Source organism: Trichomycterus rosablanca, chromosome 1 (genome assembly GCF_030014385.1).
Source record: "Trichomycterus rosablanca isolate fTriRos1 chromosome 1, fTriRos1.hap1, whole genome shotgun sequence".
NCBI classification, from domain to species: Eukaryota; Metazoa; Chordata; class Actinopteri; order Siluriformes; family Trichomycteridae; genus Trichomycterus; species Trichomycterus rosablanca.
This window is the reverse complement of record NC_085988.1, coordinates 50,176,136-50,248,224: the sequence shown is the minus strand read 5'-3', so window position 1 is coordinate 50,248,224 and position 72,089 is coordinate 50,176,136. Positions and strand designations below refer to the sequence as shown.

At 39.5% G+C, this 72,089-nt stretch overlaps 1 protein-coding gene across 1 annotated transcript; it reads right to left on the bottom strand.

The window, feature by feature from the left end:
* Window positions 1–27,277: 27,277 nt before the first annotated feature.
* On the bottom strand, window positions 27,278–48,582 carry mtpn (myotrophin). The gene is made up of 5 exons (XM_063004006.1): window positions 48,493–48,582; window positions 48,194–48,310; window positions 35,444–35,557; window positions 32,470–32,553; window positions 27,278–28,369 (listed from the first exon to the last, which is right to left on the bottom strand). Exons 2-5 carry the CDS (start codon window positions 48,263–48,265, stop codon window positions 28,283–28,285), a joined length of 357 nt encoding a protein of 118 aa, XP_062860076.1. The 5' UTR covers window positions 48,266–48,310; window positions 48,493–48,582; the 3' UTR covers window positions 27,278–28,282.
* Window positions 48,583–72,089: the final 23,507 nt, after the last annotated feature.

Here is a 72,089-nt window from a genome sequence, read left to right as displayed (position 1 = left end):
ACGGGACTTTGCAGAAGTTCTTGCTGGTAAATTGGCTTCACTTAATCATCTTCTGTACTTACTGGTAACTTCAGATGTTCCTTGATCTTTCTGGTGGTGATCATTGGCTGAGCCTTTGCCATTCTGGCTATTCTCTGATCCATTCGAACAGTAGTTCCACGCTTCCTTCTGCATCTTTCAGGTTTTGGTTGTCACTTTAAGGCATTTTAGCTGAGCAGCCAATAATTTGCTGCACTTCTCTGTATGTTTTTTCCCTCTACAATCAACTTTTTAATCAAAGTACACTGTTCATCAGAACAATGTCTGGAACAACCCATTTTACCCAATATTTCAAAAGGAAATGAGCTATGACCAACATGTGCAACATTTGCCGCCCTCCTACATTAAATAAGGGCCAAAATTGACACCCGTTCTTCTGCAGAATGAATGACTTCACCAATTGAACTCTGCTATTATTTTGAACAACCCCCTTTCAATCAATGCTTCAATTACTCAGAATGAGTGGGATGCATGTCCTAATTGTTGTGTTTGTTTTGTTTTCATTACTCTACTACACTTTCAAGTGAATTTTTTGCTATGTAGAAATAGCATTTCTACTAAAAACAGTGATTTATCAGGTTAATGGTGTTGGACTGCTATTTTTTTGAACACTACTGTATGAGGACATAGCTTTTAGCAGGGCATGAACAGGTCAACCTGCGAATGGTAGAGCTTAGAGATGTAAATTACACTGTCTGCTACCATGAAGCGTCTTTATGAGAGCCAGTATTTTTTATTATTAATTATTAATGCAGTTGATGTTTAGTATGTGTGCGCGAAGGAGGTTGCCCAATTTGAAATAATAGGAGATTCCCTGGGGGTCATAACACTCTCAGCAGCCCATTCCACTAAGCATCTCTGCCTCTTTGCTCTTGAATATTCCATCAGCCATAATAAATTGCTATTTATTTGCTATTAAATTATTGCTATTATTGCATTCCTTATAACATTTATTTTGCTGGTTAGGCATATTGGTTCTGGAACATCAAGTCTGTGAACTGGCATGGGTTTCAACCAGGTAATCCAATTTGCTATTACAACCCTGACAAGGTCAAACAGTAAGTTTAACCTGATTAATCTGTTTCAATGCAAAAAGTACTTTGGCTGAGTGTGCCTTATTAACCCTGTGATGCATAGTGGTCACTACAGTGGACAGCTATTCAATAGCTGTTTTTTTTTTTTACAAGCACAGGTTTCCATGCTTTAAATGCATATCAGCCCTTACAGTGGACACTACTGCATCACTATAGGATTTTACCCAGTGGTCAGTACTTGTTCCTGGAACTAGAATTCCTTTTAACCAAGATGTCTCATTGCAGGAATATCTTGCCAGTCTTTCTAATCTAGAAGATCCTTGCAGGTTAAAATATTACAACAAAATGTAACATCTAAGGAATAATATAACTGTTTTATTTTTCAAATATTGATTTCACATAATGAGTAACTTCTGAATAACCATGTGTCCACTAAACTGCACATCATGCATCTGCAGCTATAATTTAGCTATACTATTCCTATTCAGTCATACTATTCCCTAAGCTTTATTGTTTTGAAAATACATTATTTGTAGTGACTTCTTGTTGTCAGTCAGTTTGTTTATGTACATGTGAGTACACCCCTGTGCAATATCACTTAAATGGCAAATAATTCAAAATTGTATCACCTCTCAATAATTGCATTGTTTCTAAGTCAACAAGTAGAGTATTTACTCATATAAACAACCAAAAATAAATACTTTAGAAAGACTGTTAAAAATACAGGCCTCAAAGTAGCCAATCAATGCAACAAAAGTTAATACATATAGGAGTTTCTGTGACAGCTAAGAAAGTGGGAAAGACGGGTCACTCAGGTGGCGCAGCGGTAAAAACACATGCTGGAACCAGAGCTGGGATCATATCGAATATCAGCTCTGCCTACCAGCTAGGCTGAGCGGCCACATAAACAACGATTGGCCTGTTGTTGAGATATGGGTGGTATTAAGCCGGATAGGGTCTCTCTCTCATAACTAATGCAATTACGACCTCTGCTGGCTGATTGATGACTCCTGCACAGAGATGAGAAAAGAGTGCTCTCAGGGTGTGTCTCTTCGTGAGCTGCACTGCACTCGTCAAAGTGTAGGTGATAAGATGCATACGGCATGCTGCCCACGTGTCAGAGGGGGCGTGGGTTAGCTTTGTTCTCCTGGTATCATGCTGAGGAGGATTGAGTCTGTCATCAAAGTTAAAGGTGGACACGCTAAGTATTTAAAATAATTAGAATTTAAATCTCAGTAATGAAAGGTGTATTGATGCTTTTTGCATTGAATTCCTACTGTGGGGCCAGTATTTTTAATATAGTAAATCTAAACTGTTAGTTTTTCATTTCACATAAAAGCTAATACCCTTCTGTTCAACTTAAAAGTAATGCAATTACTGTAAGGTGATACCATTTTGAATTATTTGACATTTATGTGATACTCTGCACGGGTGTACTCACTTTTGTTTTATACTGTATGTACAGTATATCTGTATGCAGTGTTGTGTGACTGTTTGCCCTGGGTACTTTGCAAACCTTTATAGCATGTAGATATTCATATTTTCCACATTATTCATTAGTCTGTTGACTACATGTTGCTTTAGGTTCAGATTCCAGTTATGCATGCAGTCCACTAAAGTGACGTATGAATAACTTAATGAAATAATGTTTGTTAAAAAAAAAATACAATTGGCATTGCTTTTTCCATGCCTTGGTAAAAATAAAAACACATAGGAAAAAAAATCCTGACTCAGGCTATCATAATTAATGCGCCAGATTTCGGCTAGGCACTGAGAGTGTTAGCACACTGCAGTTAACAGTGGGTGTTCACATGATGCTTTTTTACATTAAAGTTTGTGGTTCAATTATTTGTTTTTGTACTGCTGAACTTTCTTCACCAGTATTCATTGTTCTGTTCTAAAACCTGTATTGTTTGCAGTCAAAGCTGATAAAGCAATTTAGAATTTTTAAAAGTGTTCACCCATTGTTGCATTATGAAATGTATTGTCTGGGCATACGGTGTTAATACAGCCTGCACGGCATCACAAACTTACAGTGGTAACCTAGTTGATAGATTTGTGGGTTACCAAATGGAATATTGAGGATTTGAATCCTGGCTCCCTTGAGCAAGGCCTTTAAGGTGATGTACAATGGTTCCTTCTGCGCTCTGACCCCAGCTTCCAAAGAAGCTGGAATATGCAGAAAAAAGCATTTCATACACTGTACACATTTATATATGACAAATAAAGACATTCCATTTCACAATTTCACCCATCCGCTAACACCTAGGGGCAATTTAATGCAGGCAGTCCATCTTATTTGTTTTTGGAGGTGGCAGAAAAATAAAGTAAATAAAGAAGATTTACACATAGGGCTGTGCAGCACACACATTTATTGCCCTGTCCTTCTGATATCACTAGGAAAGCAGTAAGAGACAGTACCAGGATCTTTAGATTTTATAAGTTTTGATACACTAATCTTCTGAGAAATACTGTGGTTTTACAGTCTTATGGTATTGTTTCATTTCTTTTTCATGTTGCTTTACCACAGCTTTTACCAACAATCCAGAAACCCAACCTGGATAGGACACAATGGACCTTGGCCATTCCCCCTTAGACCAAGCCAATCATGTCTGTCTGTAGACACACAACTGGTCAGTAGCACAGGTGGAGATTTGAATCCCTGATTCCAGCAGGAGTGGGTTTGTGTAATTTACTGCTGTGCCAGACAAGCGCTCATTTTACCCAGTGTGTTTAAATGACATCAGTGAGAACTGTTAATTTATAGTCGTACAAGATAATATAATCTGTACCTTAACCTGCCACTTACATACAGCAAAGTAGTCAGCCCCATTTTCACCTATTAATCAATATTTAATCAACCATAATAAAATGTGAAAACACATTGTAAAGTACTTATAATAAAAAAAAAAAAAAAATAAAAAAAAAAATATATATATATATATATATATACAGTGTATCACAAAAGTGAGTACACCCCTCACATTTCTGCAGATATTTAAGTATATCTTTTCATGGGACAACACTGACAAAATGACACTTTGACACAATGAAAAGTAGTCTGTGTGCAGCTTATATAACAGTGTAAATTTATTCTTCCCTCAAAATAACTCAATATACAGCCATTAATGTCTAAACCACCGGCAACAAAAGTGAGTACACCCCTAAGAGACTACACCCCTAAATGTCCAAATTGAGCACTGCTTGTAATTTTCCCTCCAAAATGTCATGTGATTTGTTAGTGTTACTAGGTCTCAGGTGTGCATAAGGAGCAGGTGTGTTCAATTTAGTAGTACAGCTCTCACACTCTCTCATACTGGTCACTGAAAGTTCCAACATGGCACCTCATGGCAAAGAACTCTCTGAGGATCTTAAAAGACGAATTGTTGCGCTACATGAAGATGGCCAAGGCTACAAGAAGATTGCCAACACCCTGAAACTGAGCTGCAGCACAGTGGCCAAGATCATCCAGCGTTTTAAAAGAGCAGGGTCCACTCAGAACAGACCTCGCGTTGGTCGTCCAAAGAAGCTGAGTGCACGTGCTCAGCGTCACATCCAACTGCTGTCTTTGAAAGATAGGCGCAGGAGTGCTGTCAGCATTGCTGCAGAGATTGAAAAGGTGGGGGGTCAGCCTGTCAGTGCTCAGACCATACGCCGCACACTACATCAAATTGGTCTGCATGGCTGTCACCCCAGAAGGGAGCCTCTTCTGAAGTCTCTACACAAGAAAGCCCGCAAACAGTTTGCTGAAGACATGTCAACAAAGGACATGGATTACTGGAACCATGTCCTATGGTCTGATGAGACCAAGATTAATTTGTTTGGTTCAGATGGTCTCAAGCATGTGTGGCGGCAATCAGGTGAGGAGTACAAAGATAAGTGTGTCATGCCTACAGTCAAGCATGGTGGTGGGAATGCCATGGTCTGGGGCTGCATGAGTGCAGCAGGTGTTGGGGAGTTACATTTCATTGAGGGACACATGAACTCCAATATGTACTGTGAAATACTGAAGCAGAGCATGATCCCCTCCCTCCGGAAACTGGGTCGCAGGGCAGTGTTCCTGCATGATAATGACCCCAAACACACCTCTAAGACGACCACTGCTTTATTGAAGAGGCTGAGGGTAAAGGTGATGGACTGGCCAAGCATGTCTCCAGACCTAAACCCAATAGAACATCTTTGGGGCATCCTCAAGTGGAAGGTGGAGGAGCGCAAAGTCTCGAATATCCGCCAGCTCCGGGATGTCGTCATGGAGGAGTGGAAAAGCATTCCAGTGGCAACCTGTGAAGCTCTGGTAAACTCCATGCCCAGGAGAGTTAAGGCAGTTCTGGGAAATAATGGTGGCCACACAAAATATTGACACTTCAGGAACTTTCACTTAGGGGTGTACTCACTTTTGTTGCCGGTGGTTTAGACATTAATGGCTGTATATTGAGTTATTTTGAGGGAAGAATAAATTTACACTGTTATATAAGCTGCACACAGACTACTTTTCATTGTGTCAAAGTGTCATTTTGTCAGTGTTGTCCCATGAAAAGATATACTTAAATATCTGCAGAAATGTGAGGGGTGTACTCACTTTTGTGATACACTGTATATATATATATTATGATCACCTCATTGTTTCTACACTCACTGTCAATTTTATCAGCTCCACTTACAGTGGGGCCAAAAAGTATTTAGTCAGCCACTGATTGTGCAAGTTCTCCTACTTAGAAAGATGAGAGAGGTCTGTAGAGGCTCTCACAGACCTGTAACTTCTTCTTTAAGAAGCTCTTCTGTCCTCCACTTGTTACCTGTATTAATGGCACCTGTTTGACCTCGTTATCTGTATAAAAGACACCTGTCCACAGCCTCAAACAGTCAGACTCCAAACTCAACCATGGCCAAGAACAAAGAGCTGTCGAAGGACGCCAGGAAGAAAATTGTAGACCTGCACCAGGCTGGGAAGAGTGAATCTACAATAGGCAAGCAGGTTGGTGTGAATAAATCAACTGTGGGAGCAATTGTAAGAAAATGGAAGACATACAAGACCATTGATAATCTCCTTCGATCTGGGGCCCCACGCAAGATCTCATCCCGTGGGGTGAAAATGATCATGAGAACGGTGAGCAAAAATCCCAGAACTACACGGAGGGACCTGATGAATGACCTGCAGAGAGCTGGGACCAAAGTAACAAAGGCTACCATCAGTAACACACTACCCCGAGAGGGACTCAAATCCTGCAGTGCCAGGCGTGTCCCCCTGCTTAAGCCAGTACCGTCTGAAGTTTGCCAGAGAGCATATGGATGATCCAGAAGAGGATTGGGAGAATATCATGTGGTCAGATGAAACCAAAATGGAACTTTTTGGTAAAAACTCAACTCGTCGTGTTTGGAGGAAGAAGAATGCTGAGTTGCATCTCAAGAACACCATACCTACTGTGAAGCATGGGGGTGGAAACATCATGCTTTGGGGCTGTTTTTCTGCAAAGGGGACAGGACGACTGATCCGTGTTAAGGGAAGAATGAACGGGGCCATGTATCATGAGATTTTAAGCCAAAACCTCCTTCCATCAGTGAGAGCATTGAAGATAGAACGTGGCTGGGTCTACCAGCATGACAATGATCCCAAACACACTGCTGGGGCAACCAAGGAGTGGCTCCGTAAAAAGCATTTCAAGGTCCTGGAGTGGCCTAGCCAGTCTCCAGACCTCAACCCCATAGAAAATTTGTGGAGGGAGTTGAAAGTCCGTGTTGCCCAGCGACAGCCCCAAAACATCACTGCTCTAGAGGAGATCTGCATGGAGGAATGGGCCAAAATACCAGCTACAGTGTGTGCAAACCTGGTGAAGACTTACAGGAAACGTTTGACCTCTGTCATTGCCAACAAAGGTTATGTTACAAAGTATTGAGTTGAACTTTTGTTATTGACCAAATACTTATTTTCCACCATAATTTACAAATAAATTCTTTAAAAATCCTACAATGTGATTTCCTGGATTTTTCTTTCTCATTTTGTCTCTCATAGTTGAAGTGTACCTATGATGAAAATTACAGACCTCTCTTATCTTTCTAAGTAGGAGAACCTGCACAATCAGTGGCTGACTAAATACTTTTTGGCCCCACTGTACCATATAGAAGCACCTTGTAGTTCTACAATTACTGACTGTAGTCCATCTGTTTCTCTACATACTTTTTTAGCCTGCTTTCACCCTGTTCCTCAATGGTCAGGACCACCACAGGACCACCACAGAGCCGGTATTATTTGGGTGGTGGGCCATTCTCAGCACTGCAGTGACACTAACATGGCGGTGGTGTGTTAGTGTGTGTTGTGCTGGTATGAGTGGATAAGACACAGCAATGCTGATGGAGTTTTTAAACACCTCACTGTCACTGCTGGACTGAGAATAGTCCACCAACCAAAAATATCCAGCCAACAGCGCCCTGTGGGCGGCATCCTGTGACCACTGATGAAGGTCTAGAAGATGACCAACTCAAACAGCAGCAATAGATGAGGGACCATCTCTGACTTTACATCTACAAGGTGGACCAACTAGGTAGGAGTGTCTAATAAAGTGGACAGTGAGTGGACACAGTATTTAAAAACTCCAGCAGCACTGCTGTGTCTGATCCACTTATACCAGCACAACACACTAACACGCCACCACCATGTCAGTGTCACTGCAGTGCTGAGAATCATCCACCACCTAAATAATACCTACTCTGTGGTGGTCCTGTGGGGGTCCTGACCATTGAAGAACAGAATGAAAGCAGGCTAAAAAAGTATGTAGAGAAATAAATGGACTACAGTCAGTAATTGTAGAACTACAAAGTGCTTCTATATGGAAAGTGGATCTGATAAAATGGACAGTGAGTGTAGAAACAAGGAGGTGGTTTTAATGTTATGGCTGATCGGTGTATATTGTAAAAGCCCCCTTTGGCAGCAATAACAGCTGTTAGTCTTTTTGTATATGTCTCTACAAGCTTTGCACACCTGGATTTGGACATTTTATATCACTGTTCATTTTAGAGACTCTCAAGCTTAGTCAATTTGGATGCCAAACGTCTGGGAACTGCCATGTTTAGATCTCTCCACAGATATTTGATAGGGCTTAATCTGGGATCTTGCTGGGACAGTCGGGAAAATTGAAATGGCTTCAAAGCTCTCTGTGTTGTCCCAGTCTGAGATTGCATGTGCTGTGGATAAGCTTTTTTGTATTGAAAAAATGGATCAAAGGATTTTTATGTATTTATCCATTTCTCAAATTCTTATCAGTCTCTGTCCCTGCTGCTAAAAAGTCCTCCAACAGCATGAGGTTGCCGACTCTGTTTCGCCACAGGGATGGTATTAGTTACCAGGCATAGTGTTTGCCGTTCTGCCCAAAGAGTTAAATTTCCATCTCATCAGACCAGAGAATCCTTTACCACATGTTACCAGACTATTTTACATGCCATTTAACAAACCAAAGTGAGCTCTTAACAAACCAGTGAGACATTGGTTTTAGTCTCATCACTCTGAAGTTAAGGCCTGATTTATAAAGAGATGGTTGTCCATCCAACAGGTTCTCTACAAATCTCTACAAACTGGATGGAGTTCCTCAGACAGTTCCTTGGACTTAGGCTTAGTTTCTGTCCTGATAATGCAGTTTAAATTGTACATCCTTATAGACTCTGGTATGTTACTTTCCAAACTATGTCCAATCAATTCAAATTGCAACAAATTGACTCCAAATCAGATTAGATTAATCAATGTCAACAGGATGTATCTGAATACAGTTTGGAGTGCCACAAAAAAGGTTGGAATATGTTTGTAAATAGGAGATTTCAGATTTTGATTTTTAATTGTTTTCACTTAATCATTATAGGTAATTTAGGGTACTTTGATCGATACAAATGGCACTTGTGGTATACCCATTCAAAATCAAATCAACAACACAAAGTGTGCATAAGGTCAAGGGGTCTGCATTGTCTGAATTCACTGTATGTATACAGTATGTAAGCTCACTAAGAAATCTCTGATTAGCTAGTGTACACTAGAGTTCAGAAGTGTACAATTCTGCAATAGAAAGAGAATCCCTTTATTTATTTATTAGGATTTTAACGTCATGTTTTACACTCTTTGGTTACATTCATGATAGAAACAGTGCTACCCACTGAGCCATCGTGTCGCCTGAGAATCCCTTTAACTCTGAAAGCAAGGCAAGATGGCTATACCATCCTTTTGTATGAACCCATGCTGCAACTAGAGATCAGGGCACATCACTTTGGTCATCAGATTTGCAGTGACATGCAGGGTCAAGTAAGTATTCCATACATCACAATGATCTATGCAGTAATCATATGATAAAATATGTTGTGTAAAAGGGCAATAACAAATTACGCAAACTAAATTCCATGCCCTTTTTGTCCTGTGTAATGTAAATACAGAAGTGGCGTTTATTAGATGCTTAAAAGCGGCGGGGAAGAGTTTTAAGCTATCATGTTATCAGAGACAAAAATGTAATGAAAGAGATCATGGTATTTACCTTTGTATCTAAACTAGGTTACTTCAGCGTTGTATGGATTTTACAATCCCAAATCAGAAAAAGTTGGGACAGTATGGAAAATGTAAATCAAGAGCTGCCATTCATCTGTAGCTAATATAACCACATGGGCAAGGGATTACATTGCAAACCTTTGTCAAGCACTACAACAGAGTTATATTTACAAATAACACTTAAAACATTATTGTGCAAAAAAGAAGCATTGTAAATCATGTCCAGAAGCGTCGTCGAGTTGTCTAGGCTCAGAGTCATCTGGAATGAAGCATTACACAGTGGAAATGTGTATGGCGGTCAGACAAATCAGTATTCCACGTATTCAGTATTTATTTTTTTTAAAGAAATGGACACTGTGTGCTCCAGACCAAAAATTAAAAGACCACCCAGACTGTTATCAGCAACAAGTCCAAAAGCCAGGGTCTGTCATGGTATGGGGCTGTGTCAGTGCCCCTGGCAAATGTAATTTACACTTCTGTAATTGCAGCATGAATGTATATGGGCTCTACCTGGATGGGCAGGTTTTTTGATGGCGCCTTGGTCAGGATACCATTAGTTATTAGTCCCATATTGATGTCAGTGTGAGCCTCCATGGTTAACATTCCATCATTTCTTTTTTCCCCTTCGAGATGGCTACAAACCAGCAGGAAATAAGGCTTTGGCCCATAGAAAAAAGCTCAAGATTACTCCCAACAGAGATGCTTACTTCAACCTAGCACAAGCAGCACTCTTCAAGGTTATCTTCTTCAATAGACAGAGAGAGGGAGGTGTCCCATTCGCCTTTATCTGTATTTGCATCAAGACACCAGACTGCATTAAAGACATAGCTTTTGGCTAGTTAGAGTTTAAAAGAAAGCTGTGCAATCACGTTACATGTGTTGAAATTATGGAAAGAAGATAATGATACATGCAAATCCTTTTAAAACCAACAGTGGTCTCTGCTATGGAGCTACTCTTGGAAACTCATGAAAAGTGTTGAGTTCCACCCAAAAATCCACTTTGCTTTGCCCATAAATGGTTGTTGTCTGCAAGTCTGACGCAAAGTTCCCTGGTACCATTTCATCCACAAGACTAAGAAAACATATTGCTTCATGTCCAAAGTTTTAAATCTGGAGAAAATGAAGCAGACCAGCTGGTAGATTTCTTAAGGCATGATATACATGTCCACAGAGAATAGTTCAGGCTAGCAAAGAAAATGCTTCAGCTTGCTAAAGTGGAAAAGGAAACCCATTTCAAAGGGAAAAAATCTGGAAGGTAAGTTGTTGATTTTATACAAATCTATAAAAGGTGGGATGTTATTAATGCTGTGTTTAATCTCCATAAAACTAGACATCGTATCATCCAGTAGTAAAAAGTAAGAGGAAGAAGAGGTTTTGGGCAGGAGCCCTGATACTGAGAATGCCATGCCTGTATCATCTTATTCTGTAGCACCTTTAAAACAACAGAGAAAGAAGGGTAACCAAATCAAACTGTTTGCACATGCACATATATTTCTGCTACTGCCTGGTTGTTCTTTAACATCTATTTGCTTTACTTTCATCAATGCCAAGAAGATGGGATGCAGACGAGGTGAAAGCAGTAGAAAACATCTCATAAAATACATCAGCATTTGCAAAGTACCTGTTAAGAAAGACCGTCTTATGCGTTTGCAAGCTGAATCCAATGCCTAACAGAACATGGAAGGCTGTGAAATTATATGTGAATAACAACATTAAAAAAACTAGCTGTCAGAGGTGATGTTAAATGAATAAATACCCAAATGCCTTGTTTGTGTGTGTGTGGGGGGAGGGCAGTTTGCCCAGGCATAAGAACAGAAGGGCAGCTCAGTTGCTACAATCCATTAAAAGTCATTCTTCTATATGACCTTGAGCCGACGCACACCTTGCATGTCACAGTGACCCGCTAAGTGTTCCACCCCAAAAAGGGTCTCCTAGCCACTTTAGGTATCCCAGTGGCTTACGTTTGGTCTCCCAATGGGTTGCCCCAGCGATCCACCTTAGGTATTGCAAGTTTCCCAGCGATCCACCTTAGGTATTGCAGTGGCTAATGTTTGGTTTCTCAGTGGTCTGGTTTAAAGGGCTCTTCCAGTGGTGAACATCCTTGAAAGGTGGTATATACACCAATTAGGCATAACATTGTGACCACCCCTGACAGCCCTGACCTGTCTAGGCATGTAGTCTGACAGCTTTCTATCAGAACCAGCATTAACCTCTTCAGCAGTTTGAGCTACAGTAGCTCGTCTGTTGGATCGGACCACACGGGCCAGCCTTTACTCCCCACGTGCATCAATGAGCCGTTTCCGCCCATGACCCTGTCGTCGGTTTACCACTGTTCCTTACTTGGACCACTTTTGATAGGTACTGACCATTGCAGACCAGGAACACCCCACAAGAGCTGCAGTTTTGGAGATGCTCTTACCCAGTCGTCTAGCCATCACAGTTTGGCCCTTGTCAAACTCGCTCAAATCCTTACACTTGCCCATTTCTTTTGCTTCTAACACATTAACTTTGAGGTTAAAATGTTCACTTGCTGCCTAATATATCCCACCAACTAACAGGTGCCGTGATGAAGAGATAATCAATGTTATTCACTTCACCTGTCAGTGGTCATAATGTTATGCCTGGTCGGTGTATGTCTTATGGTCCCCATTTAGGCAAATTATGGGAGTACAGGTGGGTGTGTCTGAGTGTGAGTTTGTAGATTAGCTATCTTTAGCCTCTTCAGAAAGTAGAGACGCTAATGGTTTTGGTTTTAAAGCTGGTTTTGAAGGACAAGGTGAGCTTCTCAGCTAGGTGAACACCTAGAAATTAAGTGTGCTTGATGATGTCTACGGAAGATCCAGAAGGCACAGAGATAAAGTACACTAGCCCACTCCTGCTGAGATCTGGGGTTAGAATCTCAGCTCGACTATCGACCGGTCGGGTGTCTGCACGGACATTATTAATGCCTAGCCATTAAGAGGTGCCGATCAGTCCCGTTACCAAGGTCGGATGAAAACCGGAGGGTTGAGTCAGGAAGGGCATCCGGTGTAAAAACTAGTATTGACCTAATTAACAATCCAGACATTGTTCATAATAATCCATCGTTAACAGCGCCAATAAATCCAAAAGCACAAATTTATTTTCTACCCATTTGACTATAAGCATTAGTGAAGGAGCAATTTAAGGTAAGAAAACAAAGAGAGAGTTCTTCTGCAGGCAAGTGTGACCACAAACACACATAATAATCATGCTGCTAATTTAGATGTGACATTTCATTACGCTCTATTTTGAGGTAGCCTTGTGTCACTGTAGCAACTGCAGAAAATAAGACTAGGACAATGACTTTGTGTGTGTGTGTGTGTGTTGGTACTAATTAGCACAGCTGGCAATTATATCTGGAATAGGAAAACACTTAGCAGACAATCTGCCGACGCTCAGTGGCCCATCTGAGGTGTGACAGAGAATGTAACATTGCACTTATAAATGAAATACTGGTTTTGCTACATTTATAAGAAAAATCTGCTGTTGAGGCTTCAGTGTGTGCCAACAAACCTTTGACCATAAAGTGTGATTTGTGCATGTGTGATTTGTGGGGTGGGAGGTAATATCTCTCACATGGGTACATCGAAATGTGTAAGTGAATCTGATGTTAAAGCTTTACTTATGGAAGAAAGGTGGCTGTTAACACTTCAAATGAATGCCCATGATTTTAGAAGAGGTATTATCAGACTTTTGGCAATCTAAGTGTAAAATTATTACAACCCCAAATCAGGAAAAGTTGGGACAGCATGGAAAATGCAAAGAATAAAAAAAACACAGAGTTTCTTACATTTACTTTTGATTTATATTTTTATTTCATTGCAGGCAGTATAAAGCTGAGCTATTTCATGTTTTGTCTAGTCAACTTCATTTCTTTTATTAATAAACATTTATTCCTGCATTTTAGGTCTGCAACACATTGGTTTTGCATTGTCTTGTTGAAAAATGCATGGACGTCCCTGGAAAAGATGATGTCTTGAAGGCAGCATATGTTGCTCTAAGATCTCAGTGTACTTTTCTGCATTAATGCTGCCATCACAGAAGTGTAAATGACCTTTACCAAGGGCACTGACACAGCCCCATACCATGACAGACCCTGGCTTTTGGACTTGTTGCTGGTAACAGTCTGGATGGTCCTTTTCATTTTTGCTCCGGAGCACACAGCGTCTATTTTTTCCAAATTTCTGATTCATCTGAACACAATACACGTTTCCACTGTGTGATGGTCCATCCTTGATGCCTCAGAGCCCAGAGAAATCGACACAGTTTTAGGACATGGTTAACATAAGGCTTCTTTTTTTGCACAGTAAAGTTTCAGTAGCATTTGTGCATGTAACTCTGTATTGTAGTGCTTGACAAAGGTTTACCAAAGTAATCCCTTACCCATGTGGTTATATCAGCTATTGTTGAGTGGCGGTTCTTGATGCAGTGCCGTCTGAGGGATCAGAGATTTAGCTTAAACTTGCACCCCTGGCCTTTGCGCACTGAAATTCCTCCCGATTCCTTGAACCGTTTAATGATATTATGCACTGTAGAGGGAGAAATATGCAAATCCTTTCCAATCTTTCTTTGCTCATCAAAGACTCAGCCTTTCCTGGATGCTGCTTTTGTACCAAACCATGATTACAATCACCTGTTGGCATCATCTGTTTGGAATCACATTGTTATTTAGTTTTTTCACCTCATTACTAGCCCTAAACTTCCCCCGTCCCAACTTTTTTTGGAATGTGTTGCAGGCCTGAAATGCAGGAATGGAAGTTTATTAACAAATGAAATGAAAATGAGCAGACAAAACATGAAATATCTTGGGTTCAAACTGTCTGCAACCAATAAAAAGTCAAAGTAAATGTAAGGAACACTTACATTAGGAATATTATAAATATTTATATATTTATAGTTTATGTAATTTGGTAGAGAGGTTGATGGTATATGTCATTAGTATACAGAAAAGTAAAAAAGATGGGTGCTATTACTCTTGTTATTATTCTTAGTGTCCGTACATGAATAACACTCAGTAAATGCAGGGTAAAGTATTTCTTTACGTGACTGCACAGGTTTCCTGCAGAGTACCCAGTTGTCTACCAACTGTCTACTTTGAATGTCTGTTAGATTGAAGTGAGGAATGAGTGAATGAGCGATGGACATGAGTTCATACCTGCCTAACACCCAAATTTAACACGTTTCCCTGGACTCACTGCACCTGAAGGAGTGATACATTATTAACATCCTACTGCTCTAAAATCTAAGTCTAAAAAGACAGCAGGGGGCAGTAGACATAAAGCTACAGGCATAAAGCTTTTCAGGTGAAAAACATCCCGCCAACACTGCACACAAAAGCAAGCAGCCCGAAAATAAAGGTGATATAAAAATGTGACTGGCATTATTTAGCCATAATAGAGCCACAGTGCCATGGAGGGAAGGGGATTATGTGCTGAGAGACATAATGAGAGGCATGGCTGTCTCGCTTGTTTTACGCTTGCTCTGCACTCTCAGGCCAAAACACATTGTGTTAAAAATTAATCATGTTTAGCACTATAGGTAGAGGGTTTCAGCTTTTTCTTTAGCACCATCGAACCATCAAGCACATTTGGTAGCTTTGTATTTGCAGAATATGTGCTATACAACAGTACATCTTCACATGCCAGTTGGCATTTCAAAGGGAATAAATGCATGTGGGCTGAACAATTAGCACAAAGGCTTCTCATTGTTTTAATCTGGGTGTTACACAATGTCTGAATAATTAAGATGTGCAGACACATATAACGGCGCATTAAATTAAACAATATTGGTTGATTGTAGTTATTATTAGCAAATAGCAATATATTTTGTGTCATGTCGCCATGTAAGTGCATTATTCATTATTCATGGTGGATCTGGCAACACATAAAAACACTGGCAACAGGCAGAATACATCCTGTACAAGGCAACAATTTGTTTGCCAGGCAACACATTCACTTTGCCACTTCTATCCCGGGCAATCAATCCACATTCTGCATTTTTTGGATATATACGCAGATACGCAGAGGACACCCATACAGAAATAGCCAAGTACATGCCAAGTCCTTCAGAGACAGTGATCGATGGGGATGATGTAACCCAGAACCTTGAGACAGGTGATGTGCAGTGCCTGTTTTTGACCAGACATAGTACAAGCAGTTTTCATTTCATCAGACCAGATAATCGAATTTCTTGTTTGTTGAGATAAATAGAGTTAAATATACACTGATGAGCCAAAACATTAAAACCACCTACCTAATATGCTGTCAATAAAGCTCTGACCTGCCAAGATGTAGTTCACAAGACATCTGAAAGAGTCCTGTGGTATATGGTACAGTGCCATATCTTGCCAGTATTAAAAGTATCTGCAATTTGAACCACAGTAGCTCTTCTATTGGTCTGTACCAGACACTGTAGCCTTCATGTCCTCGGGCATCATTGAGTCCTGGCCACCAAACCACCTGTTTGTGGTTTGTGTCTTGCCCCTCTATGGACCACTGATGAAGGGGGCTCACCATGACTGCCTGTGAGCACCCCTTGCTGTTTTGGAGATAATGATTTGGCCCTAATTATATAACTCAGGTCTATATGCTAATAATTTCTGCTGCATTTGACAAATGTACTAACAGTAACTACATCAGCCCAGTAGTAAACCACTACTGTACCCTACCAAGAAAACCAACTGGACAGGAATAACAGATTGTTGGAAGGTGGAAGCCTTTTGGAAACTAGTTGCTAAGGTTGACAAGAGGAAAGAAAATTCACTGCTGCAAAAACAAAATCACAACCGCAACCTGAAATGTTTGAGGTATAAATCATGGCAAGCTGGGAGTCATGAAGACGGAAGAGAATTGTCTATTTATCAACAACCTTGGGAATAGCTGACTAAAAGAAACATGATTAAAACATTTTTATAAAGGAGAATATACTGTCTACTACTCAGGTCATAAAAACCAAAGACAAAGTGGCTTTCATCCTCAACGAGGATGTCAACAAAACTTTATTGATACAACGCTGCACCAAAAATGACAAGACATGCTAGTTATAACTTGTAGTTCAATTTAATTTTGTGTATGTATGATTTGTGTATATCCTATTTATTCAAATTATCCTCCACCCAAGGAGGAGTCTGGTTCCTCTCGAGGTTTGTCCTGTAATTTTAAGGGAGTTTTTCCTTGCCACTGACGCCCTCGGCTTGCTCAACAGGCGTTTTTGGTCTGTTGGTCCTGGGTTCTGTAAAGTTGCTTTGAGACAATGTCCATTGTAAAAAGCGCTATACAAATAAATTTGACTTGACTTGAATGATTGATTGATGTAAATCTGATTGCATAAGCAACCATTCAATATTATTGTCCTCCAGGTTTATGGCCCAACAAAAGATGACATTCTTATGATGACGTTCAAACTAACAATGGAATGCTAAAGTCAGAAATCGAAAGGAGGGAAATACAACTGGAAAACACAGCTCTTGAAACAAGAATGAAACTGTAGACTAATAATGTTTTAAAGTATTAATTATCATTAATACATTCTTCAAACAACCAACACAACATCTTTAGACCTGGGAATCACCAGATGTACAGTGACATGGACCAGTTCAGGAACTTGCAAGCTCAGAAGCTAAGAAAACAATCAAACCAGTAGGCTTCCAAAATATGAACTAGACTAGAGAACATATCACCTGTCTTCAAGGAAAACAGTAGTAACCAAGTTCAGACATTAGACAGAGAACCAGATGAGCTATGGATAACTCACAGATGTCATAAAAGAACCAGAGAAAATAATAAAAAAAGGAGAACTCAAATTGGATGACAAAGGCCAAAATCAAGAAAGATGAAGATCTTGTAAGGGAACTGAGCTGTGAATTCCAGAGAGCAGCAAGGAAGGGCAAGTGGTACAACGAATAAAAAAGAATAATCCAAAAAGTATGTGAGGTAAGGAATACACAGAAGATGTCTACAAACAAGCTATCAGTTTCCAAGACACTTTTGTTGAGCTCTACATATAACCTTAGGTGCTTGAAAAAGAGAACCACAGAAATTGATAACTCTGCAACTGAAACAATTTAAGCTTTTGGTTAAAGTGATGAACCAATTAGGCCAACAAAGTTGGAAAACCACCTAATTGCCAGCAGATTGGACAAGATCAGTAAACACCGATCAACCATAACATTAAAACCACCTTTGTTTCTACATTCACTGTCAATTTTATCAGCTCCACTTGGTGTAGTCCATCTGTTTCTCTACATACTTTTTTTAGCCTGCTTTCACCCTGTTCTTCAATGGCCAGGACCCCCCACAGGACCACCACAGGACCACTACAGAGCAGGTATTATGTAGATAGTGGATTATTCTCAGCACTGCAGTGACAATGACATGGTGGTGGTGTGTTAGTGTGTGTTGTGCTACCGTGTCCACTTACTGTCCACTCTATTAGACACTCCTACCTAGTTGGTCCACCTTGTAGATGTAGTCAGAGACGATCGCTCATTTACTGTTTGAGTCGGTCATCTTCTAAACCTTCATCAGTGGTCACAGGACGCTGCCCATGGGGTGCTGTTGGCTGGATATATTTTTGGTTGGTGGACTATCCTCAGTCCAGCAATGACAGTGAGGTGTTTAAAAACTCCATCAGCATTGCTGTCTTATCCAATCATACCAGCACAACACACACTAACACACCACCACCATGTAAGTGTCACTGCAGTGCCCACCACCCAAATAACCCAGAATGACCCACCACCCAAATAATACCTGCTCTGTAGTGGTCCTGTGGGGTCCTGACCATTGAAGAACAAGGTGAAAACAGGCTAAAACGGTATGCAAAGAAACATATGGACTACAGTCAGTAATTGTAGATCTACAAAGTGCTGCTATAAGTGGAGCTGATAAAATGTACAGTGAGGGTAGAAACAAGAAGGTGGTCATAATGTTATGCCTAATCATGTATATCCCAATACCAAAGAAAGGAGACAAGAAGTGTGCAAATGTTCATAAAATCTCCCTCACATCTCATGCCAGTAAAATTATGCAGAAGATTATTTAACGCTGACTAGGGCCTTTAATTGAAAGATAACTGCCAGATGTGCAAGCAAGATTCTGAGAGGCACAGAAACAAGACATTATATCACAGACATATGCTGAATTATAGAAAAGCAAAAGATGTCAAGAAGGAAGACATTGATTTATTGATTCATTTATTACAGCAAAGCTTTCAAAATGTCAATGACCTTTCATATGCAGAAGACACAATACTCACATCAGAAAATCAGGAATACGTGAAGGGCCTTATAAGGAAAGTTAAAGAAGTTAGAAAAGATGGAATTTTAGCTTAATACTAAGACAAAAGTCACAACAACAGAAACTTACCACTGATAGAAATGATGTCTAAGTGGTGGACAGCTTTTGCCACCTTGGATTAGTTAATAGCACATCTAGCAGTCAGTAAATATGACACAGACTGACCCTGTGCAGAAAAGAATGAAGGGACTGGAAAAGATCTTCGTATGTACAAGACTTGACAAATATTGGAATTGACTAGACTTTGGTCTTCTCTGTGGTTCTTTATGCATGTGATAGCTGGACCGGAAGAATATTGGTTTGAGAGAACCTTGGACGGCAAAGACAACAAACAAATGGATCCTCAATCAAATCAAACCTCTCACTCGAAGCCCAGACAACCAAACTAAAGCTCTTTTATTTTGGGCACAGTATAAGAACCAAAAACTGAAAAAGGCATTAATGCTGGGAAGAGTTGAAGATAAGAGCAAAAGGACAGCCAGCAAGATAGATGGATTCAATTAGAGGAACAACGAATAAACCATTAAAAAGCTTAAATCCTTAAACGAAGACAAAATCTTCTGGAAAGACACAATCCATTAGGTCACCAGGAGTCAGAATGGACTTATACATTGTATTATGTAACAAAAAATACAATTTGTAAGTTGATTAAGTAAAAAAGATCAACTTATTAGAATAATGTTTAACACTGTTACATAATCATATTAACTTGCCTGTCAGAGTACATTTAAACAGTGTTCTTTCACTAAAACAGGGCTTCTCAAACTGTGGCACTGGTCTATTTGAGCCCTAATAGATAGCAGTAAGACCAGCACTATGCCTACTATGCCTATAGTTTCTATTTACCTCTGAATGTGTGTTTTAAAGTGGTTGTTATAGTTCCACCATCAGGCTTACATTAAATGCTCATTTGACTATACATAGTTTACTTGCCAACCTGATGACATAAAACAGGACAGGTGATGCAGTAAATAAAATATTTAGTACATTAATATTCACTTACAGCTATCTGTTCAAGAGCTTTTATCTAAGGCAAAAAGTCTTTTTGCTAAAAAAATAAATAAAAGTGTATTATTATTCATTATTTTTTAGGATTTTACCGTCATGTTTTACACACTTTGGTTACATTCATGAGCAGCATCAGCATCAGAATCCAAAACAAAAAAAATATGAACTAGTAAAGCAATAATTGAAGTTGCTAACTTCTTTGTGCCCATATAAATAGGACTACTTTGACTGCACCTTTTAAATGCATTTATTTATTTTTTCTTATTTATTAGTTTATAACGATTTTAATGTCAAATTTTACCAACACACTTTGGTTAAATTCATGAAAGGACATGTAGTTACTTCTTCGGTTCACAAGTTAATGTCGAACACAGTCATGGACAATTTTGTATCTCCAGTTAACCTGACTGCATGACTTTGGACTGTAGGAGGAAACCGGAGCTCCCAGAGGATACCCACACAGACACAGGGAGTACATGCAAACTCCACACAGAAAGGACCCAGACCTCTCCGCCTGCAGATCGAACCCAGGACCTTCTTGCTGTAAGGCGACAGTGCTACCCACCGAGCCACTGTGCTGCCCTTCTAAAAATTTTAGATTTAGGACTGTTTTTAATATTGACTCCATAAGTCATACTATTTCACAAAATAAAAAAAAGAATTAATTAAATTAATAAATTAAAATTAAAAAATTAATAAACTTTAAGCTTACAAAGATAACAAATAAGAAATTTGCTAGAAATTAGTAGAGATATACATCTTGGAGTTTGGGCATAGAGGCCTTCAGTGTTTTCTATGTAACTTACTGTACAAACTGAAACCTCAATGCCTGCTGCCAGCAAATCTTGGTCAAAGGTTTTTGACCATCAGCCTCCTTAGGAATCTGATGGCAGCCGGTGATAGCGTTCTCTTTCTGCCACATCCAGGTAGTGCAGTCAGTGTTCCTTTAACATTCAACTTGTGAACTATGCTTTCAACCGTTTCTCTAGGAACATTCAGTGCTAGTGCTATATTTTGCTTCATTTTCTTTATTTGCCCAGGCAAGTATATTTCGAACAACTCTCTTGACAGCCATATTTCTAACATGCAATCAAATGTCACAGTCATCAAAACCCTCGCCAGTCCAGGTATTTGATGTGTTTTATCTTAAGCAAGGCTGATGCAGCTAACAAAGGTGTGCTTGAGACAACAACTAAGGTTGCAAATGTGTGCTCTTATCCTTTATCCTTATCCTAAATGCTATTCGGGGGGTTGAATAATTCTGAGACTATAGTTGTTATTAAATGTAGCATTTTGTGTTGAATGGAAAAAAAACAGTTATATTAGTTATAACACAAATAGAACATTTATATTAGTTGTGTTGAGATATTTATATACAGTGTATCACAAAAGTGAGTACACCCCTCACATTTCTGCAAATATTTCATTATATCTTTTCATGGGACAACACTATAGACATGAAACTTGGATATAACTTAGAGTAGTCAGTGTACAGCTTGTATAGCAGTGTAGATTTACTGTCTTCTGAAAATAACTCAACACACAGCCATTAGTGTCTAAATAGCTGGCAACATAAGTGAGTACACCCCACAGTGAACATGTCCAAATTGTGCCCAAATGTGTCGTTGTCCCTCCCTGGTGTCATGTGTCAAGGTCCCAGGTGTAAATGGGGAGCAGGGCTGTTAAATTTGGTGTTTTGGGTACAATTCTCTCATACTGGCCACTGGATATTCAACATGGCACCTCATGGCAAAGAACTCTCTGAGGATGTGAGAAATAGAATTGTTGCTCTCCACAAAGATGGCCTGGGCTATAAGAAGATTGCTAACACCCTGAAACTGAGCTACAGCATGGTGGCCAAGGTCATACAGCGGTTTTCCAGGACAGGTTCCACTCAGAACAGGCTTCGCCAGGGTCGACCAAAGAAGTTGAGTCCATGTGTTCGGCGTCATATCCAGAGGTTGGCTTTAAAAAATAGACACATGAGTGCTGCCAGCATTGCTGCAGAGGTTGAAGACGTGGGAGGTCAGCCTGTCAGTGCTCAGACCATACGCCGCACACTGCATCAACTCGGTCTGCATGGTCGTCATCCCAGAAGGAAGCTGACGCACAAGAAAGCCAGCAAACAGTTTGCTGAAGACAAGCAGTCCAAGAACATGGATTACTGGAATGCCCTGTGGTCTGACGAGACCAAGATAAACTTGTTTGGCTCAGATGGTGTCCAGCATGTGTGGCGGCGCCCTGGTGAGAAGTACCAAGACAACTGTATCTTGCCTACAGTCAAGCATGGTGGTGGTAGTATCATGGTCTTGGGCTGCATGAGTGTTGCTGGCACTGAGGAGCTGCAGTTCATTGAGGGAAACATGAATTCCAACATGTACTGTGACATTCTGAAACAGAGCATGATCCCCTCCCTTCGAAAACTGGGCCTCATGGCAGTTTTCCAACAGGATAACAACCCCAAACACAACCTCCAAGATGACAACTGCCTTGCTGAGGAAGCTGAAGGTAAAGGTGATGGACTAAACCCAATTGAGCACCTGTGGCGCATCCTCAAGTGGAAGGTGGAGGAGTTCAAGGTGTCTAACATCCACCAGCTCCGTGATGTCATCATGGAGGAGTGGAAGAGGATTCCAGTAGCAACCTGTGCAGCTCTGGTGAATTCCATGCCCAGGAGGGTTAAGGCAGTGCTGGATAATAATGGTGGTCACACAAAATATTGACACTTTGGGCACAATTTGGACATGTTCACTGTGGGGTGTACTCACTTATGTTGCCAGCCATTTAGACATTAATGGCTGTGTGTTGAGTTATTTTCAGAAGACAGTAAATCTACACTGCTATACAAGTTGTACACTGACTACTCTTAAGTTATATCCAAGTTTTATTTCTATAGTGTTGTACCATGAAAAGATATAATAAAATATTTGCAGAAATGTGAGGGGTGTACTCACTTTTGTGATACACTGTAGCTCTTATAACATTGATTTATTGCAAAGAGTTGAAAGCTTGATTTGCTAATAAACCTAATTTGTAATGGGGGCTCAGAAACTCTGATTGAATCTGTACATGTGGTTTTAGATTTTCATACAAAATTTAATGTACAAAGACAACCCGAGTAAACACATTTAGTTTTTAAAGCGTCATTTTATTTAGTTATCCTACTCCAACTGGTCTTGCATAGAAAAGTAATCTCCCATTTTCTTAATTAAGCAAGTTTAATTAACTCTTGAGTTAATTTAGATTAAGACACACTTAGAGTTGAGTGTTATTGCCAGCCCTGTTGAATTGAATCATTTCTTAAATAAAACCCTTCCAGCAACATATGGTAGGCTAAAAGTTCCTAACAAGCAGTACAGCACACTGTGGTCTAATGAAATTCCAAAAGAATGGTAAAATAACCAGCCTATATTACAATGCCATTTCAGAGGCTCTAAGACTCCAGTGAACCACAGTGAAAGCCATGGTCTTAAAATAAAGAAAAGTTGGACTGCTGGCAAATCTTCCCAAGCTGATCTTAAATTACCTGAAGGCTAAAGGTGGCACAACCAATTAAGTGGGAGGGGGCAATTATTTTTCTTTACATGGCTGATACAGATATACTGTACTGCATAATCTTTTTCCTTCAACAAATAAAAAAATATATTATTTATTAGGATTAAAACATCATGTTTTACACACTGGTTACATTCATGACAGCAATGGTAGTTATTCGTTACACAAGATTCATCAGTTCAGATCTTTAATGTTAAACACAGTCATGGACAATTTTGTATCTCCAGTTTACTTCAGTTGCATGTCTTTGGACTGTGGGAGGAGACTGGAGCTCCCGGAAAAAAACCCACACAGACATGTGGAGAACATGCAAACTCTACACAGAAAAGACCTGGACTGCTCCACCTGGGAATCGAACCCAGGACCTTCTTGCTGTGAGGCGACAGTCATACCCACCGGACCAGTGTGCTTACCCCAATAAAACAATCATTTAATCGTCACATTTTGTTTTATATGGTCTCAAATTCTTCTAGTTCTATATTTCATATAGTATGAGGATCTGAAACCGTTTTGTGTGACAAATCTGCAAAAACAGGAAATCAGGATGAAGCAAATACTTTCAGAGCACTGTTCAGATTCATTATTTAAGTTACACAATTCTTACGAAAACACGTAAGGGTCATTCCTGGGATTGGGTGCCTTTTGGACCTTGGGTGTCTTTTTGTTTTTCATGTTTTATTATAAAAAGGACATGTTATACTTTTCCAAACTAATATTGGTCAAGCTAAATTAAACATGCACCTCATATACACTGTGACGTCCAGCCTGTTACGTATTAGGTCATAACAGGGTGGACCATAACAGGGTGGGCATTCTGACATAAAATTAGCCATTAGCTAGCGAGTGAGCAAAACCATGCTAGCATAAAGTGAATTCAGACAAAGAATTCTCTGCTTTTTAGTGTGATAATTTTTAAAATGATCAAATCGTGTTGCTTTTTCTCATATATCCCATAACAGGGTGGACATGTTATGGTTGTCCATATAAGACTTTTAGGATAAAATGTGGAAAAAACAACATTAAAATGAGGAGTTAGCCACTCATCTTCCACAGTTGTTTTCCATCCAAAAAGATCATGTGAACGCCAGGAAATGATGTCAGTATGTAAAACAGCTCTTCATTTTAAGAGGCAGTAGTAAGAAATAACAGGGTGGACAGCAACTTAAGGGACGTGTGAAAAACCCTTATAATCAGCAATAAAATGAAGTAGTATTTTGATATTTATTTATGACAGGAAAAAAAAATATTTTCCTTTCATGTTTCCCAACAGTCATCAATCATATTTGGGACAGTATGAAACATAGGGGAAAAAAGCAGGGTTTGACATTTACTTTGACATTTATTTCATCGCTGAGTGTATAAACCCAACATATTTCATGTTTTTTCTGATCATCATCAGTTCCCAAATCAGAAAAAGTTGAGACAACATGGAAAATGCAAATAATAAAAAACAGAGTTTACATTTTATTGACTTTTATTTGATTGCAGACAGGATGAACCTGAGATATTTCATGTTTTGTCTGCATAACTTCATTTCATTTATTAATAAACATCCATTCCTGCATTTCAGGCCTGCAACACATTCCAAAAAAAAGTTGGGACAGTAAAGCATTTACTACTTTCTAATGTTGCCATTCCTTTTCACCACACTTAAAAGACGTTTTGGCACCGAGGATACCAAGCCATAGCCTAGTGGTTAAGGTACTGCACTAGTAATCAGAAGGTTGCTGGTTCAAGACCCACCACTGCCAGGTTGCTGCTGTTGGGCCCTTGAGCAAGGCCCTTAATCCTCAATTGTATACTGTAACTCTAATGTAAGTCGCTTTGGATAAAGGTGTCTGCTAAATGTTGAAAATGTAAATGTAAGCGTTTTAGTGTTTCAGGTTTTATTTTGTCCCATTCTTCCTGCAAACACGTCTAAAGATGTGCAACAGTACAGGGTTTATAATTGCATTTTTCATTTTAAAATTCTTTACACATTCTCTATTGGGGACAGGTCAGGACTGCAGGCAGGCCAGTCCAGTACGTGCACCTTCTTCTTCCGCAGCCATGCCTTTGTAATGTGTGCAGCATGTGGTTTGTATTGTCTTGTTGAAAAAATACACGGACATTCTTGGAAAAGATGACGTCTTGAAGGCAGCATATGTTGCTCTAAGATCTCAATGTATTTTTCTGCATTAATGCTGCCATCACAGAAGTGTAAATTATGTTTGCCAAGGGCACTGACACAGCTCCATGCCCTGACAGACCCTGGCTTTTGGACTTGTTGCTAATTGATGCCAGAGGACATTGGGAGAAGTGCTACTGTGGCTCCAAGTGCAGATAATTTAAAAATGCTAAGTGAGAAAGGAGGAGAGGGGGATGTGTCACAATGCACAGTGCAAAATATGTCTACAGGATGCACTTTAGGAAAATCTAGCTTGCATCACAAAGGAGTTAAAAGTTCCTTTGAATATATTCTAGACACCTTCAGATGTCCTCATGGGTCCATGACACGGCAGGTGAGAGCTGTTTTGGCTCAGTAGTAGTAGCACTCTAACAGATCTGAAAAGTTGAGTATTGACTTGCATTTTAAATCCAGTGATAAATTGTTTAACAATGTGTGTCAACATATTCCAGAAACTAAAAAGAGCCCAGATATTCAGTAGTAGCCTTGCCCTTTAGGATTTCCTTTTTTAATATTCAGCACTGTAGAGGGTGAAACGCTAACAACAATTGCAATCGCTTGTTGCTGGCATTTTTGCAAAAAGTGGAAAACCTTAACCCATTTTTGCTTATAAAGGACTAGGCCTTTTTTTTATGCTTATTTTATACCCAGTCATGATGGTTTATTTATTTATTTGGATTTTAACATCATGTTTTACACTGGTTACATTCATGACAGTAACAGTAGTTACTCATTACACAAGGTTCATCGGGCACGGTGGCTAAGTGGGTAGCACTGTCGCCTCACAGCAAGAAGGTCCTGGGTTCGATCCCCAGGTGGGGCGGTCCGGGTTCTTTCTGTGTGGAGTTTGCGTGTTCTTTCCGTGTCTGCGTGGGTTTCCTCCAGGTGCTCCGGTTTCCTCCAGGTGCTCCGGTTTCCTCCCACAGTTCAAAAACATGCGAGTGAGGTGAATTGAAGACTCTAAATTGTCCATGACTTTGTTTGATATAACCTTGTGAAATGATGAATCTTGTGTAACTACCGTTTCTGTCATGAATGTAACCAAAGTGTGTAAAACGTTAAAATCCTAATAAACAAACACAAGCTCACAAGTTCATCAGTTCACAAGGTTATATCGAACACAGTCATGGACAATTTTGTCTCCAATTCACCAATTCTCCAATCTCCAATTCACCTCACTTGCATGTCTTTGGACTGTGGGAGGAAACCGGTGCACCCAGAAGAAACCCATGTGGACACGGGGAGAACATGCAAACTCCACACAGAAAGGACCCGGACCGCCCCACTGGGGATCGAAGACCCAGGACCTTCTTGCTGTGAGGCGCAGTGCTACCCACTTAGCCACCCAATCATAATGGTTAACGACCTAAGATTTTCCCCCCACATTTGTCTCTAGTCCTCTTAACTTTTTTTTGCAAGATTGTGCAAAACCATAAAAATTGACTCTGTTCTCTCCCATCTTCCTCACTGTATAACCATAAATATATTATGTATATAATGAAAGTCTGCAGGCTAGAGGACCACTGAGGCTTTGAAGGATTCCCAGATGCACTTGATTCTCCAGGTTTGTTTAGACGTTCACTCATTATTACACCACCGTTTTATATTTGAGAGATGAATAAAAAGAAAATCAATCAGCCCAAGTTCAAAATGTTTATTAGTTTTTTCCATCATCTTTCTCACAATGAAGCCAGATAGAAAGCTTTAAAATGCTTTTTTTGTTTGATGGTTGGATTTGTTACTTTTAAGCTAACAGAAAAAGGAAAAAGCAAGAAAAGCACAACAATTTCAGAGTGTGGCAGCAGAGGCGTCAGCATGCGGTGGGGTGTGTGGTCAAGTCCATCAGTGTTTGGGACAGATGTGCAGGGGAGTGTCTGCTCATCCGTTTGTACTTTTGATTGATAGAACCCCCCGAAACAAACTACTAAATCACTCCCCTCATTAACAATACCGACATAACCAAGCAGAAAAGTAGAAATGCAGCATGGCATGACAAATTTTCAACACTTTGTTTGTATTATTCGTAATTTATTGTTAAATGAGCTAAACAGCCCTGTGGGAATGTTAATAAATATTACTGAGGCTGGGTGTTTCCCACTGAGAGATGGTCACTATGATGAATACTTCTACTTTGTCATCCTACTAGTCCCATATGCCACCCCACATCCCATATGGAACAGGAAGAGCTGGTTGATATTACAGTAATTAAACATCAATCCTGTTGATGAACTAAAATACATTTTGACTTGATCCTTGCTGTAAGCTGTACATAAGCGCTAGAGTTTTATTTTGACTATAGGTGTAAATTTAGTGGTACAACACAGAAGAAGAGAGCTTCTTCCCAGCCGGTCAATATTTGATTGACAGGTCCATTTAACCAACGGCTAATTTAAACAAGCTAGCAGAGAGTTACTATACACCCACTCCCCAAAAACCAAAAACAATAACAATAATAATAAAAAAGATCAAAAAAAAAAAAAAAAAAAAAAAAAAAAAAAACAGTACACATGGGTCAAAAAGAAAACCTAGATGAAGACAAGGCGGCCACCTTGCAAAGGCAAAGTCATGTGCATGTGTGTGATCTGTCTGGTGGCAGCCAAGTGCCTGTTTGCACCTAGAAGCTGCAGGGCTGTGAGATGAGGTCTCATTTCAGCAGGGCCTTTATGGCATCACTTTCTGCTGCCTCGAAGGCACTCAACCCATCTGGTCCCTTTCTTTCCTTATCAGCACCCTGTGCAAGCAGAAGAAAAAATACATTAAAAAATGACCATGTTTAAATGTCCTACAATTATTTCCTGTGGCACAAGCACAATTATCACCATACCAGATCTAAAGAAGGGATGTTATTAGGTCTCTCTTTCGTACCGAAAGTGTAAACCTGAAAAGAGCTACATTCATTAAAATCACACCTGGAAGCAGTTGTGTGTCAGAACGCACATTAAACTCTGCACATGTGGATGTCTGTGTAACATTATTTATTTACAAAAAATTATTTGGATATTCGGCATCATGTACCAGAGTAAAGGTACAATCATTATGTCACATAGCATCATATACACCGATCAGCCATGACATTAAAACCACATCCTTGTTTCTACACACACTGTCCATTTTATCAGCTCCACTTACCATATAGAAGCACTTTGTAGTTCTACAATTACTGACTGTAGTCCATCTGTTTCTCTGCATGCTTTTTAATCCCCCTTTCACCCTGTTCTTCACTGGTCAGGACCCCCACAGAACCACCACAGAGCAGGTATTATTTGGGTGGTGGATCATTCTCAGCACTGCAGTGACACTGACATGGTGGTGGTGTGTTAGTGTGTGTTGTGCTGGTATAAGTGGGTCAGACACAGCAGCGCTGCTGGAGTTTTGAAACACCTCACTGTCACTGCTGGACTGAGAATAGTCCACCAACCTGAAAATATCCTGCCAACAGCACCGTGTGGGCAGCATCATGTGACCACTGATGAAGGTCTAGAAGATGACCAACTCAAACAGCAGCAATAGATGAGTGATCGTCTCTGACTTTACATCTACAAGGTGAACCAACTAGGTAGGAGTGTCTAATAGAGTGGACAGTGAGTGGACACGGTATTTAAAAACTCCAGCAGCGCTGTTGTGTCTGATCCACTCATACTAGCACAACACACACTAACACACCACCACCATGTGTCACTGCAGTGCTGAGAATGATCCACCACCTAAATAATACCTGCTCTGTGGTGGTCCTGTGGGGTTCCTGACTATTGAAGAACAGGGTGAAAGCAGGCAAAAAAAGCATGCAGAGAAACAGATGGACTACAGTCAGTAATTGTAGAACTACAAAGTGCTCCTATATGGTAAGTGGAGCTGATAAAATGGACAGTGAGTGTAGAGACAAGGAGGTGGTTTTAATGTTATGGCTGATCGGTGTATAATTATGTTAATGTTGTTAAGAAGAGTTTTAATATCTGACTGCATTTATAATTTATGATTTGTGGAACACTGAACCAGTTAATGGTGTTTTATGTTCGTGCTACCTTTACACATTGCTGCCATTTTCACAGCATTATACTGTTTTATAAATATGCGTTGATATAAAGCTTGATGACATGACGTTTTATATTTTGATGAGATGCTATGAGCTTGTAGCTTATTGGTTAAAAGATACTGGCAAAATTTGCATCTCTAATTTGGTTGCAACTTGAGGTAAAGTGAGTCGACACTGACTCCTTTAGCATCTTCAAAGGTACCTATAACTTTTCAGTGGGGGGGGGGGGGGGGGGGGGGGGGGGTTGGGGGTTGACAGAGGCATTTATGTTGCCATCATATAATGCATTTGTTTTATTGTAATGTGCCTCCGAAGGCTGCATCGACCTTTATAGCCCACCTACACTGCATACAAACACAGCCTCTTTTACTCATTGGTTGATGTGCATTCAGTCAAGTGGAGGCAACAAAAGCTTATTTTATATTCTGTTTATATTACACAACATTTGGTTTTGTACCAAGTTACTCTTCATGCACACTAAACAACACTGAGGATTATTTCCTAATCAAACTACACAGATCTTTTTCAACCACAAGATACTGCATGTCCGTTTTTTTTTTTTTTTTTAAATAGTTAACCCACAGAGTTTTTGTCTCTTCCCTTTCACTTTAGATATCAACAGAATGCCAATGTTGTGCCAAAGCAGTCACCCACAAGTGAGGCTATAGTTTGAACAGTGTTGATAAAATCTGCCTGTAATTTGAATAAGGCTTCACTCACTGTCATTTTGGTTAGTAAAGTGCAGTGGTAGCAGAGGCTGGACAGGGCACACGTATGGATAAACTAACTGTGCCGTTTACATTGCATTAGATATTAACATTTGAACATATGCACAAATTTATTTTGGTTCAGTGAGGACTTTTAAATGTTTAATACAAGGGTTTGAAAGTAAATGATGTGAAACAGGAACAAAAAGCACCAAGTGTAGTGTGCAGTCTATAAATATGAAACCTACAGTTGAAAGAAAAGTGTGTGAGTGTGAGAAAAAGAGAAAATGAATGAAAGATAGTAGATAACTGTCTGTAGATAACTGCATATGTCAGTTTCACACACTTTTGTTACATTCATGACAGGACAGGTCATTTATCAGTTTAGATCTTTAATGTCAAACACAGTCCTGGACAATTTTGTATCTCCAGTCCACCTCACTTGCATGTTTTTGGACTTTGAGAGGAAACCGGAGCTCCCGAAAGAAACCCATGCACACTGGGAGACACCGGAAGAACATGCAAAGTCCACACAGAAAGGACCCAGACCACTCCACCTGGGAATCGAATCCAGGACCTTCTAGCTTTGAGGCGACAGTGCTACCCACTGAGCCACCGTGCCGCCCCTTGTCCCATTGAAAGTGTATTATATGCAACATGGTGCAGCCCTGCAATCTTTTGTTAATATAATGAAGGCAGGTTTAATTAATTAAGTCACATATTGTTAACATTTATTGATTAAATTGAACTCACTTTATAAGAGTTCAGTCAACACATTTTGTTCTTTGTGTAGCAGAGTAATTTTTATGCTGTCCTTAATACGTTTCTTATATACATTTTTATAAAATATTTAAAAATGCAAAAGCATTTTCCCTTTCCCTCCCAATCTAGTTGAGTTCAGTTTACCCACAGCTACAGACCCCCAAATAAGTACTTTAGAAGGCATCATATGCTGCTCCAAAATGTGTATGTACCACTCAGCATTAGTGATGCCTTCACAGATGTAAAAGTTGCCCATGCTATTGGCGCGAACATAAGCCATACCTGACAGGAGCTGGTTTTAAAATTTTGAGTTGGTAACAATAGACATGGTCCTTTTCCCTGAACAACACGTCATTGACTATTTCCAAAAACAGTGAACTCGTATATGGCAGCACATGTGTCAACTTTGTGTCCGTTTATTTCAGATGCGCTTGAGACCAAATAAGTCACCAGCATTTCTGGAAGTTGTTGGTAAATTGCTGTCAGCATCCACACAGGGGAGCAGAATCAAAAACTGCAGCTGCGGGAAGCTTCTAATTTTAGCTTTGTCACAATAACAGTCCCATATAACCCTATGTAACCCCAGCAAGCACTGTGCAAGTGAAATAGAGTGAATGCTAGCACAGCCCATTCACTCTGGAGTGCCTTTCTTCTATTCAATGTAAAAAATGTCATTCAGTCCAGATAATGTTCGGAAACAGACTGAAATGCGTGTGCAGATTAAAAGGCCATATATAGATGGTCTCTAAGAACTGTGTATACTCTGGCTTTTGGCTTTATTTCACAATACATGTTCTTGCGAATATTTGTTAATATCTGGATAGTCATTAGGCAGACTCTGACAAGTATAATGATGTATGGTGTGTGCATGTGCTGTTGTTACTTGTTAAAAAAAAAATCTAAAAAACCATAACCATAACTCACATTTTCTGATTAGGTTTGTGATGACATCTCATTTCAGCTGAAATATTGGATTTGTATGGTAGTGTGAACTGAAATGGAATTTATAAATGACGTTGAAATTTGTAGTTTTTTATTGATACCACAAGTGTGTTTAATAACATAAAAATGGCCCCAGATCAAAGGCCAGGAATCTTATTATTTGTTCCGTCACCTCCTGTAATAAATAATAATAATAATGACATCTAATAATAGTAATCAGGATTTTTCTCTCAACTTAAATGGCCCAACCTCTCATTTCTTTAGTAACATTAAGGTAAGAAACACGCTTTTTTGGGTAATCTTTTCTACCCTTCTTTATCAAGGGTACCAATAATTCGCTCACTGCACCACCATCCTAAAGAGTTGTCTGCATGCATATGTCAGTACCTTCTCTAGTAGAATCTTGACACAGGAAAGGTGACCCTCATAGGTAGCAGACAACAATGGAGTGATGCCATGTTTGTCCGGAGCCTGAGAAAGAAAGAGAGCGCAAAGAGAGAAAGAATGAGAGGCTGTGCTTTATAAGGTTTGTAGGCCCCTTGTCATTTAATTACCTCCTATGTACCCACAGTTCCTGGATTTATTGGACTAGTCTAATAAATGTTGTAGTCAGACTGAGTCGGACTTGCACTACTAAAAATTCAGGTCAATCTTAAGGCTGTATTGCTGTCTTGACATTCACATTTTAGGCTTGATTAGGATGATTATCTTCTGTTCTTAACATAACCTACATTAATGCTGTCAGTTAAATATTTCATTTTAACTGCTGACTTAGTGCAGTTATGGTCTGTACAGAGTAACAGTGCTGACTGGAAATGCACCCTAACCCACCCTCAGTGTGCATGTGTCAGCTCTGCTTACAGACACATTCTGAGATCTAACCCACAAATGGGAAAAAAATCATTTTAATCATGAACAATAAAACTGAAGCACATTAAAATCTCAAACAGTGCAGCTGTTTTGCATCAGCATAAAGGTTTACTACAGCTTGTTTTAACATTTACTATACTTTTCTATAGTATTTTGTGTTATTGTACACAGCACAATATTATATTACAACATGAGTTTTAATGTATTGCAACTGATTTAACAGCTTTAGTAATTAATAATATATTCGGTTGGTAATCTTAAGTTCGGTTATTGCAAATTCTTTTAAACAATAGCCATCATTAAAAAGCAGCAACCAAATTCAAATATTAAATATATCTCTGTGTTTGGAACGTTCGGATGGCGCAGCGGTCTGTTATGCTAGCCCACACATGCTGAGATCCGGGTTCAAACCTCAACTATTTTGTCAGTCGTCCAGTTGTCTACACAGACATGATTGGCTCTGTCTGAGGGGTGGGATGGCTGAAGCCCTGTGATGGACTGGTGTCCTGTCCAGGGTATTTCTGCATTGCGCCCAACGCTTACTATTGAAGCCTGACCCACCTTAGCCCTGACCAGGATAAAAGTCAATGAAAATGAATTGAATATCTGTGTTTTGTCCTAACTATGCTTTAAGCATTCCTAAATATTATAAAATAAATTAAGCTTACTGAAATAAACATGGAACAGAACCATAAAGAAAAGAAACATAAAAAGCTATAACACATGCTATCATAGAAAGTTGATAGCTAATGACATTCTAATTCAACTTATTCAATAATACTTATTCAGTTACAACAGACATTAAGTTGATTACTAATTCAACTTATTCAATAATACTTATTCAGTTACAACAGACATTAGTTAATATAACATGGCCAGCACAGCCCTGCCTTTATTTAGAGTAACAGACCACTGAAGTCGTGTCGTCATTTTGTAGGCCACGCCATGTTGTTATGCCCATATTTGGTAACCCGGGTCGAAGAGAAAAATTGAATAGGAAAAATGAATGAAGATTTCGCAAATTGCCTCTCTCGCATCCTGTAGTCATAAAAAATGTTCCAAAGCTGTTACGTTTTGTTTTATGGAGATTCTTCTGTCTATTATTACTGGATCCTCTGAATTATGAAGTCGTTAAAGAGTCAAAATATGAATATTTGCTACATGTAAGCTAATGCTACTGCGCACTGAACTAACGTCACTAAACTGGAAGCCTCTCAATTTTTTCTTTTTTTTTTCTTTTATAAGCCTCTGAAATAACCGCACAGAGCAGCGCGATTCACCAGTGTAACAGTGGAGTGATATTCACAAGTTTTGGTTGATATTTTTAGTAGCTAGCTACATTAAAGTAGAAAGCAAGGATGGTTAGGTGTTACGCCTTTGGTTGCACTCACCAAAAGCGAGCCGCTCGTTCCGTTGATTTGATTGGTGTAGTTCAGTGACGTCTAATTAATGTGCAGTAGCATTAGCTTTCGTGTAGCATTATTAGTATCACGACCCTTTAACAACCTCGTAATTCAGAGGATCCAGTGATGTAAAGGAGAAAAATTTACACAGGACAAAACGTATAGGGTTCTGAACATGTTTATTTAGCACAGGATGTGTTAGAGTCGATTTTTTGAAAACCCCGTTCATTTTTCCCATAGGAAATCTGACTTGGACCCGGGTCTCCAAATATGGGCATAACGAGGACTACAGAATGACGCACGACTTCAGTGGTCTATAAAACTGAATATAGTTAACTGCGTTTATTCGCAAGACTATACATAATTTAGGTTCTTGATCATCACCATCTACCATACATCATTTTATGAAATGACTCAGAAATATCAGTCAGTCTAGGGCAAGACCAAAAACCTGTTGAATGTGTGTGACCTTTCAGCGCTTAAGACTCAGCACTGTATGAGCAGCCATCAAGCCACTGTGATCAAAATAGCAACGTGGGCTCAGAACAACTAACTGTTAGTACTTACTGTCTGACACATTAAGAGGTGCAACCTGAAAACCGATTATGCAAAGGTAAACACATACATGAGTTGTCTTGGCCCAAGCTTAACTGTATTAGTGAAAGGTGCAAAAGCCAACACCTGTTATGGGTTGTGGGGTGCATCAGTGCCTACGGTATGGACAAACTGCATGTATGTGAAGGCACTGTATGTTGAGGCAGGTATTGGGATTTTAGATGAAGAGGAGAATCCAATGACAGACGCTTGATTTTATTGCATTTTACAAACTGTCCCAACTTTTCGTTAATGGGATTTCTAATGGGATACCACATGCAGACACTTCAACTATAATTAAAATGCATTAAAACTTTTCTTGTTTATGATTTATTTATTTAAGCACCAAGATTGTTAAAATCTAAGTCAGAATTTAGAAAAAACACCATAAGCTGTAAGAATTAATTAATCTTAATTCATCTTTTTCTTTTAACCAAAAACATGTCGACTAGCCTTGCACATCTCTATGTAGCACTGGGTGTACGTGCGCTTACATTGACATCTGCTCCTTTAGACAACAGGAACTCCACCATCTCAGCCTGGCCACAGTCTGCAGCGTAATGCAGGGGCTTTCTACCACCTTCCAATGTCCGGTTTACATCCTCATTCTGTGCACACAAACACAAACACAGTCAGTACAATGATAATGTACACTGGACCTCCCCAACTCAAACCCAATGTTTAAAACACATTAATGCCACAATGAAAGCAAACATGCTGATGCACACATGTACTCACACCACAAAACTTTCGTTGAGCCACAGAATACAATCTCACACAAAACCAAATATAAACACCGTCAGAAACTCTCATGCATACACAAGCAGTCTAAAATAGCACCATGATACAAATGGTGCTTATACTATTTCTAAAAATGAATCGGGCTTACTTTGTGAGGTTATTTCTTTTGTAATAATAATTTAGACGTATTTATTGCAGTGCATTCAGCACTATGCTTACGTACATGACTATAAACGTATAAATGTACAATGACGAATAGTGAATAGTCGAATCTTCCCGATATTAACACTTTGTTAGTTAATAGCAATACCAGTAAAATTGACTTTTTTTTTTCTGAACCAGTTTGTTACGACAGCAAGCCAATAAGCAAACCAGGAAGCATTTAGGCCAACTCTGACTTTATCAAACACAGTGGTACCTCAGTAGTCGCTAATTGGTTTCGGGAGACAAGACGAGTACCAAACAAATTTTTCCTATGAAGAATAATAAAAATAAATTGTATGCATTCGCAAACCAAAGACAATGCACATTTTAAGGGAATATGTTGCATATCATTACTTTACAAGAGAAATGTAAAAAAAAAAGCACAAACACACACAAAATGACCACAAAAGATAATAAAGGGGAAACACACAGGGCAAGAGTGACAGACAGAACCTTTGCGAATAGCGATGACATCAGAGTGGCTACTAGTAGTAGTTGGCGATTCATTGACCTTCAGAATGGAGTGTTTTTGATTCTAGCGTGAATTGTGCATGGATATGATAACATATGCCCTTCTATTTGAATGCTCCAGTTCTTGATGACTTTCTCTGTGGTTCCGAAATAACAGACTTACAGACGTCATATAATGGCTATGGTATCTTGTGATTCCGGTAGAATTTGCTTCACCACATGAAATGTTAAGAAAAAGGGACCCAATAAATTATGATGCTACCTAAAACCAAAAAAGTATGATGTGGCATCCATACAAGAGATACAGCTTGGAATGGGAAAGGGATCTAAATATAGAAATTAGTGAGGATCAATGGAACCTCAGAGGTCCAACTTTTTGTAATTTACAATTTTACTGGACACCATAAAGACTAAAAAGCCTGGGGTAAAACAACCAGCAAAGTGTTGGAAATGTCAGAAAAGAGTGCAGACTAGGGATGTCCCGATCACGTTTTTTTGTTCCCGATACCGATCCCGATTATTAATTTTGATCCCGATCCGATACCGAGTCTCAAACCGATACTTGTATTTTCTAGATATTGTCTAGATAAGAACTGGATAATACTGTTCACACAGTGCATACTTCAAGTACATTACAGTTATTCAAATTAATCCAATGTATATGTTTAACAACTAAATAGCTCTGCAGTGCTGTAGGGAAAAATGCTGCATCCAAGCTATTGCTTAATGTTCTTTTATTTTTACAAAATAAATCAAAATGAGTGAGATAATTACAGTTTTACTTTAAACTTTACATTCGAAGAAAACAAATCTGTTTAATGCAGTGATACACTAAAAATGAACAGAAATCTGTGTAGCAGCTTAACTTGAATATAAGAAAAAGAAAGTTACTTAAAAGCATTACAGTAAAACCTGAATACCAAAATAAAATGGAAAGGCTCTTTTGTTATGAAGGAAAGCCAGTTCTTAAAGTGCTTGTATTGTGACAATGGTTTGATGGACGTTCCTATGCGAAGTGAGTGTGTTTTGACCCTTTGGGGCTTCCATAGTGCATGAAACAGCTAGAGTCAACAGTCCGCTATTTATTTCTTTATTAAGCAAGTGCATCACTACGTTGTTTTGTAAACCGGAGTGATCCTTGACTCACACACCATATAAATAGTAAAATTCTACAGTAATGAATGCAGCTCTGCTCCTACCGCCTCGTGAAACGCTCACATTGCAGACATTACACTACACTGTTGGACTTGTTTCACTTTCCAATTCAAACTATTTCCACACAGCGGACATGCTGATGTAAAACAAAAGATCGGGATTAGGATCGGGTTTAGTAAAGCCGATTCCGATCAGTTAAAAAATGCCTTGATCGGCCCCGATCCCGATCTTTGAGATCGGATCGGGACATCCCTAGTGCAGACTGAATCATGTTCTGTGAGACTGCTCTAAAAAGACAAGAATTCTAAAAGATCCATGAGTATTTTAGTGAAGATTACTGCAATACAGTTTCTTTCGCTCAAAGCTTTATGCTCTGGGGGATACTACGGCCCTGGTACGGTCTCCAGAACACCTGACTAACTGGATTCATACATGTATTATGATTGAAATACAAATAATCTTAAGGAAATGGAAATGATCAAGCATCCCATCTTTGCAAGAATGGCTCGGTGAACTGGCAAAAGTGGCATCTTATGAAAGGATGTCATTTAGACTGTAGCAAAAGATGGACAAATTTACAAACACACTGACAGGATATTTTACATTTATCTTCAGAATGAGGAAAATGTTTAACTTTTCCCCATTTGAAAAATTGAAATTCCAAGACTGCCATGACATACATACACGTTTAAATACCTGTTTACATGCTACCAAATACACATATCAGGCATAACATTATGACCACCTCTCTAATATTGTGTTGTGAGGTGGGGCCTCCATGGATCGGACTTGTTTGTCCAGCACATCCCACAGATGCTCGATTGGATTGAGATCTGGGAAATTTGAAGGTCAAGTCCCCAAACTCCTCAAACTCATTGTTGTGCTCCTTAAACCATTCCTGAACCATTTTTGCTTTGTGGCAGGGTGCATTATCCCACTACAAGAGGCCACAGCCATCAGGGAATGCCGTTTCCATGACAGGGTGTACATGGTCTGCAACAACGCTTAGGTAGGTGGTACGTGTCAAAGTAACACCCACATGGATGGCAGGACCCAAGGTTTCCCAGCAGAACATTGCCCAAAGCATCACACTGCCTCCCCCAGCTTGCCTTCTTCCCACAGTGCATCTATTTTTAGAACATGTCCTGCGGGCGACTCACGTGGTCCCTGCGGACGACCAGGTGCCCGCGGGCACCGTGTTGGTGACCCCTGGTCTAAAGCCTGCTACATTCATGCAAGTGAGGTGCAAGGTCAATAAGATGCTCTGCGCTTAAAAAAATATCAAACACCAACACCAGCCCCACTGACACAGTTTCAATATTATAATATTTGTGGTAGCCATGACAGGAAGTTAGTTTTTTCTCCAGCCACTAGTTTTTTAAACACTCCACAATAAGCAGGTGAATTGGTAACAGGTGAAAGTATTATGATCCACCAAAGGCTGCAAGACTGTGTGGGACTAGACCAAAAACCACTGGTGAATTTGCATTTTTGAGTCCTGGCTGCACTGCATGAGAAACAATCATGCTACTGTGATAAATATAGCCACACAAGCTTGGGAGTACTTAGAAAAAGACATTGTCATTTCACACAGTCCACCGCTGCATTACAAAATGGTTTAAGGCATTCAGGTGCCTTAAACCAAGCCAAAGAGAAAGTGATATATCAATTCTATGCTCTGGACCAGAACTCATATCAGACAGACTAAACTACAGTGGATACACGTGCTGTGGTCAGAAAGTTAATGTTTCAGCTTGTTTTTGAGAAAAAGGGACATTGAGTTTTCTGTGCCAAAGACGAAAAAGACCATGCATCAGTAACTTCACACATATGGATCAGTGCCCACCTCTACTACTGAAAAGGAGCTGTATGATTGGAATTTTAGAGACACGTGCAGCCATCAAGGTAATGTCTTTTCCTGGAAAGTCCATAGCCAGACAATGCCAGACAATGCCAGTAGGCAGCAGACCAGATCGGTTTGCAATTAAAAATGTATACCACATCATGAGGAGAATCAGACAAAGCAGAGAATGTCCTGCCTCTTGCAGGAATGGGTAAAATTCCACTTGCAAAACTGCAATAATTAGTATTCTCAGTTAACCTAAGGGCAGACGAGTCCAAGTTTCAGCCTGCTTTGGGGGAAAATTTCGCATTTTACAAATTCCCCAACTTTTTCAGGCAAAATTCTTTTAGAATCATAAAAAGAGAGTTAAGCTGAGTGAAATGTTTGCTAGAAAAGGTTAATTCCATTCATTTCCAGCCACTAATCGTTGATATCGAAATGAAAAAAGGCAGAAGGAATATCACAAAACGTGAGCATGTCAGCTACCACAGACCGAAATACTGGTGTCACGTCACAAAACTGTGCTGTGCTTATAGAAGTGTCTATTTATAGGAGAGCACAATTCGATTCTCACTCAAAGGGGAAACTCTATGTTGCGTATGGCCACTTTTATAAGATTTTTTTTTACTTTACATTTATTTTGGTATCAAAGTATAATAATACAAATATCTGTAGTATTAAAAAATACTTCTGTGGATATTTATATCCTTTATCAAGACAATTTGTCTCAATGTGAACCTTTCATTTTAAATAAACTGACTGCCTCTCAGACTCTAGTACATTACTGTTCAACATCAATACAGCCATGTTAAACCTTGAAGGCATGAAACTCTGTTGTGTTTAATATTAGTGACTAATAAGGATGTAACGATGCATCACAAGATCGGTGCACGTGCCACGATTCGAATCGGTTATTCATTAAAGATGAATCGATAGTAGGCCAATCAGGTGGCGCAGCGGTAAAAACACACGCTGGAACCAGAGCTGGGATCTCAAATACATCGTATCGAATCTCAGCTCTGCCTACAGGCAAAGGCTGAGCGGCCACATGAACAACGATTGGCCTGTTGTTCAGATATGGGCGGGACTAAGCCGGATGTGGTCTCTCCCATGACTGGTGCAGTTGCGACCTCTGCTGGCTGACTGATGGCGCCTGCGGCTGCACTGCACTCGTCAAAGTGTAGGTGATAAGATGCATACGGCATGCTGCCCACGTGTCGGAGGGGGTGTGGGTTAGCTTCGTTCTCCTCAATCAGAGCAGGGATCGACATTGGTGGAGAAGAAGCATGACGCAATCAGGCAATTGGACGTGCTAAAAAAGGGAGAAAAAGGGGAGAAAATGCATAAAGAAAAAAAAAATTTTATTTTTATTTTTTAAAGAGAAATAATAAAAGAAACTTTGCCATCATTTTTCTTCAATTTCATTTTGTTTAAAAAAAAATTGGGGGAAAAAAATCACATTGTGAACACAGTATCGTTACATGCCTGTGACTAATAAATTGTTGTTTAAGTTGTGACTAATAAGTTGTTTTTTTGTGGTTAAAAGCACTTTAGTAAAGCATTCACTGGCTCTGGTCATTTCTCATCTCAGCAAGTAAGACTACAAAGACAAAAGTTAACAATGTGAGGCTTCTGTTATTGAGCAATATTCAGTTTAGGCTCCAAACCTGCATAGGTAGGAATAGCAAACTCGGTTACAACTGTGTATATAGTGGAAACAAAATAATGAATGTGTGTTCTACCCTTTAGTACAGTGGAAGTATTAAAAAGGAACATCGAGAAACCCACAATATTGCTAGCTCTGGGTGCAATGCGGCTGTCAACTTTGTCTGGTTGAAAAATCATTTCAAGTGCTGCAACAAACTAAAATAAAACCGTCAATTTTGATCATAATGTAAAAGTAATGATTGTTTCATTGTCTTGTCATTTCAATTTCTTATCATTGGAATTATGACAATCAAGTTACATAATTTGTTTCTGAGAAATTAACATGAATCATTTAGACAGGAAAGAAAAATTATAATACAATACTAGGGATGCATCAATACCATTTTTTTTCAACCGAGTACGAGTACAAGTACATGTATTTTAGTACTCGCCGATACCGATACCTATTTAGAATGATGCAATCTGGAGCATTATGGAATAGTGTAGTTTTTAGTGTAAAATAGTGCAGTGGAACAGTTGCTTGGGTTGCCATCACTAATTGTAAAAAAAAATGTAAAAAAAAAACACCGGACAGACATCATTGAGAAAGCTTCTGACAAGCTAACGTAAACGTTCATTAATAAACGCACGTAATTAACGTTGTGCACATCATACATGCAATGCGATTCTGCTGAATGAAATATTTACTTTAAAAAGATAATACAGTCCGATCCCATCTGAGCCGATTCTATCAGCACATACATTCGTGGTTCACCTCGGTAAATCGTAAACGACTCTGAGTCGGCTCCCGCTCTGTGGTAATAACCAGTATAATTAAGCCTGAGCTTTATAATGTAAGCGAGTCACACAAAATGTTCTGTAGTATTTGGTGTTTATTTGCAACCGCATCATTTATTATAACAGTAAACACGGAGAGATGACTGAGAAAAGAAGCTTAAAATGAGTCGACTCCTGAATCACTTGTATAGACACTGAACAGAGTATTGAACACAAACACGTCCTATAACAGCGGTCGCTGCTTTTGTAACTGGTTATCTTCGCTGTTAGCTCTATCTTGAAGGTTTTTTTTTTTCTTCAAACGGAACTAAATAACATTAAACGTGCGTGTGAGCGTGGTCAGTGAGAATAATTCAATCTGTCTCCCGTGGGTGAAAAATTAATTGCTTTAGTTTTAGAAGTAAAAACTTTTCTGCTTGATGAACAGTGCAAAAATTATATTGCAATAACAGAGAAAATAGTACCTGTAACTGTAAGCAAATTTCTGCAACCCACTCAGATCTCCAACCATCAGTGGTGTTTCACACATGCCAAGTAGGTCTAAATAATGAACGACTTTCCTCAGGTTGGTAAGCCAGTAGGAAATGCCAGTGTCTAGCACGAGTGTTTAATCCCTGACAGACACTATTGGAAATTGAGTTTCTACCAGAGGGCAGCCAGGATGCAATTGCTTAGGTCCTCACTGTTTGAGTAATGGGACTGCACAAAGAACCCTGCTGAATTACCTTTAAGTCATGCTTATAGTATTTTATTTACTAGTAAAATAAAACCTTTTGTTTCTCCCTTAATACATAACAAATATGAATATATGAAATTGTAAATAAATGCCTCATATGGGTGACTTGTTTAAAAAGAACGTCCAGGTACTGAGTTTATTAGTTTTATTTATGTACAGTCATGTTTTTACACATGCAGACACAGGGAGAAAATGCAAACTCCACACAGAAAGGACCCAGACCACATCAGCTGGGAATCGAACCCAGGACCTTCTTGCTGTGAGGCAACAGTGCTACCCACCGAGCCACCGTGCCTTCCATCCAGGTAATGAAAAATAATAATCCTGGTATAAAATGAATTCACTCCTATATAAATATTGTACAGACTGTCCTTATGGTATGGTACTGGGCAGCGGCAATAAAGGCTGATATCAGAGGTGGATGATCAAAAGGTGACAACAGCAATGACATAAATTCAACTGAAGAATGAAAGAAAGCAATAATAAACCACTTCTGTACTCCATCAGGAAAACCAGCTGGAAAGAAACAACAGAATGACTGTCGCTATAGTGCCAGAAGATGGGACCCTCAGGTCGTAAGGCACTCAACTTGTTACTGAGAAAGAGCTGAAGATTCCTCTGAGAACAGCTAGCATTTATGACGCGACAAGGTCGAAGCCCTCTGGATGCTTAAGATTGACAAGCAAACAAAAAAGAATTTCAAAGATGCAAAAACAAGCTCAGAATAAGAATTAGAAGTATGAATCATGGCAAAGTGGAAGTCGTTATTTACGTGTTACTAGGCTATAAGGCCAGACATAAATTTTGCATTAGCTAGAAATTGTAGCACAAGCCAGGCTTGTAAAGTGTGGAAAGCTCTTCTCTAGGAATTGGGACAATATGGGCAGCATTTTGGATTGGAGGTAATTGGTTAGAAATATGTGTGATTGGGGCAAAACGTAGACTGTTCTGCTGTAGCAAAATAACAGTAACAAAATATTCTACCATATGGAGTAATATGCCAAATACTGTAAGTACATCAATATTTATTGAAATGTGGAGCTCCCAAGACATAAATCAACTATGTAAATAAAAAAAAGCAAGGTCTAAACATAAAATTTAAAAATCTTCTTAGCAAGAAGGTCCTGGGTTCGATCCCCATGTGGGACGGTACGTGTCCTTTCTGTGCGGAGTTTGCATGTTCTCCCCATGTCTGTGTGGGCTTCCTCCGGGAGCTCCGGTTTCCTCCCACAGTCCAAAAACATGCAAGCGAGGTGAATTGCCCTATAGGTGAATGGGTGTGTGTGTGTGTGTGTATGTGTGTCTGCCCTGCAATGGATTGGCGCCCCATTACTATGTGCCTTGCGCCCATTGAAAAGCTGGGATAGGTTGGATAAGCGGTTAAGAGAGCGAGTGAGTGAGCAAAGATTTGTCTAGCACATTGCTGTATTTATGTTACAAAGGACTGTTATGTGGGTCTATAAACAATAGTTAACAGCCAAACGAACATGATTTGTGGAAGTAACTGCAGCTGGAAGCCTCTGCTTAATGTAACACGCCAGGAATGACTGCTAGCAGTTGATGAAGGTCAGCAGAGACTGATTTCTTTAAATCGCCTTTACATCAACAACCTTTTGGTATCAGCAAACTAAAATGGACATGATTAGGACATTTTTATAATGATCACATTATAAACAATAAAGTAATTGAGTGACCTTCATTATCAACAATGATGACAACAAGACTGATATTGGATAGTGTTGTGAATGGCATTCTGATTTCATGTGCAACCATTCAACTTAATGTCCCCCAGGCTTACGGTTGAACAAAAGAAGAAACAAAATCGAAATCATTTTTTAATAAGGTATAAACTTAAATTGACAAGACTTGCAAATATGCCCTACTGTTTATGGGACACTGGAATGCTAAAGCTAAGAAAAATTTCAAAATAAGACCTAGAGAACATACAACAAGCAACCAAATTCAGATGCTAGACATAACTGACAGAAGACCAGAGGAGCTATGGATGGAGCTCAAAGAGGTAATCAACAAACCTGAGAAAAAACCTGTGAAAAATGAAAAGGTCAAAGTAATTAATAGATACAGCAGATATTAAAACAAAGAAAGGCTAAAAATCAGGATGGATGAAGATCTTCTAAGGGAACTGGACTATGAATTCCAGAGAGTGCAAGCAAGGACAATGACCAATACAACAACTGTAACGTCATTGACACTGGAAACAAGAGTGGTATAAGACTGTTTTTCAGAAGATGTGTTATTTGAACCTTGAGTTGGTATTCTAGGGCAGGGGTTTTCAACCTGTGAAGACCACGCAAAATTATGGAATGTCCTTAGAAAGACAGGAATATCAGAGCATCTCATCGTTCTAATGAGGAATCTCTAGAATGACCAACATGCCCCAGCCATGACAGAAAATGGGCGTAGACTGGTTAGTACATTTTTTTAACTAGTCTGCTAGTTTAGACAAGACTACATTCTACCACTGTTCCTGTTCAGTATGCTAAATATATAGTAAGAAGTAGGACTGGAGGAAGATAACTGAGTATTCAAGACTGGTGAAAGAAACATCAATAACCTTCAATGTAAAGGTAACAACACTCAAAAGAAAACAGGAACACCAGAAGGCATTTTAGTCTTGGTTTGCTTAGTGTTCACACTCATAAATTTACAACTGAACCAAAATAAGTTATAAATAATTTTTAAACCATTTTTTTTAAAACTTAATGCAGGTTGAGCTTGTGTACACCTGGTGCTATTTTTCCAACTGGAAACACAGCAAGAGGTGGTAAATTGAATAAAGGAATTAAAACAGCGTTGGAAATTCCTCCACTACACACAACAAAGATATTTTGTCCTCTTGCAGTGTGTTTAGCATCACATCTTGTGACATCACATTCTGTATTTGATTCTTATTGCAATGAACCACATTAACAAAGCAATCTCTCCAGGGTTCATTTTATTCAAACCAAAGCTGACAAGTATAAACACACCTAAAGAGTGAAGAGATTTGACTTCAGCTTAATATGAACACAAAAGGTATGACGAGAAAAGACCACTAACGTTGTCATTTTGAATACAATGGTACCTTGAAACCTGACGTCAATTGGTTCTGGGACTGGAGTCGAGTTTTAAAACTGTTGAGTTTTAAGGTATTTTTTCCCATAAGAATGTATGAGAAACCTGTTAATGTGTCCCATGGTCCCGTGAAACTGTATATATTTTAGGCTAATGTAAAGTAAAGCGGTTGTTTTTCACACTTATACACTAAAAATAACGTAAGTATAATATAAAAGGTTCAAACTTAAAATATATTTCAGTGTTTGTATATAGAGAAATTTCATTAGTGGAGAGAACTTATGAGCAGTATTAATTAAGAGAGGTTGAGTGTTCCTGTGTCATTTTTTAGTACATTAATCCACGTTGGATTTGTTTCAAATACCACCATACAGTAGCACAGTTAATACAACAGCTGTAGGCATCAACAGGCAGCAAATCATATAATATTCCTCTACAGAAAGTCGAGAAAGAAGCCTTTAGAACTATAATTAAAACAGTGGATTCCAGGTATGTCTTAGGGGGGCAAAATACTTCAGGTCAGTTGCTAAACCAACGTTATAAGTGAACTGAAAGCGGAGATATATAAAAAGTCATCAACTTTTCTACGACAGACCAGTGGTCAAGTTGTACAGTGGAGTTTGCAAACGTCATTTTATTTGTTAAAGGGAGAGCTAAGGGTAACTGTACAATATTTAAATATTAAATAAACAATAAAAATTTTATTTATTGCAACAGTTTCACACATACTGATTCCATCATATATTGTCATTTTGCCACTTACCATATAGGAGCACTTTGTAGTTCTACAATCACTGACTGTAGTCCATCTGTTTCTCTGCATGGTTTTTAAGCCTGCTTTCACTCTGTTCTTCAATGGTCAGGACCCCCACAGGACCACTACAGAGCAGGTATTATTTCGGTGGTGGATCATTCTTAGCACTGCTGTGACACTGACATGGTGGTGGTGTGTTAGTGTGTGTTGTGCTGGTATGAGTGGATAAGACACAGCAGCGCTGATGAAGTTTTTAAACACCTCACTGTCACTGCTGGACTGAGAATAGTCCACCAACCAAAAATACATCTGGCCAACAGCGCCCCGTGGGCAGCATCCTGTGACCGCTGATGAAGGTCTAGAAGATGACCAACTCAAACATCAGCAATAGATGAGCGATTGTCTCTGACTTTACATCTACAAGGTGGATAGGACTAGGAGTGCCTAATAGAGTGGACAGTGAGTGTCTGATACACTAATACCAGCACAACACACACTAACAGACCACCACCATGTCAGTGTCACTGCAGTGCTGAGAATGATCCACCATCTAAATAATACCTGCTCTGTGGTGGTCCTGTGGGGAACAGGGTGAAAGCAGGCTAAAAATGTATGTAGAGAAACAGATGGACTACAGTCAGTATCTGTAGAACTACAAAGTGCTCCTGATCCTGCCGGTTCAAGCCCCACCACCGCCAAGGTGCCACTGTTTGGCCCCTGAGCAAGGCCCTTAACCCTCAATTGCTTAAAAATTGTGTTCAGTCATAAATGTAAGTCGCTTTGGATAAAAGTGTCTGCTAAATGCAGAAAATGTAAATGTAAAATGATAAAATGGACAGTGAGTGTGAAAAACAAGGCAGTAATTTTAAAGTTATGGCTGATCAGTGTATATAGGCTGTTAACTTGGGTAAAAAATAACGCCATGCTCACATGCGATTCTAAATATATATGGTATGCAAAAACGACAGACCCATTCCTTTCAAGATGATTTGCATGATTTGCAGAGATTGTTTGGCAACGCCCATCTGTTGGTATTTCCGTGTAAATCAAATAAACGCGGGCTGTATTATTGCTTATTGTTTAGGATCGAGACCTTCTTTAAGTAAAGCATTGCCATACTGGGCCTATATGCTGTTATCTGCATATAGAGGATGTCAGAGTATAAATGGCTGATTTGTATTGTATAGAACAGCCCGCTGAATTACACGCCCACTTGTTGTAGATCGAGCCGTTAACACAGCATTGTACTTAATAACGAGAATTACGTGCGTCGCAATATATTTACAGTATTAACAAACCAACTAAATTCACTGTTATTCTCGCTACGGTACAGTGCACGGTCTGATGGATATAGCGGGCTAGCTGGCTAACTACGCTGCTAAATGATAGCAACCGGTGTTATTATAATATACAGCCATTAGTTAGTCTAGTCAGGGCCGCAAATTAAATAGTGTCATGTTTTGAAATGCGCACTTTGGCAGCTAGTAAAGCCAGCTGACTAAATGTGGATAAACATAAATACTGTAAAGTTAGCTGTTTAGCTACATGCAACAAGCGGTTAGCAGCAGACACTTTAACAAGACCTGAACTCACTACTAAGCAAGCCGCTAATTACACAAACAGACAGACCCCTTCACCACAGTGTAATAATGCGTTCACATACATCTTTATATATAACAGCACGTCTGGCAACCAGTTAGTTATGTCTTGTATAAGTGGAAACACGCATTCACAAGCCCAGGCCAATAGTACTACACTACCTCCCTATTTACACCATACAATAGGTCACAGTCACACAAAACCCCTGACCAACGTCTTACCTGTTGCAATAAGGCCTTCACCTCATCCAATTCTCCATTTTTCAGAGCCCACATCAGCTCCTTGTCCCCCATCTTCTTCACTTTAGTATTTCCAGAAGCGACTCGCCGCCACACAAGCTACACAAAATTCACAATTCCACACAAGAGTTAGCCGAAAATGCTAGCAATGATACTCAATTCACACCGTTATCTCCAGTTTTCACCCAACCGTGTTTTTATTTTAACATACTGTTAACCTTATATGTGAGTGTTTCCAAATAGGTAAACATAAACAGATACGGAATTAACACGGCACTTACTGTGGTAAAAGTTTGAAAGGCGTCAGGGAAGGGATCCGCCTAGCCCAGTCAAACTAGCGGCTACTGCTACTTCCGCTACCGCAGTCCAGTCATTTCACATTAAAAGTGTATGGCGTCTCTTTACAACAGCGCTTCAGAGCAATACTTCAACAAAACAATAAAACATTTTAAAATTTCAAGCATAAATTACTAATATTTTATAAATAAAGTGACAGAAAACACGTTATTACATTCCATTAATGTTACTGTATTATTATAAAAGAATAAGTGATAATGTATCAGGTATTAGTCAAACCATTGAAAAGATATACAGAAAGCTCATATTCGAATACGTTTAGCTGTAATATTAAAATGTAATAAAATTTTATTTAAAGTGATAACAATAAAGTAATACGTTATAAGTTTATTTCATAATAAAGTAAAAAGAAATAATTAGACATATGAATACTATACACTGATCAGCCATAATATTAAAACCACCTTCTTGTTTCATTTACATTTTCAGCATTTAGCAGACACTTTTACCCAAAGCGACTTACACAATGAGCAATTGAGGGTTAAGGGCCTTGCTCAGCAGTGGCAACTTGGTGGTGGCGGGGCTTGAACCAGCAACCTTCTGTTTACTAGTCCAGTAACTTAACCACTGAGCTATCACTGGCTATACTGACTGGTCAGGACTCTCCCAGAACCAAACTGACATGGTGGTGGTGTGTTAGTGTGTGTTGTGCTGGTATGAGTGGATAAGACACAGAAATGCCGATGGAGTTTTTAAACACCTCACTGTCACTGCTGGACTGAGAATAGTCCACCAACCAAAAATATCCAGCCAACAGCGCCCCGTGGGCAGTGTCCTGTGACCACTGATGAAGGTCAAGAAGATGACCAACTCAAACAGCAGCAAAAGATGAGCGATCGTCTCTGACTTTACATCTACAAGGTGGACCAGCTAGGTAGGACTAGGAGTGTCTAATAAAGTGGACAGTGAGTGGACACGGTATTTAAAAACTCCAGCAGCGCTGCTGTGTCTGAGCCATTCATACCTGCACAACACACACTAACACACCACCACCATGTCAGTGTCACTAAAGTGCTGAGAATGATCCACCACCTAAATAATACCTGCTCTGTGGGGGTCCTGACCATGAAGATCAGTGTATAATATTATGTTATTTATAAAACGCACACAGAAAACCCTGTATTTCACTGCACACAAAAATGTCCTCAAAATTCATTTATTTCATTTTTAACTGCTTTATTTATTTTATTTATTTATTAAGATTTTAACGTCATGCTTTGGTTACATTCATGACAGAAACAGCAGTTACTCATTACACAAGATTCATCAGTTCAAAAGTTTAATGTCAAACACAGTCATGGACAATTTTGTATCTCCAATTCACCTCACTTACATGTTTTTGGACTGTGGGAGGAAACCGGAGCTCCCAGAGGAAACCCACACAGACACAGAGAGAATATGCAAACTCCACACAGATAAGACTCTGACCACCCCGTTTGGGGATCAAATCCAGGACCTTCTTGCTGTGAGGTGACAGTGCTACCCACTGAGCCACTAACTGCTTCATCCTGGTCAGTGTTGCAGGAGGTCGAGTTCCACCAGGAAACACTGGGTGCATTTAATACACGGCACAGAGCATCAGTCTATCTAGGACAGAGAAACTCCTTATCACCTATAAGATACTGTAATCTTACAATAATCTGTGTTGAGTATCAAATAGTCCCAGATCACTGATCTCCAGTTTCAGCAGTATGCTTTTGACTCTACCTCTAGCTGATACCATCTCAGTTATGTCTTCATTATTACTAAATTACCAATCCTTACAACTTCTGAGACTTTGGTGTGAGCCTGTAATGGACTAAGATTAGCCTGGATCCCATACGGCCCACATCTAATCTCCCTTTATACCATCACAAGAAGAGAGGATTTCAGTGCAATCTCCATTGAAAACCAGAGCACATAGTGAGTTTATAAGACTTTACCTGCAATGCTGGAAAAGCAAACTCCCCAGATGCCCAGGCTGACAGGAATGGTGGCTATATCAGTGTATGCTTGCATTCAATTCCACCATCACTTGTATTTAATTTGGATTCATTTACCTTGACTATTATATATTCTGTATGCTTTTTATCCATTTTCTTATTATTATTAATATATCTTACTTGTGTGTATTTCTAGTTATAAATTGAGTTCTACTTCTAAACTAATATCTGATATTTAATTAGTGGTAATAATTTTCCCCTGATTTATTAGTAGTTTGTCTATGTATTAATACTACATTTATATTAAAACCAAGTGAAGGATTTCAGTGGATTGCTGGTATGGTTTCTTTTTACCTTGTTTAGAATGTAATGGGCCCCACCTGCTCACCCAGTTCTGTTTTTTTTCTTTCTTTTTCATGAGAACTTGGTTGTTGCAGGTGCTCTGAGCAGCTTGCCATATTGTGACAACCAGTTTTTATTTATGTGCTATACCTTTTGTCTCCACTTTCTTCATTGCATGCTGAGGATGATTTTGTGTCTTTTATTTGTTATTTTGTCATCTCCTTGGCCCTCCTGGTCCTTGCTCACATCAGACCCAGGGTGAAGGAATACATGAATCCTCTACAGTTTGCCTACCAGCAAACATCGGCGTGGATGATGCTCTCATCTACATGTTACAGAGGGCTCATGCTCATCTGGACAGTGTAGACGCTACTGTGAGGATTTTTCATGCGCCTTCAATACTATCCAACCTGTGCTGCTAGGTGAAAAGATGTTGAAGATGCATGTGGAACCAGCTCTAGTCTCCTGGGTTATGGATTATCTATCTTCTAGACCACAGTATGTGCGACTTAAAAACTGTGTCTCTGTAAAAACGTTGTGCAGTATGGGGGCCCCACAAAGAACAGTGCTCTCCCCTTTTCTTGTTTATGCTGTATACATCGGACTTTCAGTATAACTCCAACAACTGTTGCTAGAACAATGGACACAAACCAAATAAACAAACTGATCAAGAAGGCCAGCTCCATAAAGGGGTCTGAACAGTTCAGCAGATAGCAGAGTTAAGAATGCTCACAAAGTTTAACTTAATAATCAAAAAACATTCACACCCACTTTATGCCTACATTTTGTATGCTATGCATGCACCATAAGACCAATGTTTACATATAAATACCTAATAAATACCTACATTTTTGTATGCTATGCATGCACCATAAGACTAATGTTTACATGTATATAGAATCTTACTGTAAATTTTTATTGCTTGTTTTTATACTGTTAGTGAATGTTGTATGTATGTAAGAAGTTGTTTGTTGTCTGATGTGAGCTGCTGTAACAAAGAAATTTCCTGCAAAGGATCAATAAAGGATCAGTAATTATCTATCTATCTATCTATCTATCTATCTATCTATCTATCTATCTATCTATCTATCTATCTATCTATCTATCTATCTATCTATCTATCTATCTATCTATCTATCTATCTATCTATCTATCTATCTATCTCACTATCTAATTTGTTACTTTGTTTCAATTATTTGGTCTATAATCAATTGGATCATTGTACCAACTGCCCCACCTGTATTCATACCTCTGAATGCAAGCACAGCAACTTATAGAAACTTCATAGATTGGACTACTTTGGTGGAACAATTGCATTTGAACTGCACTGTGTTTGAAATCCTCATGCACTGTTCAATGTTAAGTATGGTTTTGGTATTGTTCCAATTCTACTTATGGTGGTTGCCTTCATAACAGCATCAATTTTTCTAGGTACACTTGCACAAAGTCAGGGATTTTGTAGGATTTAAGTCAGGTGTATGATTAACCAATTATATCAAACAAATGATAATGCTTATCATTTTATTATGGTATATGAAGGTTGAAACACAGTCATTAACTGAAACAGAAACAGCTGTGTAGGAGGCTTAAAACTGGGCGAGGAACAGCCAAACTTTGCTACAAAGGTGAGGTTGTGAAAGAATTTCATATCACAGGTCATAAACCATGGCAAGACTGGGCTCAGCAATACACAAAGATTTCAAAGCAGACTAAGGTTTCAAGATGTGCTGTTCAAAATCTTTTGAAGGCAATGTTGAGGACCATAAATGCAGTGGTCAGCCAAGGAAACTTAGTGCAGCAGATCAAAGACAGATCATTCTTATTTCCCTTTGAAATCGGAAGATGTCGATCAGTGCCATTAGCTCAGAACTGGCAGAAACCAGTGGGACCAAGGTACACCCATCTACTTTTTAGAGAATTCTGACCAAAAGTGGTCCTCATGGAAGAATTGTGGCCAAAAAGCCATACATTCAACATGGAAACAAGGCCAAGCTACTTAACTTTTAGCAAAAACATAGGAACTGGGGTGCACGATGAGTCAAAAGTTTAAATATTTGGCTGTATTAGAAGGCAGTTTGTTCACTAAAAAGGCTGAGGAGCGGTACAAAAATGTCTGCAGGCAACAGTATGGGGCTGCATTTTAGCAAATGGAGTTAGGGATTTGGTTAAGATTAATGATGTTCTCAGTGCTGAGAGATACATGCAGATACTTATCCATCATGTAATACCATCAGGGAGGCATCTGATTGGCTCCAAATGTATGCTGCAGCAGGAAAACCACTCCAAACATACAGTCAGTGTCATTAAGAACTATCTTCAACAATAAGGAACAACAAGGAGTACTGGAAGTGATGATATGGCCCTCACAGAGCTTTGACCTCAACATCATCTAGCCTGTCTGGGATTACTTTAAGAGACAGAAGAATTTGAGCAAGCATACATCCACAAAGGATTCGTGGTTAGTTCTCCAAGATGTTTGGAACAACCTCCCTGCAGAGTTCCTTCAATAACTGTTTGACTGATTGGCTGAGCCTTGTTCGAAGCCGTTGTAAAATTCCCGATATACGCACACCTATGACCACCTCACATAATTCCATATTAATACGCCACTGAAAAGAAAAAGTACAAACTTGGTTGAACACTAATTTAAGTCATGTACTATACATGGAAATGTCCAGATTAATATAAACAGTAATCCTAATCATTAAGCGGGTGTTTCGTCCAAGAAATGGTGTAATAGTGTTTGTGGAGGAATGTTTATTGCGAATGTTATGTTCGCCCTCATGTTGCCTAGCAACACTGTTAACGGACTACCTGATTTTTTGTAAGTGTTTTTGTAAATAAAAACATTTATAAATTGAACATTGTTGTTGAATATTACTATATTTTATGTTGACCGCCGTTTTATAAAAGCAATAAGCCACTCGAGACTGCTATGATTTTATCACGGGTGGTGGTGTGTTAGTGTGTGTTGTGCTGGTATGAGTGGATCAGACACAGCAGCGCTGATGGAGTATTTAAATACCATGCCCACTCACTGTCCACTCTATTAGACACTCCTACCTAGTTAGTTCACCTTGTAGATGTAAAGTCAGAGACGATCGCTCATCTATTGCTGCTGTTTGAGTTGGTCATCTTCTAGACCTTCATCAGTGGTCACAGGACACTGCCCACGGGGCGCTGTTGGCTGGATATTTTTGGTTGGTGGACTATTCTCAGTCCAGCAGTGACAGTGAGGTGTTTAAAAACTCCATCAGCATTGCTGTGTCTTGTCCACTCATACCAGCACAACACACACTAACACACCACCACCATGTCAGTGTCACTGCAGTGCTAACAATGACCCACCACCCAAATAATACCTGCTCTGTGGTGGTCCTGGGAGAGTCCTGACCATTGAAGAACAGCATGAAAGGGGGCTAACAAAGCATGCAGAGAAACAGATGGACTACAGTCAGTAATTGTAGAACTACAAAGTGCTCCTATATGGTAAGTGGAGCTAATCAAATGGACAGTGAGTGTAAAAACAAGGAGGTGGTTTTAATGTTATGGCTGATTGGTGTATAGTACATCTTTTAAATGTGGATTTTATGTTTTATGCCGACATACAGTACTTTGGCCATGTAATATTTGTCTTTATTCCATTCCATCTGTTTTTCCTAATGAATTAAAATGACATTTAACCAAACTGCAACCAGTATTACAAATAAATATAATCATGAATAAATAAATAAAAAATTAATAAATAAATAAACCTGCCAGATTTTTACTTTAAGCCATTTTTACAATCATGTTACAAAATTTAACTATAATTCAAAATTTACCAAAGCATTTGAACGAGCATTTGTTACCTTTCTACTTAACCAGGTTAATGAAAATTGGTGACACATGGCAAAATGGGTCCAGAGTACCTGACCTCAATTCTCTCATTGTCTTTGGGTTCTATTAATGCCCATGCAAGCTTCCTTTCACCTCCCCAAAACAAAAGTTGAGTGACTGTTCTAAAAAGTGACAGAGCGAATGTAAGTGTGCATCAAACTGTAAATTGCCCTGCAACAAACTGGCACTGTTATTTGTGCCTTGTGTCTAGTATGGCACTGTACCCATTGTGACCATGACCAAAATTAAATGTTTATTGGAAATAAATAAATACCAGCTCTGGTTTCAAACTCTATGAATAATTGGATTCTACTGCAAGATATGCAATTCATTGCTGTCCCTTGTGGTATGACACACACTGGTATTTTTCATTCTATTAGCAGAATACTACTGCTACAAAACAGCCCACGTTCTCTCTCCTATTAGCCCTTCCTAATCCAGCTGAACCCAATTACATATTCATAGCATGTATTTCCATAGTGTATAGACCATTATTCTTCACTCTTTTATTTTCCTGTATTCTTTAGGGGTAAAGCACTGTACAGTTTTTTATTATTATTTAGAATTTCTCTGAGCATTCATGGTGGGGGATTTAATTCAGCTAAACCTTGACGAAGCATTTGTAGTCAACAAAACAGCCATTTCCCCCTTGTACTTTGGCTCATAATCCACTGTGTCCTGGAAATCTACGGCTGCAATCAGCCCCAGTGGTATGAGTACTGGCACCTATTAGATTAAATGACTTGACTCAGCGGTATGCAAAATATCTATGTTTTGAAAGCAAAGCAAAATATCTGAAAAAAACCTCACACAAACATGGTAAGTAGAGTTGTGAAGCACTACATTGCTTTGTCACTGTAAAGAACTTTCCCAGCAGTCACTTCCCCTGGTCACACCTGTGTCACGAATCCAGTCTCTGTTATCCCTTTTCCACTGATGCGGAACGGTTCCGGTTCGCGAACTTTATTTTGAACGGGTTCCGCGTGTTTCCACCGAAAAAAGAGGTTCCAGACAACGAACTAGTGTTCTAATCTGGCACCACAGAATACTTGGTTTTTCAGCGCAAACCGTGACATCATCTGTGGGCGTGTCACAGTGTAGAGGTTTGGGTGCTTTTACATGAGACATTATAACATTATATAGAATTTAAACCACTTTCATCTTTTAGCTTATTAGTTTAACTGATTAAATTTTGAGCGGTTTGCCACTGATATTTTCAAAGCGATGAACTGTGTCATATGACGTGGTAAAAGCGACTTGGACAGTACGAACACCGCGTAACATGAAAATAAAGCGTAACGTGACTTGTTGTGCTAAAACATTGACCGATGAATTTGGGCAGTAAAGAGGCACTTATAACCAGTAATAACTAAGAGAAATTGAGTGTTTCTGTGTCGTACTTTTAGTACATTAAGCCACATTACGCTTTTTTTAGGTGAAGCTTTTTGCGGATTCAGAACCCCGAGCTGCATAAACACCAAGTAAATACAGCTAAACACAGATACACGTGTTGTATTTTAGAGTGGGTTTGATGGTTATTTCACACAGATGGATGTTCGTGTCGTGGAACTGTAGTGATGTTTTATCGTTCAAGCCGAGCGCTGAGCAAATGGGCTATTTGTGCCGAGGGTCGTGGTGAGAGCAAAGCGCAAAGTGCTTCTCAAAATGCAACAAACACGTCTACATCTTCTTATCACCAATAGTTGAGCGATGCTTTTTGCATAAAAATGAACATCTCGCATGTAATCTACATGCTCCACAATCATGTTACTACTCTTTACTTTCGCTGTGTAACTCCCACCGTTGATGACGCAGGCTTGGTTCCCAAAAACTGGTGGAAATGCACGTCAATTCTCTATAAGGTTTGAAGAAACCTAAACAACAACCGGTTCAAGAACCAGAGTTCTTTGGTGGAAAAGCACTATGTGTGTTCCTGTGCACTTGCCACGCCCACCTCTCCAGGAGCACATGTTAGAAATGGTTTGTTTTCTGTCTTAAGCCAATGCCCCTCATTATGATTGGTCCCCAGCACCTCGTTTAGGGTATTTAAGCAAGCAGCTGCAGAGCCTACGGTGAAGGCTATTATTTGACTTTGTCATTGGTTTTGTCTTGTCAGGATTTTTTTTCCAAGCTCATGTTATTTTGGTTTGTTTCTTGCTCTTGTTGGTTTGTCGACGCTCTTCTTCATGCTCAGTGTTACTCTTGTTTAGTCTTGTTCATGTCATGTCATGTGTTAGTCTCAGATCATGTTGTTATAGTGATGGGCAGATGAAGCCTCATTGAAGCATTTGAAGCTTCTTCCTGATTGTGCTGAAAATGATTTGAAAGACTGAAAGTGGACATCAGAGCAGAGTGACACCTGGTGGCTTTAAGAATGTATTGCAGCCTGAAGCTACTCAACACTGTCAAACATACGAACCCTCGATGGTTTAATGGATCTTTACTTATTAAAGCATTGTGTTTAAAGCATTTGTCATGTACTATTCTCTTAGACTCAGAGTGATCATGGGTTTGACTGTCTCTTAAATAGTCAGTGAGATAAGGGACAGCACCACAGCTTTAAATCAGTCCCGGCCATTTCTGGTGGTTCATTGACGTTTTCGAAGCTTCCGACGTCATAGTCACGTGAGGGTAGGGACTTCAATACAAGCTCCAATACACCGAGTCGACTCGGCGAGTGCTACAAGAGTAAAACAAGCTTCAAAGCCTCTGTATCGAATGTCCCATCCTTACTCTTGTTCATGCTTATCTTGTTTAGTCGTGCTCATGCCATGTGTTAGACTCAGATCATGTTTAGCCTTAGCATAGGGTTTAGGTTTATGTTTCATGTGTTTAGCGATTAGTGTAGCATTTAGTTAGCTTTAGCATTGTTCATGTGTGTTTAGATTAGCAATAGCATTTAGCATAGGTTGTGTGTTTTGTCTGGTTTTGTGTACCCTTGTCTTGTTTGTGTTTTGTTATTAATAAACATTTTGTTAAATATCTCATCTCGTCTAGCCCATTTGTTACAACCTGAACGTTATATACTGTATATACTTTACCATATCTACCAGCTATGCCATGCTCTCTCCCTCTATACAGCACAGTGCAAAAGTCTTAGGCATCAAATCAATTTGTTGTTTTAGCAAAGTTTTAATGACCATCCATATTTATTTTTCAGTCTCTATATGAACAGAAAATACAGAACATATGTACACAAAATGTAAAAAAAACCCAGAATTTTCAGAGCAAAATGGCTACAGGCAAAATTCAGTACCACTGTGTGACTTCCTTTTGGGAAGCTTTTGGTATATTGTACCAGGTTTCTTTCAGCACCTCCCAGAGTTCTTCTCTAGATTTAGGCAGTCTTTTACTACTTTCTCTGTCCAGGTGATCACATACTGCCTCTAATATTCAGGTCTGGACTGTCAGTGTTTATCAGTTGTTTTACTCTCCACATATGATTCCACTACATTAGCAGTGTACTTGGAATTATTATCATGCTGTAAAATTTAATCATTTCCAATCTGGCACTTTTCAGAAGGAATGGCATGATCAGTTAAAACTGTCTGTACTCTTCAGCATTCATTAGACAATATTGTCACCACCACTAGCAGACATGCAGTCCCAAACCAGAACAGACCCTCCACCATAGTTCATTAAAGCCCGCAAGCAATAATTCTTCCATCTCTGTCCAATGTCTTTTGTCATATTGTTGACTATTGGACCCCAAAATTTCTAACTTGCGTTTGTCACCCATAATAACATAATACACTTTTTCACCCTTCTTCATTTCAGTCTTAGTAAGCTTTAACATATCTTAGCCCTTTGACCCTGTTCCCCTTCAATAAAAGCGGTTTCTTTGCTGCTACCTCTACAAAAAGATCATTCTTTATCATGCTTCTTCAGTTTATAGTAGGGTCAACTTGACATCCCAATGAAGCTGCCAGATGCCGGGCCAAGTCTGTAATATTCATGCATGATTGCACTGAATATGTTGTATGATTGATTTAGAATTGATTGCATATTAAAGGGATGCTGTGATTGGTTAATGAACATGCTAATTTGCTATTGGTTGAATTATGCAGATATGTATGAAGCGGGTGGGATGTAAGAGAATGTTGTTAGTAGAAATGGCGGAATAGTAATGTGATAGGTAAATGTGCTGATGTTGAATAAACTACGCTTAAAACGCCAATAACTCGTCATCCTGAATCTTTTTAAAAATGAGAATAAAACAAAGTCCTTGCTGGATCTCTCAAAGAAGAAACTCTATGAAAGTTTTCATGAGATTTTGAATGGTTTTTTTGATATTTCAGTATCTCAGTTGCACACCTCATGCAGAACTACAGAATGTTTAGCATCCAAATCTTGTGTCAACCTAGAATGGGCAAACATTTTACACAAAACTGCAATAATTAGTCTTCTCTGTAATGAGCCCACCTCCCGTGGAGATTGGCAGTGGGCTCAAATTACATAATGAAGTCTATCTGTCCTGCCACTAATGACAGACAGAGAGTATGGAGGTGCAGATGACTGCCTGTGGTGTTCTCTTTAATCAGTCATCTTCATCTTATCTGTGGTAATGCACTTACAACTGAACCACAGATCAAACGTTTCACTAAATTTAGTTGGAATTAATTCTGTGTAAAACTCATGAAGACACGTCCATTATTTACAGAAACTCACCTGCCGACTAATATTTCTTCAGCAAACTTCTGAAGATACACATATTAAACCCTTTAATGGTCTCAACAAGAAAATAACATTTAAAAAACTAATTTAAACTTTTCCTGAAGCGGCAGCTTCAAGTTGACATATAAGTTAGAAAGAGTGTTAAAATAAGTGTCATCTACCAATATTTTTGAGTTTAACACATATGAACCAGGGAGTAGATCTGGCCCAAACAAGATTTTTTAAATACAGCTCATTTTTACCCAAGTATTTAGACTCAAAGTAAGCGTTGAGCAGACCATTAAAGGGCTAAAAGTGCCACACGTTTTGTTAAAGAGTTTTGCTTCAAATTAATTCTGCCAAAATTGGGTGGTTATAGGTTATTGGGATATAGCTATGACTTAAATGTACAACCCAAATGAGAAACCATATTGGGACAGTACAGAAAATGCAAATAAAATAGATGTAGTGTTTCTTACATTTACATCGACTCTTATTCCATCTTATATGAACCCAGTATATTTCATGTTTTGTCTGGTCAACTGTTAACATACATATACAGGCATTTTAGGCCTCAACACATTCCAGAAAAATGGAAAAGGGCAAATTAGGGCTAGTAATGAGAGAATAATGACGTGATTTCAAACAGGTAATGTTAACAGCTGATTATAATGATGATTTGGCACGAATCGAAGCGACAGCATCTAAAATGTCCTGGTTCAGGAAGTTGTGTTGTTGTAGCGTCCCGGCTGATGACGAGGAGCCGTACAGACACAGACCTGAGGAGAGGGAGAGAAAGAAGAAGAAGAAATGGTGGCAGAGACGCAAAAAGAGCATCAGGTGATGGGAAATGAGGAGAACTCAGGAACGAGTACACAGGTTCTGCCGGTCCAGCAGGTGGTTCAAATGGACCAAGGGCAGGATTTGGAAAAGCAGAAGCAGGTGATTCTGATGGACCAAGGGCAGCATTTGGAGAAGCAGAAGCAGGTGGTTCTGATGGACCAAGGGCAGCATTTGGAGAAGCAGGAGCAGATGGTTCTGATGAACCAAAGGCATCATTTGGAGAAGCAGGAGCAGATAGTTCAAAAGGACCCAGTGCAAAAACTGGATGACCTGCTTGTTCGGCTGAAGCAGATGCGCAAAGTGATAGAGCAGCTGTTTCTGGAGAAGCAAGTAGAGGAACTGGAGGAGCCAGTGGTTCTGGAGAACCAAGAGAAGGAACCGAAGGAGCATAAACTGGAGAAGCAGCTGGTCCTGGAGGTGGAGAGCAGGAAACTGGAGGAGGTAGCCACGCCAGACCTGATAAGAAAAGTGAACAAGTGGGTGGCTGTGGAGGAAGAGAAGAACCTGGATGAAGAGAACCCAGAGGAGCAGAACCCGGTTATAGAAGGGATTGAAGGTATATCCTGAAGGAGTTTTATAAGCTGTGTGGTGTTTAATCCATCATGGTGCTGAATCAGGTTTCATTTCTCCAGCAGATCCACTTCAGGCTGACGTTCTGAAGAACACCTTCAGGTCCTCATCTAATGAAGTGGTGCAGCAGCAGAATGTCCAGGACGAGAACATTCTGATTGTTCCCACATTCATAAACCAACCTGGAGAGCATGGGAGACTGATGGAGACTATGGTGAAGAATCAAGGTGGATTATTTTCAGATCTAGATCTTCATCACAGTGAGCAGATGAAGGCTGGAGTGTCCCTGTAATGTGTGTGTTGTGTGTGTGTAGGCGTGCCCGTGTCTTCATGATGATGCTGAAGATCTGATCATCTGAAGAACCTGGAGGAGGCGGAATGAAGAACCACCAGACGACACGACGAACTCCAGACTGAAACTTTCCTTTATCAAAATAAAAATAAAGTTCATTCAAAAATAAACTGGCGGCTTTAGTTTAGTTGCTTATTAAAGGTGGAAACATCTGGGGAACATGAAGGAACCAAACTGAACTGCCATCTTCAGATCTTCAGAGGTTCTTCTGCAGTTTTCTCAGTATATAGATCTGATCTGTGGATGCTGCAGAAATAACCGTCTGTTCAACAGGTTCTTCCATCTCAGGACCTTCAGAACTGTTTTAGATGTCCAGCTGGGTCCTTCTTTACCCCCCTGATTTAGGAAGGTTCAAAGTCGTGCCAAAGTTCTTCTCTTTCAGAAGAATTGAGGACATGGTGGTGCTGGACATTTAAATCCTTAAATATGGTTTTATATTCTTGCCATGATGTGATAGAGAAGATTCAGAAGTGGTTCCTCTGACCTCGTGGTTTGTCACAACTCCTGACTGAAATAATACAAATATTTACCAATTGAAAACTGAAACTTCATATTCACAAAAATATTCAGACCCTTTATTCAAAACTCTGTGGACGCCACTTCGGCAGCGATTACAGCTGCAGGTCTTCTTGGATGCGTCTCTACAAGCTTTACACACCTGGATTTAGACAGTTTAACCCATTCATAATGCCAGATCCTCTTAAGCTCTGTCTGATTGGATGACAGGTGTCTGTGAACTGCTTCTGGTCTCTCCATAGATGTTCTGGGTTTTGGTCGAGTCCCTTCAGAACATTCGGAGATTTGCCTCAGCCACTCCAGTTTTATTTTGGCTGTTAAGAGGTGAACTGTCGCCCTAGTGGTGGGGCTGTTTTTGGTTTCCTCCCAATTTTCCTCCCAATCTGGTTGTAATCAATTACCTGATCAGGTTTGGGTTCAGATGGAGATCTGTATGGCGCACAGAGAGTCACACACTGATCCCCATTATTCACTATCACTGCTTGTTTAAAACCTCTGCTGTCCATATTTATTAGGACAAAGTTTATTGGACAATGGGTGACCGCGGGTGTTGCCTTACACCAATAGTGGTCTGGGTGCAATCCCAGAACCCTTTATGTGTGGAGTTTTGTATGTTCTCCTCGTGTCTGAGTGTGTGTGTCCTGCAATGGACTGGCAGCCTGTCCAAGGTGTTTCCTGCCTTCAGTCCAATAAACCAGACCCACTGTGACCCTGACCAGGATGAAGTGATAATTGCACATTTGTTTTTTACATTAAAATTATGAATTCGATTTGATTTAATTTTAAAGCACGAGATTATTTTATAATTATAATTATAAATATCAAAAGATCAAAACAACAAAGAAGATTTTAAAATCACGTCCAGTCTGTTCACTCTGTTTTAATAAGGTATGTCAGACAAGCTCATGATTAGGCATCCGAATACTTTTAGCCCTCTAGTGTACACAATAATAACAAAACACTTCTGGGATCAGTGAGTTTCATGTTTGGTTTTGATTATAACGTGTTTAGAGGAACGATTTGGGTTTCTGTGCCAGCACATGTGACACCGTCCACAGTCAAGCGAGCTTTAGAGTAACGTGGGTGAAGAGGCTGCTGATCCTATAAAGCTCGTCTGACTGTGGACAGTGTCGTCTGGGTTCTGGTGCTTCAGGTCCTCAGCATCAGGTGAGAGTTTTTTCTGTTCATGCACTTTTTGACTGGTCATATTTACAGTGCCTTGCAAAAGTATTCAGCCCCCTTGAACTTTTCAACCTTTTGCCACATTTCAGGCTTCAAACATAACGATATGAAATTGTAATTTTTTGTGAAGAATCAACAACAAGTGGGACACAATCGTGAAGTGGAACGAAATTTATTGGATATTTTAAACTTTTTTTAGAAATAAAAAACTGAAAAGTGGGGCGTGCAATATTATTCAGCCCCCTTGCGTTAATACTTTGTAGCGCCACCTTTTGCTGCGATTACAGCTGCAAGTCGCTTGGGGTATGTCTCTATCAGTTTTGCACATCGAGAGACAGAAATTTTTGCCCATTCTTCCTTGCAAAACAGCTCGAGCTCAGTGAGGTTGGATGGAGAGCGTTTGTGAACAGCAGTTTTCAGCTCTTTCCACAGATTCTCGATGGGATTCAGGTCTGGACTTTGACTTGGCCATTCTAACACCTGGATACGTTTATTTGTGAACCATTCCATTGTAGATTTTGCTTTATGTTTTGGATCATTGTCTTGTTGGAAGATAAATCTCCGTCCCAGTCTCAGGTCTTTTGCAGACTGCAACAGGTTTTCTTCCAGAATGGTCCTGTATTTGGCTCCATCCATCTTCCCATCAATTTTAACCATCTTCCCTGTCCCTGCTGAAGAAAAGCAGGCCCAAACCATGATGCTGCCACCACCATGTTTGACAGTGGGGATGGTGTGTTCAGGGTGATGAGCTGTGTTGCTTTTACGCCAAACATAACGTTTTGCATTGTGGCCAAAAAGTTCGATTTTGGTTTCATCTGACCAGATCACCTTCTTCCACATGTTTGGTGTGTCTCCCAGGTGACTTTTTATAGATATCTTTGAGAAATGGCTTTCTTCTTGCCACTCTTCCATAAAGGCCAGATTTGTGCAGTGTACAACTGATTGTGTCCTATGGACAGAGTCTCCCACCTCAGCTGTAGATCTCTGCAGTTCATTCAGAGTGATCATGGGCCTCTTGGCTGCATCTCTGATCAGTCTTCTCCTTGTTTGAGCTGAAAGTTTAGAGGGACGGCCGGGTCTTGGTAGATTTGCAGTGGTCTGATACTCCTTCCATTTCAATATGATCGCTTGCACAGTGCTCCTTGAGATGTTTAAAGCTTGGGAAATCTTTTTGTATCCAAATCCGGCTTTAAACTTCTCCACAACAGTATCTCGGACCTGCCTGGTGTGTTCCTTGGTCTTCATGATGCTCTCTGCGCTTTAAACAGAACTCTGAGACTGTCACAGAGCAGGTGCATTTATACGGAGACTTGATTACACACAGGTGGATTCTATTTATCACCATCAGTCATTTAGGTCAACATTGGATCATTCAGAGATCCTCACTGAACTTCTGGAGTGAGTTTGCTGCACTGAAAGTAAAGGGGCTGAATAATATTGCACGCCCCACTTTTTAGTTTTTTATTTCAAAAAAAAGTTTAAAATATCCAATAAATTTCGTTCTACTTCACGATTGTGTCCCACTTGTTGTTGATTCTTCACAAAAAATTACAATTTCATATCGTTATGTTTGAAGCCTGAAATGTGGCAAAAGGTTGAAAAGTTCAAGGGGGCTGAATACTTTTGCAAGGCACTGTATATGGGCACAGAGAAGTCAGCAGCAGCAGGTGAATCATCGAACTGTCTGTATATTTTTGATGCAGCAGATTTTCAGAGAAACTTAAAATAAAAGAAATGTTCTGATCCTCAATATAAAAGTAAAAGTCGAGCTCAGCTGAAGTTCTGGTGAGTTTGGAACCTGGTGGTGATTTTTCACACTTGCATGGAGACACCAGAACAGATCACATGACATTCAGAACAAATAAATCAAACTTTTCCTCTCTGTACATAATATCTAATCCCATTATAAAAGAGGAAGACGAGGAGAAATAAAGAAACGTAAGAGAGTTCCGGGGTCCGTGAGTGACGTGCTTTAGACCGACGGTAGCTCAGATCCGAAGCGCTTTCTGATTGGACGAGGGGAGGTTTGAGCTTGGATAGGTGGTGTCTCTCAGATATTTAGTTGCTCGTTAAGCTTGATGGTGACGGCTTTGACCTCGGAGTATTCTGCCAGCACGTACTCACCGCTGCACACAGAGCGCCGCTACGGTTAGCGTCTCACTACCGCCGCAGCGGTACAAACCACACAGCAGAACATTGTCTTATAACGACTGAAAATGGAACCACGGATCAAACGTTTTTCCCCATAAATAGCGGCACCCCTTAAAAACAGGAACAGAACGCAGGATCTTAGATTTGCAGGCTCAGGAGAAGAACGAGGAGCTTGTTCTGTCCACTCCACCAATGTTTCCTGACACGGTGCACAAAAAAAGGTCATGGGTTCAAATCTCAGCAGTACTACTAACCTGACCAGGTGTTCAAAAGACACACATGGGTGAGCACAGCATGTCTCTCCTTATGCAAACCCACAGGTACAGTGTGTATGTAGTCTGTGGGTCTACTTGGAGTGAGAGCCGGTGGATTCACAATCAGAAATTGGATATGACTAAACGGGTGGAAATTCTTATTCATTTTATTTATTAATATACCTCCATTCCTGCATTTCAGACCTGCAACACACTCTTTGATGAGCAAAGATGATTAGAGGATCTCCAGTTTGTCAACAAATGCGTGAGAAAGTGATTGAAATGTTTAAAAACAATGAACCTCAAAGAAAGATTGGAAGGGACTTGCATAATTCTCCCTCTACAGTGCATAATATCATTAAACGATTCAAGGAATGAGGAGGAATTTCAGTGCGTAAAAGCCAAGGGCGCAAGCTTAAGCTGAACGCCCATGATCTTCGATCCCTCAGACAGCACTGCATCAAGAACCGCCACTCAATAATAGCTGATATAACCACATGGGTGAGGGATTACTTCGGCAAACCTTTGTCAAGCACTACAATACAGAGTTACATGCACAAATACCACTTAAAACTTTACTGTGCAAACAAGAAGCCTTATGTTAACCATGTCCAGAAGCGGTGTCGACTTCTCTGGGCTCAGAGGCATCTGGGATGGACCATCACACAGTGGAAACGTGCATTGTGGTCAGATGAATCAGCATTCCAGGTCTTTTTTTGGAAAAAATTGACGCCGTGTGTTCCAGATCAAAAACAAAAAGGACCATCTAGACTGTTATCAGCAACAAGTCCAAAAGCCAGGGTCTGTCATGGTATGGGGCTGTGTCAGTGCCCTTGGCAAAGGTCATTTACACTTCTGTGGTGGCAGCATTAATGCAGAAAAGTACATTGAGATCTTAGAGCAACATTTGCTGCCTTCAAAATGTCATCTTTTCCAGGGACGTCCATGCATTTTTCAAGACAATGCAAAACCACATGCTGCACACATTACAAAGGCTCTTTTATTATTTGCATTTTCCATACTGTCCCAACTTTTTCTAATATGGGGTTGTATTTGTTATTGTATTTATTGTAGTATTTCATGTGATCTAGTGTTCATATCTTGTTTTTCAGTGCATGTGCTACATATTGCATGTTACTGGATTGTTACTAAACTCTAAACACTGGATTACTGGGGTCTGAGGCATAGGGCTTTCAGGGCATTACTTGCATGGCCTGAAGTCTAAGGCCTGGATTACATCTGTGTTGGGGCTTTTTAGAGGTTGTGACCTTCCAGCAGAGAAGCTGCATTGTCTGGCTAAATTAATTTTTTATTAATGTTTATTATTGTTTTGTTTTTTATATCACTGTGTGGTCCTTTTGTATCCACTGTTTTTCTATTATGCCTCCACAGGAACTCTATAGGGGAGGGTGGATACCCATTTATCTGATTTCCCCCCACTGTGACTGCTACAAACTCACATTAATATACACAGATCAGCCATAACATTAAAACCACCTCCTTGTTTCTACACACATTGTCCATTTTATCAGCTCCACTTACCATATAGAAGCACTTTGTAGCTCTGCAATTACTGACTGTAGTCCATCTGTTTCTCTGCATGCTTTGTTAGCCCCCTCCCAGGACCACTACAGAGCAGGTATTATTTAGATGCAGAGAAACAGATGGACTACAGTCAGTAATTGTAGAACTACAAAGTGCTCCTATATGGTAAGTGGAGCTGATAAAATGGACAGTGAGTGTAAAAACAGGGAGGTGGTTTTAATGTTATGGTTGATCGGTATAATTTCTGCAATTGTGGGTTGTGGTGACTTGTTCTTATCGTTCTTATCGTTACTTCACACTATTGTATCTTATTTTATTGTTTTTAATATGTTCATGTTTTAATGGGATTAACCTGGTTAAATACATGTTAAATAAAAAAGGGTGACAGGTATGTCTACATGTCTGCTCCCTTGGATAGGGATGGTGTCTGCTTTATCATTAATCAGTGTAATGGGCCCACCTTTCATGGAGATCAGCAGTGGACTGGGATTACAGAATCATGGCAATCTGGTCTGCTACTAATTGCCAACAGAGGCATGAAGGTGCACATGACTGACTGTTTTGGTCTTTTTAATAGGACAGTCCTTGATTAAAGATTCTCTATCACAGATGGCCAGAGCAGCTTGTCATATTGTGACAACCAACTTTTCAGTTTTGCGCTATCCCAGTTCTATCCAGTTTTCCTGTTGCGGGCTGTGAATGTTTTTGTGTCTCTCATTTGTTAATTATTTTTTGTTATTTTGGCCATCTTATTTATTTGTGAGTATTCCATAGTCTGTTAGTTCTGTTCTGCCTTGATTAAACGTTTGCACTTGGGTTCTCTTTTAAATCTTGCATAAGTGGGACTCGCAATTCAATAGCAAGGCACGATCCACCCAGTTGCAGAAGGATGTTTTCTATCTGCTTTCCAACTGGGGTGAGTAATTGCCCCATGCAAGCAGCATTATTTTCCTTTTTATTTGCCCGCATTTTTGATGGGCACTTGTCCCTCTTCTTACTCTCCACTTTGAATGGTGGGGTTTTTCTGAAAAAAAAGAGAAAAAAAAAACTTCTGTAGTGATTTGGGAACCGTTTGGAAGCTGTTCCTTCAGGGGGTGCTCTGTAATATGTCTCATCTTCTGAATGAATTTGGCAGTGAGTCACATTAAGAGTTGTGTCCACAGGCTACAGTGAGGGGTGCTACAGGGAGTTGTTGGCCCAAATGTGTGCCTAATGGGTGCTGAAATTAGCGAAGCAGCAGAGTCAAAACCACCGACTTCATTGTCATGACCAGCCACTGCAGACGTAAACATTGAGGATAGACTAGTAGTGACTTTTTCAAATGATCTTCCTTATTAAACAAATATTACAAAGCTTTAGAATTCATCTAAAGGAACATAATAATTATGACAACATTGGTCAATATATGCTTTTATGCTATGGCATGTCTTTAACAGCCTTGTAATATGCTGAGCTTATGTATCCATCCACCTTTAGGGATACAGCCATTTCAGTCTGTTCTTGCGAATCAGCGTTTTGCTTACAGTATGATTCAGAGTGACAGGATGTCTCAGCAGTTAATGACTGATTTGACTGTAGTCAGACAGTTTGATACTTAGTTGATCATTTCTTTTATGGTCTCGAAAGATTAAATCATTAGACAGGTGATACATTTAAACTGCTTACACCAAAAAGCTTACTAATACAAGCAGGAGGGGAAAAGAAACTAGTTATCCATCAAAATTTTTTGCTTGCAGTGTTGGAATTTTGTATTCTGTTTAATGGACATTTACTTTCCAGCTGGGCATGTTTGGGTCTGGACCTGTTAAGGTCTCTAGCTTAACTGATGCCTTGTCGTGGAAAAATAAAGTAAGATGATAAATGAAAACAAAGATTACAGTTGACTGGATTGGAAGAATTTACTGGCACGGTCATGGGTTCTTACAGCAGTGGAATAGCTAAAGAAACAAGAAACAGAACTGTGGGCCTCTCTTTATATTGCTCTAGTCATATTACATTGGGTGTTGGACTTTGAAACCTCTATTCTGTGCTAACTGTTGTTTCGTATCTGCTTACAGCTTAACAAGAGACATGTTGCTGATCTATGTACGTACTTTAGACTCCCAGCCACATCTCAAGCACAATATAACTAGAAATTTAATGCACAAGCAGCATACAACTAATATGCAGGTGACATTAGTAAGCATAAAATCATAAAGTTTCCATAACATAAGAGTGCTAGGTGCTCATGGAAAATAAACCAAACCCAATATTGGCAGCCAAGTGGCAGCTAACTATCATTTTTTCCTAATCTTCATCACTTAAAATAACAACACTATACAACTAATCTGGGGCTGGCGCTGGGGAGAAGCTTGGGTGGGCATTGCCATCCTAGATTTTCTCTTTGCCCCATACAAAATGCCTCTTACAAAATTAGCTTTGCACTTATCGTCTTCACGAGACAGCTTTGTATACTAGCCTACTTTTAACTTTTATTTAATTAAATATTAATGCAGTAGCCCAATATTATAGGAGCAGATGTTCACTTTAATTAACTCCAAACATCTTTCACTGGTTTATGGGGGTTACTGTTTTGCTTTTTAAAGAAGTTCCACAGATTTTGCTGTATTCTAGCAGTATTCACGGCAGATACATGCGGCAACAAACCCTCCACTGAGCTACCAATGAAGTGAAATCTCAGAATCACCTCATCTGTACAGCCCCGATAGTTCCTTTACATGAAAAATTTCTGATATGCCCAAAGCAATTTGGTGTGTAAATCACACATATGGGTAAAGTGAAAATATTGATAACAGACATCTAAAATGACACCACAAGGAAGTTTAACAAGGGAGATGGTTCTTCTTATAGTTCTTTTAAACTGGGGTATTGGCATCCCCCTGCATCAATCCTCATTAACTTTTATCTCCAGATTTCTTTACCTTACCTGATTTAGTACCTAATTAACTGGGGTCAATGTATCAATGTGCATACAGTATGTGCAGCTAATTCATTCACAATCCTACCTTTCTTTGTTATTTATTGATATTATTTTTATTTTTTTCCCAATTTTCCTCCCAATCTAGTCATATCCTATTTCCCAATTGCATTTCATTTCCTTTCTATTGCAGCTGCCCTCTACCCTGACCGAGGAGAGTCATGACCAACATACGCCCTCTCTGACGCATGTGCAGTAGCCGACTGCATCTTTTCACCTGCACTAGGTGAGTTTATATGGGGCTCAATCATGCACTTTACCCCCACCCGTCTCTGATGCAGGTTTCATTGATCAGCCAGCAGAGGTCATAATTGCATCAGTTATGAGGATTCCCCTCTGGCATCCAACTTAACAAATAAGCCAAAAATTGTCTGTGTAAATGCCGAGCCTCCTGGTAGCAGAACTGAGATTCTGCATGATTGGTGCCCACATTAGAGCTGGGCGGTTCCTGAATCACCTGGGTTAATGATTCCAATCTTTGTACTGAATCAGGAATCATGAGTCCGAGGTCTCAATTAACCCAGATCCTATGAGTCCTCTGACTGGCTGCTGCTAAGTACACAAGGCGAGTGAGCAGACTCACCAAAACACCGCGGACTGTGATTTGGCTGAACCGACTTCACTCCAGTCTGTGAATCTAAGTAATAAGTTAAATAATCCAATAAACAAGTGGTTAAACACACTGGTGTTCGTTATGTGGCTGAATTTATGCACATGCTATTATTATTATTATTATTATCAGTAGTAGTGGTATAGATTAGTAACGCAGCATATTTTCTTGAAAGCAAAACAACAACAAATTATGGTTATATTATTATTATTAAAATGCAAATGCTTACAGGCTACTTTAGGACTGTACCACTTAAGGAGTATCATAGCCCTTCCCCATGGTAATTTATTGACTGCTTTATTTGTTTTGGTGCCACTGTGGCTGCCTGACTGGGTCAAGTTACCATGGCAATTTGTTGTTGACCATCCTCCTTGAACCCTTGATCCATTAATATACCCATCTGATTGGTAGGTGAGTCCACCCCCTCTCCCCCTCCTTGTCCCTATCCCCCATGATCAAGATTCCACTTAGAAAAAAGTGTCAACTTGTCATTGACAAGAGAAGTGTGAGGTGCCAAAGAGAATTAAGAGAGAAGGATTTATTTACAGAAGATGAGTGCACGGAAGACAAGTGATATTTGGATGCATTTTCATACAGTAAATCAATCGCAATCAAGATGTCAGTATAAGTGACTCAAGTGAACCGGATCACATTACTAAGTAACTCAGATTAATCCGAGTCCATAAAATAAACCGAATTTACCACCACTAGCCCACATATCTACCAATTATATTTAGAAGTCTAAAACGGGGCTAAACTAATTTTTTTCTGCATTATTTGTAAAGTCCAAACATGTGTCATGATAAAAATAACAAATGTTACAAATGTCAAGCTCTTCAGCAGTTTGTCATTCAGGTCTTTTCATCAATCTAAAGCAGAGAAAAAAATGCATTTAAAAAGGTAGTATTGTGAATGAATAAGCTGCTCCATCAGTAAAACCAACTGATTTAAAGGGACTTGTTTTCACATGGATACATTGACCCCCAGGTAATCAGGTACTGAAGCAGGTAAGGTAAAGAAATCTAGAGATAAGAGTGAATTATGTTGATGTAGTCTGAGACCACTAGTAAAATGCTTCTATTTGTAACAATGTTATTTTGTTGTTTTAAATTATTTATTTAATAAATACATAAATCTTCAGTATTTTTCACTGCTGAAAATCAATTAGGCATATGTGTGAAATTGACAATTTAAATTTGTTTGTTTGAAGTGTGTAAATATGGTCTTAACAATAACAAAGAAATTCTAAATGTTATGTATATATTTTTTAAATATTCAACTTTTCATGGGCGGCACGGTGGCTCAGTGGGTAGCACTGTCGCCTCACAGCAAGAAGGACCTGGGTTCAATCCCCAGACGGGGCATTCTGGGTCCTTTATGTACGGAGTTTGCATGTTCTCCCTGTGTCTGCATGGGTTTCCTCCGGGAGCTCCGGTTTCCTCCCACAGTCCAAAAACATGCAGTCAGGTTAATTGGAGACACTGAATTGCCCTATAGGTGAATGTGTGTGTGAATGTGTGTCTGCCCTGCGATGGCCCCGTCCAGGGTGTTACTGTGTGCCTTGCACCCATTGAAAAGCTGGGATAGGCTCCAGCACACAATTTATTCCTTGTACTGCACTTCTCTGGCTTAACAAAGTACAGTACAACATTATAACTGAAGAGCAAATGTTTTAAAACTTTAAAACTCTTTTCTTTATTTAATTAATTTTTTTAATTCACTGAC

Excerpts from the sequence above, each read along its gene's own strand:
- mtpn (XM_063004006.1), bottom strand. The coding sequence starts at position 48,265 with ATGGGGGACAAGGAGCTGATGTGGGCTCTGAAAAATGGAGAATTGGAT. Across the intron at positions 32,554-35,443 it reads CTAAAGGAGCAGATGTCAAT|GCTCCGGACAAACATGGCAT; the intron begins GTAAGCGCACGT and ends TTTCTTTCTCAG. Across the intron at positions 28,370-32,469 it reads TCAAGATTCTACTAGAGAAG|GGTGCTGATAAGGAAAGAAA; the intron begins GTACTGACATAT and ends CTGCTTGCACAG.